Raw genomic sequence first — 72,089 nt, 5'->3', positions numbered from 1 at the left:
TTAGATTTTTATAATAATTACAATTAATTCATTCAAATATGGAGGAGGAAGAAAAAAACTAAATGCGATATGATGAAAATGAATATACTTAAGGTATAAAAGTATAATTGCACATATATTAGTGTAGATGTGTAATTGACTAATAATAATTGCCTAATAATTATTATGGTAATTAAGCTAAACATTGATCATTGATTTTATTTTTATAATAATTATCATTAAATTATTTCTCATTTTTCCATTATTTATTTTAGTAATAATATAATTATATAAGTTATATTACATATCGATCTTTTTAAGATAATTGTAGACAAACAAGTCATATATTATTCAATTAATTGAGTAATACTTTTACATTAATCTTATAATCAAATAAATGTACACGTTCAATATTATAAAATTTTAAATAATTTTATCTTTATTTTTATTATCTAAATATATAATATAAAATTTTTATCCATGCATTGCACGGGTAATTGGACAATTATTTACTCTAATTCAAGCAAGGGAAACATCTAAAAACATAATCGATCCAACCAATTTCATCAATTGTGCTGATGAGAACTATTTTAGTTGCATTAAACAACTCAATCGCAATTGTACATGTTACAAATGTATATATAGAAGGAGAGTTATAGTCAGATTAGAACATAGACTTATAGTGTAACTCAAATATGTAGAGTCCTAATACTCCCCCTCAAGCGGAGGGTATGGTAATAACCTGCAGCTTGTCCCTCAAGAAAGAAAACCTGGGCCTTGCGAGAGGTTTAGTAAAGATGTCTGCAATCTGGTCTTTGGTGGAAATAAAATTCACCTGGATATCTCCTACAGCAACTGTGTCTCTCACAAAGTGATAATTAATATCCACATGCCTTGTACGGGCATGGAAAATTAGATTAACACACATGTATGTTGCACCAAGATTGTGACACCAAAGCTTAGGCACTAGCAAGGGAGAGACTTCTATCTCATGCAGTAGGGAGAGTATCTATAGAACCTCAACACACACATCTGCTAGGGCTTTGTACTCAACCTCAGTAGAGGATTTAGCAACAATCCTTTGTTTCTTGCACACCCAGGACACTAGATTCGTCCCAAGGAAAACAACATACCCATTGGTGGACTTCTTGTCTTTAGGACAACCAGCCCAGTCATAGTTAGAAAACGCATGTAGGTCGCTTGAAATGGACTTCCTCAGAAGCAGGCCCATAGAGAGAGTTCCCTTAACATACCTTAGAACGTGTTTGAGTTGTTCCCAGTGTGTAGTAGTAGGTGTGACACCCCGCACTTTCCTAATATTAAATATTTAGCTATAAATATTTTATAAAGGGGTTATTCTCGTATTAGTAATTATTTTAGAGCCCAAATGATTTACATTTTCTAGAACTACACTAAGCCCATAATTATGTATATGTATAAGACTATGATTAGTCTTGAGTCTAAATTATATGAGCCCAAGCTTTTATTTGACCCACCTACCATTTATAGCCTAGTCCATTACCCATTTTAGTAACCCTACCAAATAGGGATATTGTATATATATGAAGAAATCCTTTTAGGAGCCGATTCATCCCTCTATTTTCTCTCTGCCTCTCTATTCCATTCTTTATCTCTCTCGTCACTCTCAACCAAGCAAACCTGGGAAGGAAAATGGCAAAAGAGCCAATTCTCTGTCTCTATGGAGGCCTGACTGACGAAGGAAAGATGCTCCTTGACTCATCTTCAAGCGGTGCTTTCGTCTCCTTAGCATTACCGGAAGCGGAAGAGTTAATAGAAAAGATATCAAAGAATACTTCATGTTGGTATGACCGAAGAGGAGAACATGGTGACATGTACGAGATCAATAGTCATGTGGCAAGGGAAGCAAAATCGAAGCGATGAATCATGAGATCTAGAAACTACAAGCAATGATAGAAAAGATGGAAGGAAAACCGAAACCTTGCATGGCCTTAGCATTATATTGCAATATCTGCGGAGGACCGCACGACACTAACATATGCACATCACCATCTGCAGCTGAGTATGTTGAGGTGGTTGATTATCAAAGGAATCCCGATTATTATCCTTATGGAGGAAATCAAAGACAAACAACAATTGGAAACAGGGTGAGGGATGGAACAACAACAACAATGAAGGATTTCAAACACGAGCGCAATACAACTATGGAAACAAACCTACCTATTGACAGAATGACAAAGGGAGACTTATGTATGGTCAGAATCAAGGCAATGGAGGCCAAATAACCCAATTTAGGCCTCAGTACAACTCTCAACTAGATTACACCCAACAAAGAAGAGACGATATAAGAGAAGTGGATGAAAGACTCACAAGAACAATTATTGAATTGAAGAATGATCGAGCCAATCTAAAGCAAGAAATTAACAAGAAATCAGACAGGAAATCTCGAGTCTAAGACAAGATTCAAAAGCCACTCTCAAGACAATCGAAAATCAAATATCTCAAATGTTCAAGATGATGCCCGAAAGACATTATGGACAACTTCCCAGTAACACAGAAAATAATCCCAAGGAGAGAGTTAATGCAATTGAAGCAACAGAAGAAAAGCACGAAGGATGCGATCCAATGGATATAATATGTGGAATATGCCAATGCAACAAAGAAGGAAAGACCAAAGAGACTACCTCTTGTAGCCCAAGCCTTTAATCAAACACAGCAAACGCCTCTTGTAGAATCTCAATGAAGAAAAATGAAGGCAAAATCACCTCTTGTGATCAAACTGAAAAGAATGAGTTGCAACAAAGCAAAACTGAAACTTCAAAGGAAAAGGAAACGGCAAGGAAAGGTACATTTAATGCTTTTATTCAAAAATTCTTTAATGATAAGCAATGTCGTGAATTGTTTGAAGATTATGATTGTGATAATTATTCTTGTTTGAGTAAAGAGTCATCGGCTTGCATGACCACGGGTTACCCCGTAAAGAAGGGTGACCCAGGAGCTTTGGTAATTCCTTGTTCTATAAAAGAATTGAATTTTCCAAGCGCTCTAGCCGATCTTAGAGCTTCGATCAAGTCTAAAACCGACAAGGCTGACGCTTCTCCTGGCCGACGGAACCACACGGTATCCGGAAGGCTTAGCGGAGGACGTGTTAGTAAAAATAGGAAAATTTATTGTGCATGTCGATTTTATAGTTTGTAAGATGGGAGAGAATGAGCCCCATGGCTCTTTGATACTTGGTAGACCATTCTTGGCCACTTGCTATGCTCGTATAGATGTAAGCTCAGGAGAAATCACCTTGAGATTTGATGAGCAAGCCAAGAAGGAAGGAAAAAAAAGAGTAGAAGAGAAGGATGAAGAAGTGAATGCAATGATCAAGACTAGGACCAAGACGAAACCAAAATGGAAAAATGAGAAATTAATTTGGAAGAATACTTAGGTACCGAAATGCTTTCAAACAGCTGCAAAGGAATATGGTTGAGTACCAAAGAGGAACACTGCGTCTAGCCAAAGACGTAAATTGTGGCGCTGCTTGGGAGGCAACCCAAGGTTTAATAAATTGTTTTATGATTATTTTTACGTTTTGTTTTAATGTTTTACTAGTATTCTACATGGTACAATGTTTTTGGGAGATTAATTTGTAGGTTTAAAGACCGGAAAATGCAGTGGGAAGGCCAAATTTGGGCAAAAGGCGAAGGGAAAAACCGAAAATTGGAAGAAAGCTCAGATTGGACCATCCATGCGTCCACCACGCGTGTGGAACGCGTGGATGATTTACAGTAGCCATCCACGCACCTCACCACGCGTGTGAGTGGCGTGGACGCTACATATAGGCGTGATATAAACCCTTCGGTCGAACCACGAGATTTGCACCCCCAAACCTCACAAACTTCTTCTTCTCCACGCCAAAACACCATCCCAAGTCAAGGTTTGAGAAAAGTTAATTATTTTTCATCTTCCAAAGGTTGAAATCATCAACCACAAGGTAAAAACATCCTCTTTTATCTATTTTCATGATTATTTATGGAGTTGGAAGAATGTGGTGTTGAAAATCTATCCTACAATACTTTGCAATGTTTTGAATGATTTGAATATTTATATTGGGTTATAAAGCATCATAGAACTATTTCTTAATGTTTTCTTCCATTATTGATGAATGCATTGATGGATTGAAACTGAATTTGGAGCTTAAGTATGAACACCATTGTTATGCAATTGATGATTGAAATTGATGATTAAATTGAGATGTAAGCTTGATATAGAACCGTTATATATCCTCAATTTGATGTTACACATGCTACATTGTTGAAATTGAATTTTCACCTTCTAACCCTAATTCTTGAATTTGGGGAAGAAGATGAACTTGACTTTTTGGAAATTGTTACCTTCTAAATTAACTTCTTTTTTTACTCTCGAATTGAATTATCTTAGATTGAAATTGAGCATGTGTGTGATATTGGAATTTTATTGTTAATATTTTCATGATGGAAATTGACCAAATTATAGGGGAAACTATGGCAAAATTTTCAAAAATCTCTACCCCTTATTTTCAAAATTCTCCTATTTTTGACAAGAAATTTTAGCTACAACCATTGGTGTCTTATTGGTAGATAATTGCAACAAACCAATTATTCTATGCATTATTTTTAAATTCTCTAAATTTTGTAGGATGGGAAGACGAAAGGAATTGGCAAAGAAGGCTAAACATGACCACGCTGAATCTAGTAGACCTAGGACGAGAGTCCAACCTCCACGTTATTAGCCACAAGTAGATGTCCCACCTGTTCCCCAAGAACGAGGAACCAGACCACTAAGGAATTTAACAACAACCGAGCGTGCCTTGGTAGATGTCTACCGAAGGAAATGATTAAGTGAGGGAAGATTTTTTGACCAGAACGTGTTGCCAGAGTTTGGATGCCAGGACGATGTGAATCGACTGTTGAGGCACCCATAGTTGGGCAGACCTTTTGAATGGAGGGGCCCAACTTACTCGCCGATCACTTATGAATTCTTAGCCACGCTCGACATTAGGCGTGAAGTTAATGACGCGAGGAAGTCGATAAAGTTTTCTTTGTTTGGCGACTACTATCACATTTTGACAGGTTGATTGTATGTGGTGAGTGTGAATGTGAAGGAGGTATGAAGGGTGTTAAAACGAAGAGTCATAAACTCCCCGAGTATCGTGTCTCTCGCGGATGACAAATTGGAAAATATACGACTTTGCTACCTTGGTTTGTTTGAATAACGTTAAGTTGGAGCATGTGGATATTGGTAAGAAGGGAATGTTAAAAAGGGCAAGGGTTGATAAAATAAAGAAGTGAACAAAGGGAAATAAAGGCGGATGGGGCTAAGATATCATGGATATTGGTTAAAGGTGCAAGGTAGAATATTGATTTCCATTGAGTTACGGTTGAAGGAGCTTGGAACATTGTCCTGAGTGGCGTCACACTCAAGCTCCCAATCCTCAGTCGGTTGGGGAATTTTATCAAACACTTTGTCTACAAGTTCCCTCCGGATCTCATCTTCTCAGATTGAGAGCGGGAGATGTGGGTAGTGGGCTACATCTCTTTGTGATATCTCGCCAAAGAGATGATCCTATACTCTTGGAGAGATCGGGGCCCTCGATCCAATAAGATCATACAAGAGCATACACACAGATTCAACATTCCCCAAAGAAATCAAGACTCATTAATCAAATTAGATCATGAACACCAATCATCCATTCAATCTAGCCCCTATCCTAGGGATTAGCCTCTCATAGGCTTTAACAACATTAAAGCATCAAAATAGAAAAGCATATCTACAAGATCAATATAAAAAGCAAACAACTTTAAGGAAAAAGGAAAGGCAAGAGAAAGCCAAAGAGAAAACAAGTCTTTAATGAGAGAAGTTACCCAAAAGATCTTCAAGGCTATGGAGATCTAGTTCTCTTCTCCAAGAGCTCCTCCTCCTCTTCTAATCCTATCTAAACCTAACCTAAAATGTAGAATAGAAAATGTGACAAAGACTCCCTAAACCTAGCTGAAATGTCCCTTAAATACTAAAACATCGCGCAGGTTTTCTGGTGCCGCCCCACGTCTGCCACACGCGTGTGGACTGGCGTGGACAGCTACTGGTATATTTCCACGTTAGCTCACACGCGTGTGAGGCTCGTGGGCGTGGTTTCTTCATTTTTGTTCCTTTTGTTGTTTCCGGTTCGGTCTTCGTGTGTTCCCATATGGATTGATTCTTCCTTTTAATGATTTATGCTCTCTTCTGGTTGATTTCAGCCTACATTCCTGTGGGAATTCTTCAAAACACTCCACACAGAACTCATTTGCAATTTGTTAGTAAAATAACATGTAAACACGTAATTGCACTCTCTAAGACTTGTTTTTAGCAAGAAATCAACTTAATAAGTTATAGATAAATAGGAACTTTTGGCGTCTATCAAAGTTTCCACACTTTAGATTGCTCGTCCACGAGCAAATTGTACATTCAAAACCTTCTCATTTAGATGCCAAAAGTATCTAAGCTAGAGATATGCTCAATGATAAGCATTCATTCAAAACACAATCTACCAGGAGATGTGAAATCCTTCACAATATCTTCAAGGAATGATAAAAATGTGCCATACACTGCTATGAATATTCAAACAAAGCGAAACCCCTTTTGGTCACAAGTTGGACAGTTAATTAGTTTTCACAATATCAAGCATGCAGTCCAAAATTTCATTCACCTCTCATTGTGCAAAGGCCTTTCAGCTGATCCCCCTAGTGGGAACGATGTGCAAAACCTAATCAATCGGCCTCCCTTATCGCCAAAGCCCAACGTAAAAGTAAGTGAAAATAGATCCATGGGCCTCTCTCCGCCAGTGGCTTGGGCGGTTACTCATTTTTCTCACTTCCTAGGGTAACATCGTCAAGCAACCCGACTTCACATAGAGCTCCATGCTTTTTCAAAGGCAGTGCAATGGGTGCTTAAATCCTAGCGAAGCGGCTCTCTTCATCTCAATTTTCTCATCTCCTAGCGCCATTTTATTGTGAGCAACCGACTCCAGATATAACATTTTTGTATTTAGGAGACTATGGTTGTTCACCACCTAGCGAGATGGCTTTCCTCGTATCTTATCTCGAGGATTGGCCTTTTTGCCTTTTCTACTCATTTCTCTGAACAACAACCCCTCATGCCTTTTACTTGGGAAGCAGGGATATTTCACTCAATGCTCACAGAAAGCTCTCCTTTTGCCCCATGTTCTATTCTATAATTATTCAATTCCGGGCTTCGCTTAACGTATCTTTCTGAAATTAGGGGTTGCACACTCCCACTTCGAGAGATCCTTAACTAAGGTCTTTTCAAAATATGAGGTGAATACCACACAAGCATACAACTTTTCAAAATTTTTAAAGGTCAAGTAGGGGTACTTCCAAGGTTATTCAAAGAGTAAACTTTTTGACACATATTTAGCATTCTCCAAAGATAGAATGAATAACAACACATGCTTGTGGCTTGATTATTTTTCAAAAAAATGAGATAGAGCTCTTAATTAAGATTTTCATTTCAAGCACAGCTACAGCTCTTTCCACACTTTAGACCAAACATCGTCCTCGATGTTGACTTAGAATGTAATAAAATAAAGAAACAACAAAACATGCATTTTTCCACACTTTAAAATGAAAACATGAGATTCACATAATAGATAGACAAGGGATAAGAGGTAAATGACCTAGTAAGCATCCCATGTCATACTGCTTCAAAATGTTTGGATGGATGATTCTCATGTTCTTGCAACGAGATCTGCATGGAAATATAGAATCTACAAAAATAGGGAATTTCAACTCGGATGTTATTTTGACAAAATAAAGTAAAGATAGTAATAAAGCATGGTAAATAACGGGTTGCCTCCCGATCAGCGCTACGTTTAACGTCTTAGCCCGACGAAAATGTCATGAAGATTGTGCTACTTATCCTCCCAGGGTATTAGCCTGCAACACTGGACTGTCCCCTGTGTATTTTCTGTTCCATAGTATTTCTTGACTTGGTAGCCGTTTTCTTTAAAAGATCCTTTTTCTGGATGCATGATCTCCAAGGTTCCATAAGGAAATACCTTCGTAACAATATAAGGCCCAGTCCATCTTGATTTAAGTTTCCCAGGAAACAATCGCAGTTTGGAATTGAATAACAACAATTTATCTCCCTCAATGAATTCTTTGTTTTTCCTGATATGCATGTCGTGGTAAAACTTGGATCGTTCTTTGTAAGATCTGGATGTCTCATAGGCCAACAAACGCCATTCTTCCAATTCATTCAGTTGAAACATTCGCTCCTGCCCTGCTATGAATAGATCTTCATTTAGTTTTTTAATGGCCCAATACGCCTTATGCTCGATTTCAACTGGAAGGTGACATGCTTTGCCATATACCAATCTGTATGGAGTAGTTCCTATCGGCGTCTTATAAGCAGTCCGGAAGGCCCATAATGCATCGTTAAGCTTGTCAACCCAATCCTTTCTATGCCGGGCTACGGTCTTTTCCAATATGGCTTTAATATCTCTATTTGCATTCTCGACTTGTCCTGTAGTCTGAGGATGATACGGGACTCCTCCCCGGTGTTGTATACCTTGCTTTTGAAGTAATCTTCGCATGGGTATGTTTCGGAAGTGTGTCCCCCTATCGCTAATCAGAATCCGCGGTACTCCAAATCTTGTGAATAATCTTTTTAGAAATCTTGTTACACTTCTTGCGTCATTGTTGTGAAGTGCTTCTGCTTCAACCCATTTGGAGACATAATCCACTGCAATAAGAATATATTTGAAACCTTTGGAGTCCGGAAATGGTCCTGCAAAGTCTAGTCCCCATATATCAAAAATTTCACACGCCAAGATGTAGTTTTGCGGTATTTCGTCTTTTCCAGTGATATTCCCAGTTCGCTGACATCTATCACAGTTTCTGACACAGATTTGAGCGTCCCGAAATATTGAGGGCCAGTAGAATCCTGCTTCAAGTGCTCTCCGAGCAGTTCGGTTAGCTGAGTGATGGCCCATTCGATGGCATTCTCCAAGGATTTCATGTCCTTTAGCCTCTGTTACACAACGTCGAATTATTTGATCCGCGCACACTTTGAAGAGATATGGCTCGTCCCAGAAGTAGTATCGAGATTCTGCTATTAACTTCCTTCGGGCATGTGTATTCAAAAATTTCGGTAACTCTCCCCCTACAAGATAGTTAGCTAGATCCGCATACCAAGGCGTGAGATAGAGACCCATCAATTTTTCCTCTGGAAAATATTCATTCACATCCCCAGTCATATCCTGTTCTTTCTCATACTCTAACCTTGATAAATGATCTGCTGCACTGTTTTCAACTCCTTTACGGTCCACGATAGTCACGTCAAATTCTTGCAATAGTAAAATCCATCTGATCAATCTTGGTTTTGCTTCCGGTTTAGACATAAGGAACCTGATAGCTGCATGATCAGTATGAATGACGACCTTTGACATTAAAAGATATGATCTAAACTTATCTAATGCAAACACTATTGCAAACAGTTCTTTCTCGGTCGTGGTGTAGGCTTGCTGTGGCTTAGTCAACATTCAACTAGCATAGGCGATAGGCTGAAATTTCTTATCATTTTTCTGCCCTAACACAACTCCAACAGCGAAATTGCTCGCGTCACACATCAACTCAAAGGGTTGATCCCATTTTGGTCCTACAAGGATTGGAGTATGTACCATGGCATCCTTTAAATTCCGGAATGCCTTCATAGCATCTTCATTTAATTCAAAGATGGCGTCCTTTTCTAACAGCTTAGTCAATGGCCTTGCGATTTTTGAGAAATCTTTTATGAATCTTCTATAAAATCCTACATGTCCCAAGAAGCTTCTCAAGGATGTCACATTGTGCGGTGGTGGTAGGGTCTTAATAACTGCTGTCTTAGCCCTGTCGACCTCAATTCCCCTTTTTGAAATCTTATGTCCAAGCACAATTCCTTCTGTGACCATGTAGTAGCATTTTTCCCAAGATAATGCTATGTTCATTTCCTGGCATCGTTCCAAAACTTTTTCCAAATTTCCAAGGCACTCTTCAAAAGTTTCCCCAAAAATTGTGAAATCGTCCATGAAAACTTCCATGAAATCGCCAATGAAATCTTCGAAAATAGCCAACATGCAACGCATAAAGGTGGCGGGGGCGTTACAGAGACCAAATGGCATTCTCCTGTAAGCAAATTTACCAAACGGACAAGTGAACGTTGTTTTCTCTTGATCCTCCAAGGCTACTGGAATTTGAAAGTATCCGCTCATTCCGTCCAAGAAACAGTAGTAGCCATACCCGCTTGCTATTTCAATCATCTGATCTATAAAGGGCAATGGAAAGTGATCTTTGCGGGTGGCTTCGTTGAGCTTTCTATAGTCGATACAGACTCTCCATCCAGTTATCTTTCTCGTAGGAATCAGCTCCTTGTTATCATTCTTAGTAACTGTGATTCCTCCCTTCTTTGGTACTACGTGAGTCGGACTGACCCATGTGCTGTCCTAAATAGGGTAGATCATGCCGACATCCATAAGTTTGATCACCTCGTTTTTCACGACTTCAAATGTGTTTGGGTTAAGTCGACGCTGCGGAAGCGCCACAGGTTTAGATCCTTCTTCCAATAGAATTTTATGTGTGCAAATGGTCGGATTAATCACCTTCAAGTCAGTCACTTTCCAACCTATAGCTTCTTTGTTTCTTTTCAGCACTGTTATCAGTTGTTCTTTTTGTCTTTCTGAAAGATCTGTAGCAATAACAACTGGTAATTCTTTCCTTGTTCCTAAATAGGCATACTCAAGATGAGCAGGCAGAGGTTTTAATTCTCCTTCATGCATTATCTCATCGTCTTCTTTCCTGTTCTCATTTTCATCGTCATATTCCTCCTTAAATTCATCAAATTCATCCTCGTCATTTCCAACCATTCCCTCCGAGACTTCACCAACAGAGTTTATATTCTCAATAAATTCAGAAACACGATCATTGTTAAGCAAATCAAAACAATCAACCTCTCGGTGTAAAGCAATATGTAAAGAATTAAGTTCATGCTCAAAAGTACTTTCATTATAACTCTTAGCACCTATGGGACATTCCCAATTAAAATCATGCCTCATAGCTTTAGGTATTTCGCACAGGTAATCAATTTCATCATGCACATAATCAACGAAAAAGCATTCATCACCATCTAAAGGATATTTCATCATTTTAGTCACGTCGAAGCTAGCAGACTCGTCTCCTACACGGATGACGAGTTTGCCTTCTCCCACATCTATTAAAGCTCTAGCAGTCGCCAAGAAAGGTCTGCCCAAGATGAGAGGAATCTCCACATCTGGGTCCATATCTAGGATCACAAAGTCCACGGGAAAAATAAATTTATCAACTCGGACTAAAACTTCTTCCACTATACCCATGGGGTATTCGGTAGATCGGTCAGCTAATTGAATGCTCATGCGCGTGGGCTTAAGGGTTCCTAGATTCAATTGTCGATATAATGCAAAGGGCATTAGATTGATGCTAGCACCTAGGTCTGCCAAGGCTCTATTAAAAGTTGTTCCTCCTATATTACAAGGTATAGTAAAGCTTCCAGGATCTTTTAATTTTCTAGGCACATCCTTATGTAATATAGCAAAACATTCCTCTCCTAGCACAACAGTAGCAGTTTCAGCTAATCTCTTTTTATTGGATAGAAGATCTTTAAGGAATTTGGCATACCTCGGCATTTCTCCTAGTGCGTCGATGAATGGCATATCAACGTGTAATTGGCGTAGCATTTGTAGGAATTTGTCGTATTTGGCTTTGTCGATATCGGTGCGGAATCTCTGAGGGAACGAAAGTTTTGCTTTCGGCACAGGTGGTGGTTCTTGCACGATTTCCTTTCCTTTCCGAGAGGGTTGTGGTTGTATTTTTTCCCTTCTGAGTTCTTCTTCAAGTGCTCGTTTAGCTTGCATTGAATTGGTAGTCTCTTCATTGTCCACTCTTGACTCTTCTGTTAGAATGGATTGCGGAAGAGGTGGAACAATGTCTGGAAGTGCTTCTCAATGTTACGGCATTTACATCTGTTTCTCCCTGGGATTGGATCATTCCATAATTTTTGCGAGGGTGCTTTCAACCGTTTGAAGTGGTGAAAGTGTCTCGTGGCATAGTTCTTGGATTTCTCCAAGCATCTCTTTAGTAATGGTCTCTTTAAGTCTGGCATTCTCCTCCCTCGTTTCTTGGATGAAATCATTTAAACGTTGTTCGAGGGTGGTTTGGTTGTTTTCAGGCGAAAGAGGTTGCTCTGGAGAAGTAGAGGAATAGGCATATATATTGGCTCTGTCCACGTCCTCACCACACGTGTGGCTCGGAGTGGAATTGTTCCAGTGAGCTCCCACGTCGGCGCACACGCGTGTGGATCTCGTGGTAGGATCACAGCTCGCAAAACTTTTAGAATTTTGATGTTTTGGCTCGTCGAAATGCATTTGAGGGTAATGAGAAGGTATCTCGTGAGTAGGATATCTCTGGGGTTGAAAATGTTGTGTTACGTATGCTTGTTCATGATAATAATTTGGTGGAGGAGGTAGTGAGTATGGGAAAGAAGGTGGGTAAGGAAAATGGTAGTTAGGATAGTATTGAGGTGGTGGGTATGAAGGTTGGGGTGGTGAAGGATAGTAGGGATTTCTTCCGTATGGTATATGACTATGGTAAGCTTGATCATTAGGTGGAGGTGGATCCATGATTCTATCAAAGAATTCCTGCAATCAAATTTTCAGGCAAAGAATTGGAACACAAGAGGTAGCTCCTTTTACAGATTAGCTCAAATAGTGTGTGGTTGGGTGCGGAAGTATAATTGGTAATAAAACAAGTGAAAAGAAAAGAAAGTAAACAAGTTATCCAAACGATTCAAGATAGTAAAACTTTAAATTCACAGTTTGCCATCCCTGGCAACGGCGCCATTTTGACAAGTTGATTGTATGTGGTGAGTGTGAATGTGAAGGAGGTATGAAGGGTGTTAAAACGAAGAGTCATAAACTCCCCGAGTATCGTGTCTCTCGCGGATGGCAAATTGGAAAATATACGGCTTTGCTACCTTGGTTTGTTTGAATAACGTTAAGTTGGAGCATGTGGATATTGGTAAGAAGGGAATGTTAAAAAGGGCAAGGGTTGATAAAATAAAGAAGTGAACAAAGGGAAATAAAGGCGGATGGGGCTAAGATATCATGGAGATTGGTTAAAGGTGCAAGGTAGAATATTGATTTCCATTGAGTTACGGTTGAAGGAGCTTGGAACATTGTCCTGAGTGGCGTCACACTCAAGCTTCCAATCCTCAGTCGGTTGGGGAATTTTATCAAACACTTTGTCTACAAGTTCCCTCCGGATCTCATCTTCTCAGATTGAGAGCGGGAAATGTGGGTAGTGGGCTACATCTCTTTGTGATATCTCGCCAAAGAGATGATCCTATACTCTTGGAGAGATCAGGGCCCTCGATCCAACAAGATCATACAAGAGCATACACACAGATTCAACATTCCCCAAAGAAATCAAGACTCATTAATCAAATTAGATCATGAACACTAATCATCCATTCAATCTAGCCCCAATCCTAGAGATTAGCCTCTCATAGGCTTTAACAACATTAAAGCATCAAAATAGAAAAGCATATCTACAAGATCAATATAAAAAGCAAACAACTTTAAGGAAAAGGAAAGGCAAGAGAAAGCCAAAGAGAAAACAAGTCTTTAATGAAAGAAGTTACCCAAAAGATCTTCAAGGCTATGGAGATCTAGTTCTCTTCTCCAAGAGCTCCACCTCCTCTTCTAATCCTATCTAAACCTAACCTAAAATGTAGAATAGAAAATGTGACAAAGACTCCCTAAACCTAGCTGAAATGTCCCTTAAATACTAAAGCATCACGCAGGTTTTCTGGTGCTGCCCCACGTCTGCCACACGCGTGTGGACTGGCGTGGACAGCTACTGGAATATTTCCACACCAGCTCACACGCGTGTGTTCCGGTTGATTTCAGCCTTCATTCCTGTGGTTTATGCTCTCTTCCGGTTGATTTCAGCCTTCATTCCTGTGGGAATTCTTCAAAACACAAACAAGAACTCATTTGCAATTTGTTAGTAAAATAACATGTAAACACGTAATTGCACTCTCTAAGACTTGTTTTTAGCAAAAAATCAACTTAATAAGTTATAGATAAATAGGTACTTTTGGCGTCTATCACATTTCAGTAAATGATCTGGGAGTAGCTCTTGGTTTTCATGACGAGATTCAGGTATCCATGCCTTATTTTGGGAATTTCAAGACTGATTTTGATAGTGACAAGGATGTTGTGAACTACTGGAGGGAAATTACAAACGATCAAGAATACGACTAATCTAACTTGAAGGCAAAGCTTATCTCCACTAACTATCTGAAAGCCATCAGATTGGCTTTAGCTGTGAATCTCTCAGGAAGGAAGACGAACAAGAACAAGACCTATCGACAAGATTTATTCTACATGTGGAGCATGGAGAACGGAATCAATGTCAACATGGGAGTTCAAGTTAAGAGATGGCTGCAAACCCAAACGAAATAAAGGTACAATCTGTGTTTGTTAGTCCTTTGGTGACTAGATTGTGCCAGGGTTTGGGACTAGGAAACCATCTTGCAGGTGAAAAAGATGAGGCTCCCATGGTTGGTGAGAGAGTTTCAAGCTATGTACCTCAAATGAGGAGGAGATAATGCACCAGATGAAGGAATTAATGGTAACTCTGATGAGGATGATGATGAGGGAGATGATGCCACACAAGCGCAGGAGCAAGGCGAGCCCAGTGCACCGCACGAGGGCCCGACCATGATGGATTGGGAGGCTATGCAAGCTTTCCACAAGCAGCTCCACGAGGAACAAATGGCATATACGCGCGCATAGAGCTCGCAATATGAGGCGCGTTACTTGGCACAAAATGAAGAGATTCTCCGCACGAAGAGAGCAGTGGAGGAAAATGCATGCATGATTTAAGAGCTTTAAGCTCAATTTTCCAGACAGTTCAATCCTCCATCTTTCGGAGACCAGTGATGTGGTAGTCATCATCCTGACACTTTGACATTTTAAAATGAAGTCCCCGGATACATTGTTACTATTTGGTTGTCCCATGAAAACATTAGGTTCCCTATGCGTGGGGTTCCACCTTTATTTCTTCATTTATTTCTTATTTCTTTTATGCTTATTGCTTTTACTTTTATTCGCTTTACTTTTATGCAGTTTCATATTCGGTAGTGTAGTTGAATAATTGTTACTATTAAGTAGTTATCTATTAAGTAGTTTATTATATGCATTTTATGCTTTTCTTTATTTTGCTATGAGATATTCTATCAAGTTCTTAATAATTAAATAGTCTCACAATTGCTATTGTATATCTTGCTATCATCTTTTGTAATAGAGCTTTGATAACGGATGCCGACCGACGTTGGAAGCTAAAGTATGAAAAGAGGGATGCATACTTGGTTTAACCTCTTATCCCTTTTCTGTTTTACGCCCCATTTTCAAATGAAAAATGTGGAAAAATTGTTTATATAGTTTTGTATGGTTTTTCTTAAGCATTATCATGTTATTTTATCATTAAGGATCATTAGAATATACCCTATATCCCAGAGCAAATTTTAAAGTGTGGAAATGGATTTTTTCTTGGATTTTTTTTTAAACCCGTTTTTCCTTTACCCCGTGATCTAAGGTAACATCGAGGACGATGTTTATTTTAAAGTGTGGAAAGGACGCACTTTGTGCTTAATATGTTTATTTGCTTAGAGTCAAAAGTTGGTCTCTTGGGCATAATAAACGGGTGTATTTGCAATTTGGAAAGTGAGTTATTGTTTGTGTTATCTAGAAAGAATTTTGACTAGATGCTAACAAATTTTTTTATTTTTGGAATATCTTTGAGGAAGTTACTTTTCGCACCCATGAGAGTGTTTAGAGCCAAATAAGTTTATATTCTTGCCTACTTGCATGGTGTTCGCCTCTTATTTAGGTAGGACCTTAGTCAAGGATCTCTCGAAGTGGGAGTGTGCACTTTTTAATTTGAGAAAGATAATTTTTAGCGAGGCCTGGAATTGAACTAATCTTTGTAGGGCATGGGGCAAAAGGTGAGCCTATTGGTGAGCTTAAGAGTGAAAAATCCCTTATTCCCAAAAGAATAAGGCATGAGGGGTTGCATAGAGAAACAGTTGAAAAGGCAAAAAGGCCAATCATTGAGATAAAAATTGAGGAAAGCCACTTCGTTGGGTTGTGTTCAACCATAGTCTTCGGTAAGCAAAAGTTTTATCTGGAGTCGGTTGTCCACATAAAATGATCCCAGGAATTGAGAAAATAGAGATGAGGTGAGCCGCTTCGCTAGGATTCGAGCACCCATTGCATTGTCTTCGAAAAAACATGGAGCTCCATGTGAAGTCGGGTAGCTCGATGGCGTTATCCTAGGAAGTGAGAAGAAAAGAGGGACCGCACCAAGCCATTAGCGGTGAGTGGTCCATGCCCCTACCCTCACTCATTTTATCGTTGGGCTTTGGCGTTTAGGACGGCAGGGTTGATTAACTAGTGTACATCGTTCCCACTAGTGGGATCGGCTACAGGCCCTAATTAAATGAGAGGTGAATTGGAATTTGGGATTGCATGCTTGCGCTTGGTGTGAAAAGTGTGTTCCCCTTGTTTTAACTGTTTATCTACAAAGGGTTTTTATTTCCCAGAAATATTCCTTGAGTTGTATGGCATCTAACCAACATTCTTTGTAGATAACACAAAAGATTTCTCCATCTTCAATAGTCTTAAGCACTCATCATTTTGAATGACCAAGAGTTCCGTTTTGTATGAGTTGGTATCTTGGAAGCTCATATGCGTAAAGGAAAATTGTCTTGCATGAGGGAAAGCAAGAGGTAAAGTGTGGAAACTTGATAACCTCCCAAGACACCTATTATTTGAGTATAAATAAGGGTGTTTTATAGCATTTTTAGTATCCTTAAGTGATAATCTTATGAGATTTTGTGCTTTAAATTCATTAACCGCACATAAAGCTACCCTTGGTGTAAATTGAGACATTTCAGAGGTCCCGAGAGCTACTAGGAACAAGGAACGAGCTAAACGAACAAACCGAGCAAGTCAGGAGCCCCGGAGGGCCCAGAAAGAGGCCTACACGTGTGTTGGTGGCGTGGCAGCTTTCCAGTAGCTGTCCACGCCAGCAACTACACGTGTAGGTGGCGTGGATTGAACACTCCGCGAAAATACTTTTAGGGTGAAATTTCAGAGACTATTTAAGGCACATTGATAGATTTTCAGGGAGTTCATCTCCTTCTTCAATTTCCAAAAATTCCCTTTTCATTTCTTAGTTTTTAGGATAGTTTAGTCTTGCAATTTTCACCTTGTAAAGAAAGACTTGAAGCTTGGATTGAAGAAACCATTTCTCATTACTAGGTGATCTCTATTACATTTTAATCTATTTTTATTATCTTGTTCTTAGATTGAATTAGCTATTGCTCTTGAATTCTTGACATGTGTGGCTAGTTTAAACTAGGGTTTGGATTGTGTGAAGCTATGCTGCTAGTGTGATGATCTTATGTCTTATTTTGGGTTTGATTTCTTTGTTTGTTGGAATTTCTATTCTTGTCTATTCATTTTTTTTTTGATGAGATCTTGTATGGATTTGGGCAATCTAAATGAGAGATTGAGCTCTTGACTCTTTCATGTCTTTGATTAGAGTTGAGATTGAAGCTTTGTGGCAATCATAGATCCTTTGAAATTCATTAGGAATAGTAGGAAAGTGTGTAGCTAAGGTGTTTGATAAAATGTATCTTAGGACTTTGGTTGCTAAAAGGCATTCCTAAGTCTAAGAAGCCCTAGTACACAGAGGTAGAAGAGGACTAAGAAAACACACTCTTGAATAGCCAACATCATTGCTCCGTTTATCCATTGCTTTAGACACACTAGGATGCAACATAGACGAACACGATCCAATCCCTTGTTTTCTCATATTTGTTTTCTTATATTTGTTTTACCTTCACATTTCTTACCTTATGAACACTTACACCTTCAAATCTCCATTCCTAACATCCACAACCCACACTTAATGCATCACATGACTTAATCAATAGAAAGCGCTAGCACTTGATACACCTCCACGTCCCTCCTTCGAGACCGACACTCGGGGAGTCATAGACTCTTCGTTTTATTATTCTTACACATCACAATATTTGACACCTCAACCACTAACCCGAAACTGCTACAAAAAGAAGGTGAATACACACCTTGTCAGGCTTCAAGAGGTATGACTCCATGTCTCACAAACCTATTTTCACTTTCTTATATATGTGTATTTGGTGTATTTGGAATCCTGAGAATTATTCCTTGAAATAGATTGTGTATTCTTGGTTTTTATTGGTTGTTCTTGATTCTTGGTATGATTGTTGTTATTTTGAGGGATTCCATGTGTTATTTGACCTTTGAGATGTATATTATGATCATATTCTGGGTACTAGAATGAGCTATTGTGTTTATCGTGTATATTGTTCTGAGTCTGTGATTATGTGCATTGGAATTGTTCTTGTTGTGCAGACTAGCAGTATAATGAGTCTCGCGAAGCTAGTCCGCAAGAGCAATGGCGGTAGAGTGTGGCGGTGTGGTGTGGCCCATGTGGTTCCCCCGTCTCTTCTAGCGATTCGGATTGGCGGTGCAAGGCGTTCCGCTAGTGTGTTCCATCTGTGTAGTTCCTTTGCTATTCTAGTATGCATTTTGTTACCCAGTAACTTACTATTCTATCTTTGATTCCTGAGGTGTATTCTGAGAGTTATGTTGAGTTTCTTACCTTGATTATTGAGTATTGATCTATTGTTCTTGATCCTTTATGTTGGAGTATTGTTGAGTATCATTGGTTTGATTCCTTGGTTGATGTCTTAAGAATATTGAATCTGCTATTCATATTCTGAGTCTGAGTATTTCTTCTGGATGAGTATTTCATTGGTATTAAGTATGAGTTTCGGTTTGATACGTTGTGGTCTTGGATTCTTGTGATTGATTCCTTGAATTCTATGTTGTTGTGTATACGCCTTGGATTAGAGAAATTGAGCTTTGGCTCCTATATATATATATATATATATATATATATATATATATATATTTGAAATAACGTAATTATATTAAGAGCTCCAAAATGGAGATAGGGGGAACAACATCCCAAAACATAATGTCATCCTGCAGAGAGGAAAAACAATCATGTGCTAGAGCATGAGCTAAAATATTATCTAATCTAGGCATATAAGAGACTAAACAAGAAACAATAGAACTCATTAGTCTACGACAATCATTTGTGGCAATACCAATATACGACAGCATCTCCAATGGTGATCTCAAGTTACCACACAGAACTGCACAATCCGTAAGCACCACAACGGCCTCTTCATTTCTATTCTTCAACCAAGAGAGGGCCTCCTTGCAAGCTAATGTCTCTGCCATAATAGCGGAATCGCAGAATGGTAGTGGAGTACTCATCGCAGCTACAAACTCACCATTTGGGTTCAACAACACCACTCCAGCTGTAGCTTTCCCTGTATCACTGTCATAGGCCGCATCCACATGGCAACAAAATAAGGTGGGAGAAAGAGGCACCTGGGCGTGCGTAGCTCTAGGTGGACTCAGCGTGGGTTGCGATAGCTACCAACTATGGGGTGATCTCTCCGCCATTGCCACCACGGAAGCTAGGACGGGAACTTTTGCCTCCCACACAGCTGAATTTCGAGCACTCCAAACTGCATATAGGACAACCGCCACTTTGATGATCGCCTCGGCATCCAGTGTGTGAATAATTTGTTGGAACCACAATGAGAATGAAATTCCGGCTCCATCAGGGATGACAATTAGAGAACTGCGCCAGACATTAACTACAAATGCACAACAAACAAGCACATGTGACACATCCTCCATGTGAATAACACATAGGGGACATAGGGGATTAATATCCAATCGTCTCTGAATCAAATTAGCAGTACTCGGTAGGGTATTAGTAATAGCCCTCCATAGAAAGGTCTTCCACCGCGGTGGTATCTTTAAATTCCACATCTTATTCCAAAGATTAAAATCATCGGTCAAAGGGGCAACAACACCTCAGATACGCTTATAACCACTCTTCACTGAATAGATACCACCAAGATCATCCAACTAGTACCAAGAATCAGCATAACCGGGACTAATAGGCATACGTTTGATTAGATTTACATCCCTAGGTTCAAAAATATCCAATAAAATAGACTTGTCCCACTCATTTTTAGTTGGATCAATTAGGCCCGAAACTGTAGCGTTAGTCAAATATGGTGGTTGAGGAGTTTGAATGCATGGGTTTGAATCAGGTAGCCACGCAAAGTTCCAAATCTATGTACCTGTACCATCTCCAATCCGCCTTCGAATGCCCCCACAAATCAAAGTCTTTTGCCGCAAAAATACCCCTCCAGCAAGAACTCGGGTTTGACCCTACCATAACATCAACAAATGAGGAGTTCGGGAAGTACCTTGCTTTATATACTCGAGCCACCAAGGAAGCCAGATTAGTTAAAAAACGCCATCCCTGTTTGCCCAGTATTGCAAAATTAAAAGCTCGTAACTCCTTAAAACCCAGACCACTAAAGCACTTCGGAGTACACATATGTTTCCATGACAACCAATGAATTCCTCTCTCGTTACTACCTTCTGTACCCCACCAAAATCTATTCATCAACCTCTCTAGGGCCACACATAGAGAATCAGGGAGTAAGAAAACACTCATTGAAAAGGTAGGCATCGACTGGGCCACACTCTTCAATAGGATTTCCTTACCAGCACGAGAAAGTAATTTTTTATTCCATGAACCAACCCTCCGCCGAATTTTATCCTCAATATAAGCAAAGACTCTCCTCTTATTGCGGCCTACAAAAGATGGTAGACCCAAATATGTCCCGAAGTCAATCGCCTGAATCACACCCAAGGTATTTGCCACAATAAACTGATCATCGGCGTCAGTATTCCTACTAAAGCAGACACTCGACTTATGATAATTGACCGCTTGTCCCGAAAGTAGTTCATAGCTCTGTAGGCAATTCTTCACAACTGTAGCTTCATGTGAATTAGCCTTAAAGAACAAAAGGCTATCGTCGGCAAAGAATAAATGTGTCACTATAGGTGCTCCTCGAGCAACTCTACAACCATGAATAGAACCTGCAACTTGGGCATAAATTAATTGTGATAAACCCTTTGCAGAAATTATAAACAAATAAGGGGACAAAGGATCTCCCTATCTAAGACCCCGAGTGGGAGTAATAGACCCGCCGCAAGAACCGTTGATTAGAATGTTATACTGGACCGTGGTCACGCAATGCATAACCAACTCAATCCACTTAGCATCAAACCCCAACGCCTCCATCATCTTGCGGAGAAAGACCCATTCCACGCGGTCATAGGCTTTCGCCATATCCAACTTCAAAGCAGCCCAACCAACCTGCCCCAACTGTTTGCGATTCAAGTAGTGTCCAACTTCTGCAGCTAACAAAATGTTATCTGTGATTAGTCTATTAGGTATAAAAGCACTTTGCGATTCTAAGATCACTGTGGACATGAGAGGTTTCATCCAGTTCGCAATCATTTTTTCCATGATTTTGTACACCACACTGCATAAAGCAATAGGCCTGAGGTCTGAAACTGATTCAGGGGGGTTCTTCTTGGGAATTAACACTATGTTTGCGTCATTCAAGGCACTATGGAAAGAACCCGAGTGTAAACAATGTAAAACAAAGTCAGTAACATCCTTACCAACCACATCCCAAAAGTGTTGGTAAAATTCAGGATTCATCCCATCCGGCCCAGGAGCCTTATCTGGAAACATGGAGTAAAGGGCAGCCTTAACTTCTTCAGCGGTAAAAGGAAGTAGAAGAGCAGCATTTTGAGCAGGAGACACTCGAGATGGTAAACTTGGAAAATTAGTCATATCCTGCTGGCCGGAAGATTTGAAAATATTCTCATAATAGGATATAATAAGTGGATGAAAATCCTCACCCTCATACCAAATCCCTGAATCATCCTGTAACTTACTGATCGTGTTCTTTTTCTTATGAGCATAGGCAAACCGGTGATAAAATTTAGTATTCGCATCTACACCCCTTAACCAATGTTGCTCAACCCTACACTATCTACATAGAAAAGACCTTCAAATCCCAATTTCACACGCAAACGCTTCGCATTAGTTTTACCAACCTTTGTCTCCATAAGAAAAATAAAATTTGGCTTCTTATTGGACACCAAGTCCATGATCTCACGAACTGTGCATGGATTGCCTAAGCCACAACAGTTCCAACTGATAGTACTCATTGGGATGGGCGGGCCTGAGCTCCAGAGTTTTTTGGAACCACACTCGTAGAGTCAACAATTACCTCACTCTCCTGCACCTGTTTCCTCTTTAATTCATTAAAAGCCACCACCAGGTTACTCACATAACCCCCCCCCACCTCGATGTTCATCATTGTGTATACCAACATTATTTATATCAACCCCAACACCCGCACCCATAGCATCTCGGTTAACGTTGGAAGGAGTATAGTTACCAGTAGGTTGTTCAGTCGGCTCTGGAACAGGAATATGATCAGCGTTCCCGGTCTCCACACCTGCACTGGTTTCCTTTTTATCATTCCCCGGCGCATTTAAGTCAGGTCCATGCCATGATTTTCGCTTCGCTGTGGTATCTGGGGCAATCCAACGTAGACCAGCAGTGGGAACACCACGTCTACTACCCGCTCGAAGATCAGCATAGTAAGGCTTCGCCACTGGAGTCTGATTCACATTCACATCTTTCAGACAAAACTTCTCATAATGGCCAAGAACACCACACAAGAAAAGAAAATGTCGGGAGGCGTTCGTACTTGAAATCCACTGTAAACCATTCACCCGAGTCCTTTTTCAGTCGCATCCCTTTCTTTAAAGATTTCAAGACATCGATAGCAACTCTTACGCGGAAGAACTGGCGGATAGAACCATCAAAATTTCTGTCATCAGTTTTCACAAGAACACCTACGAATCTGGCAATAGCCTGAACAATAGATTCTGAACGGAAGCCCGCCGACAAGCCATGAATTTGAACCCAAAATTCTGCCATATTTAGGGGGACGGATTCTGGGTCCTCGCTTAACTTAGTGCATTTCAGAATCAGGATACTTTGCTCATAAGACCACGGCCCGTCATCTAAAATTCGCTGAACATCCTTCTCAAGAAAAAATTGGAATAGATAGCGGTGAGGCTGCAATTCACAAACATTCATACCCCGTGTCCGTCTCCATACCGTCGCCATAGTGTCGCGGAAGAACGCAAACCTGGTAGGTTTATCAGTAACCAACTTCCCGACCACATAAAACTCGTCAGCCACCTCCTCCTCGTCGACATGTAGCCGTTCTTGTCGTAGGGTTCCATCCCCGTCTTCAAGATCAGCAAACGTAAGATTCGCAATGGCTTCATTAACAGGAGTCGCCATGCAGAACAACGATAAGACAAAGCAATATTGTAGGAAGATAAAGTAGCAAAAGAGCACGCAATCCTAGTGTGAGGAAGAAAACTCGCCAAACCCTAGCAAGAGGAAAAAAATATTCTTATATATATATTATGGTTGGGAGGAAATTGAGCTTTGGCTCCTTATGTACTATTGTGAATTATATTGTGGTATGGAGGACTTTTGGTCAGGAAGCTGTGACCTTTGACTGTAGATGGTGTGTACGGTTGGACTGGTGTTTCGGATGGACTGGTGAACCCGGATGGATAGGTGTTAATGTGTTATGGATGGATGAGGAGTAAAGGTTGGAACAACCCTAAGCCTATTCTGTGTTCTTGGTTGTGTCACTCTATTTTGAGTAATGTGAGTCTATTGATTGGTTGGTTACCTTAATTTTTGTTCATATGAGGTTGTACCCTGTTTGAGTGTCTGGTTATTGAGTTGTGATCTTGTGGATTCATTCCTTGATATTGAGCTTGTTGAGATGTCTTTGGTTTATGATTCATTCAGCTTATTTGTTGTAGCGTCTCCTGATATTTAAACAATGATGGTTTCGTTGGCATATATTCTATATGCGTGTGTAAAACCTATTTACAACCCTATGATATATTATTGTATTCTTACGAGTGTGAATGGAGTATTACTTAGCATTCCTTTACTAATGTTTTATTAAATGTTTTCAAGGTACGGAGTAGAACCGGTACGTGAGCGCGCTAGTTTATCGTTCTATTCCTCTTTTATGATCTAGCTTGGTAGTTTGATGTTTAGACGTTTGGGCCTGCGTGCCTTAGAACTTGGTTGGTTGTAATAATGGATTTATTATGTTTCAGTTTGAGGATTATTTGACTATGTGGAACTAGCCTTAGCATCTAGGTTGTGGTTGAACTTAGATGTGGCGTAGTACCCCGCCTATGTTATAGATTCGCTTCCGCATTTCTGTTCTTTAAGTGTTGAGGTATCCATAACTTTATCTTAAGATTATTGCTTTATCTCAACCCTTGATTTAGGGGTGTTACAGTAGGAGCATGCATGTGTTGACAAAGGAAATTGACCGCAAAGGATAAGTCAGGCCTCGTGACAGTCAAGTATTGCAATGCACCTGCTAAGCTCCTGTACTGCGTGGGATCATCATACAAATCTGTACTGACAGAGGTAGGCCGTGAAGTAGAAATAGGACATGTAGTACGACAATGAGGCCAATTCTGAGTAGCCATAGTAGGAAGTGAGAGAACTGACAGAAGCAGTGTTTGGGTGGTGGTTGATTCGTCAAAAGATATTTATGTTAAAACGGAAAGTCTGTGACTCCCCAAGTGTCGGTCTCGAAGGAGGGACGTGGAGGTGTGTCAAACATTCGGGAGTTTACTTGATTGAATCATGCATAGGATTCGAGTGAGGTGAAGAATGGATTTGTGAGTGAGAGTAGTTCATTTGGTTGGTTTGAGTGCAAGAGAGTAGTAAAGTAAAGATGACTTTGGAAATATGTAAAAGGGGTAGAGATTGGATAGTGTTCATGAATATTGTATAGTGGAGTGTCTAAGGTCAAGGATTAGGATTGCTAGGATATTGTCTATTCAAGAGTGTGTTGTCTTAGTCCTTTTCCACCTTGTGTACTAAGGCTTCTTTGACTTAGGAGTGCCTTCAAGAGTCCAAAGTTCTAAGAGGAATTTTATCAAACACTTAAGCTACACACAATCCTACTATTCTTAAGAAGTCCATAGGAACTTTGATTATAGAAATGAAATAGAGATATGAAATGAAAGAAAAATCCAAATCCCTAGACTAAATTAGCTACTCATGATATGAAATGAAAGCAAAAGCTAATTTAATCCAAGAATAAGATAGCTAAAATTAATGAAATGAAATAGAGATCACCTAGAGAGAAGAAGGTCTTCAATCCAAGCTAGTTGTCTTCTACAATGGAGATTGATCTAATCTAAAAACTAAGAAAAACTTCTACAATGGAGATTGATCTAATCTAAAAACTAAGAAAAATGGAGAAAGCTCTCCAAAGGAAAAACTAAGAAAGAAGAAAAATGGAGAAAGCTCTCCAAAGGAAAAACTAAGAAAGGGGAAAACTAAAATTCTGGAATCCTCCTCTGGAAATTCATCAAAGGGGTTTAAATAGTCTCCGAAATGACAACCCTAGTTGAAATTCGCGCATCACGTCTCCATGCCTCTCACACGCGTGTGAGCGTGCGTGGGAGGCTTCTGGAAAGTTTCCACGCTTGCTCACACGCGTGTGGTTTCCCAGTTTGGTCCTCCGGTGCTCCGTTCTTGCCTGGTTTGCTCTTTAAGCTCATCTTTTGGTCCTATTTGCTCCCGGGGCTCCTGTTTTACTTCTTTTAGACTAAAAATAGCTTCCGTGCATTAGTTTAGTGATTTTCAAGCATTTACGCTCATAATTTACCAAGTAAGGATGCTATAGACGCGATAAAACACCCTAAAATGTGTCTGAAATAAGGGTATCTCGGAGTCTTATCAAATTTTCCACACTTTGTTTCTTGCTTGTCCTCAAGCAAGACTTTTTACTTTCTAAGCATATAAGTCTCCGAGATACTCTCTCATGCTAAACAAAGCTTTTGGCAAGTCAAAGTGATGGGTGTCTAAGATTGTTGAAATGGGGGAAATCACTTGTGTTATCTATAAAGGATTTTGGTCAGATGCCAGCAACTCAAGAAATATTTTCGGGAAATAAAAACCTTTCGTAGATAAACAAATAAAACAAGGGATCACGCTTCTCGCACCATACGCAAGCATGCATTTCCAAAGTTTTGGTTCACCTTCTATTTAAATGGGGCCTCTAGCCGATCTCACTAGTGGGAACGATGTGCACTAGCTAATCAACTTTCCATCCTTATACGCCAAAGCCCAACGTAAATGTAAATGAGGGTAGGGGCATGGACCACTCACCGCTTTTGGCTTAGCGCGGTCCCTTTTTCTTCTCACTCCCTAGGATAACGTCATCGAGCCACCCGACTTCACATGGAGCTCCATGCTTTTTCGAAGGTCAGTGCAATGGGCTACTCGAATCCTAGCGAAGCGGCTCACCTCAGCTCTATTTTCTCAATTCTTAGGATCTTTTTTTGTGAACAACCGACTCTAGATAAAGCTTTTTGCTTATCGGAGACTATGGTTTGGACACAACCCAACGAATTGGCTTACCTCAATTTTAAACTCTTTGGTGATTGACCTTTTGCCTTTTCGACTTCTCGTGTCAACCCCTCATGCCTTTTTCTATTTAATGTTCAAGGGTTTTGTTTTCTCATTGAGCTCACCATTAGGCTCACCTTTTGCCCCATGCCCTACCAAGGTTAGTTCAATTCCGGGCCTTGCTAGTTTTATCTTTCTAAAATTAAAGAGTGCACACTCCCACTTCGAGAGATCCTTGACTAAGGTCCTACGTAAATAAGAGGTGAACATCATGCAAGCAAACAAGAATATAAACTTATTTGGCTCTAAACACTCTCATGGGTGCGAAAAGTAACTTCCTCAAAGATATTTCGAGAGTAAAAATTTTTGGGCATCCAGTCAAAATTCTATCTAGATAACACAAATAATAACTCTCTTTTCAAGACTGCAAATGCACCCGCTTATTATTCCCAAGATCTTAAACTTCTTATACTAAGCATGTAAGCATGTAAAGAACAAAGTGCGTCCTTTCCACACTTTAAAGTAAACATCGTCCTCGATGTTTCCATACGCACAGGGTAAAGGAACGAAACTGGGATTCTAAGGGTAGACAAATAAAGATCCCTTTCCACACTTTGGAAATTACTCTGGATATAGGGTGTGCATCAAACGATCCTATTAATCATGGAAAACTCTAATATACTCATACACAAAGCTATAAAGAAAATATTTCCACACTTTAAAAATCAAAACGGGGCTTAAAATTAGAAAAGGGATAAGAGGATAAACCAAGTATGCATCCCTCTTTCCACACTTTAGCTTCCAGCATATACATGCTCCCGTTATAGATGCTCTATAAGAAATGGAGACATAACATACAAAAAGGGTTTTCGGAGTGATATTCAATTATTATAAGCTGATAGAAATATAAAAGCAGAACATAGATAATAAAGCATGTAAATAAGAAGAATTATTCAAATAAAAATGCAGAAAAGTAAAGCAGTTGGAAAGTAAATAACATAAAGCGATAAAGATCAGTAAAGGAAAGAAATAAAGAAAATAAAAGTCGGCACCCCGCGCATAGGGCACCTAGTGTTCAAATGGGGCTAGCAACCATAGTAACCAAAGTTAAGGAGTTCAGAATCAAGTGTCAACAGGACCGAGAACAATCAGAGGAAGGCATCAATCATCACCAAAGGGATGGAATTGCCTGTCGAATCTAGCTTCAAGAGCGGCAATTCTCCTATCATTTTCCTCCACCGCCTGTCTCATGCGGTTGAGGTCTTCGGTGTGAACATCCTGACTCGCGGAGATGGATGTGAAGTGGCCTTCTTGCCAAGTATGCTGCTCACGCCAGTAGTTCATTTGTTCCTCATGGAGCTGTCTTTGAAAATTATGCGTCGTCGCCCAATCCATTGGAATAGGGCATTGCTCCTGTGCAGCATCCTCCTCCTCATTCTCTTCCTCGTCCTCATCATCATCATCATCAGAAGCCTCTAAATCAGGTGCATCATCACCGCCCAACCTCATGTGCATGGCGAAGAACTCGGCAATAGAGAAAGGCATTGTGAAACCTTCAATTCTCTGCCCCATCAACCGGTCCATAAGGCCCAACCCGTAACACATTCTCGAAACAAAAGGTCCAATAAACACAGTCTGAACCTTCGGCTTTTGCTAGGTCTGGAGCCATTTCCTAGCCTGAACGCCCATGTTGATGCTGACATCATTCTCCATGCACCACATGTAAAATAAATCCTGCCTGTATACCTTATTGCGATTTGTGGTTCGGCCGGAGAGATTTACGGCAAAGGCTAATCTGATAGCCTTTAAAGCATTGCGGTTGATGAGGTTTGCCTTTAAGTTTGATGAGTTGTATGGGGCATTGTTGGTGATGCTCGTCCAATACTGCCTAGCTACTGCTTCTGAATCAAAATCCTCTTTGAAATCTCTAAAATATGGCATGGACACGCTTGTTGCATCATGAAAACCGAGTGTAACACCTAAAGTGTTGACAGACATACTGTACTAGTTGCCGAAAAGAGTGAATGAAATAGACTCCCTTGCATGTTGACTTCCTTTCGAATATGTAAGGTCGCCAAAAATTCATAAGTGATGGGCGCGTGGGTAGGTCCTCTCCACTCAAACAAATGGCGGAGCTGCGCGTGCCTTAGAAGTCTGTTTACTTCATCCAAACATCCGAACTCTCTCAAAACATTGTCGTCGAAATGACGGCCAAGTGACAACTACTTTGCTTTGTAGTTATCCACTGTTGTAAGTTGTAGGGGCGTCAAGTGTCGTAGTGACCTTGAGCTGTAGCTTGTTGCCGTGTCCTTGATCGACTCGATTCTCCTACATCATGCTTTGATTTCTTCGCAATTTCTTTTGAGCGTCCCATCCTACAAATTATAGAAATTATCATTCATGGTAATTGGCTTTGAATAAGTCACCATTATATTTGTGTAAAATTCCTTGTCAAGATAATGGATTTCAAACATATAGGGCTAAGAATTTTCAAAAATTTCGCCATAGTTTCCCCTATATTTTGGACAATTCTAGCAAAAAGTCAACTTCATCTTTTTCCCCAAATTTAAAATTAGGGTTTTGAAATTGAAAATTCAATTTGGGCAATGTAGCATGTGAAAAGTCAAATTGATGACATATAATAGTTCTATAACAAGTTTATTCATCAATTCAAGCATCAATTTCATAATTTCAACAAGAAATCTAACAAACCCATTTGTTCATCAATGGTGTTCACACTTGAAGTTCAAAAATATATAACAATCCATCAATGTAACCATCAATAATGAGAGAAAACATCAAAGGATAGTTCTATGAAACATTATAACCAATTTAAACTTTCAAAATCATTCAAAATCATGCAAGGCATTGTAGAATAAATTTCACACTCAAGCTCTTCCAAACTCATGAATATTCAAGGATAAAGAGTTAAAAAGATGAAAGATTACCTTGATGTTGATGTTTTGATCTTCTTTGAATGGTAAAAAGTAAGGGGTATGTTCAAACCTTGAGTTTGGTTCTTCCTTGCGTGGAGAAGAGAAGAGAAAAATAGGTTTTGGGAGCAAAATGGTGTGGAATGGCCGAACAAGGGTTTTAAACCCGTAGGGGGCTTCCACGCCGGTCACACTCGTGTGACCGTGCGTGGGAGCTCTCTGTCTCGCTCCCACGCATGGCAACACGCGTGTGAGCGTGCGTGGGAGGCTACTGCCTCGTTCTCACGCACGGCTACACACGTGTGAGACTCGTGTAGGTCCACTGCATCGTTTTCTTCCGATTTTTGGCCTTGCCTTCCATACCTATGTCCAATTTAAGCCTTTCCAAAGCAATTTCTAGTCTCGAATCCTACAAGTTAGTCCTCAAAACATGGTTCTTAATGATTGTAGCAATTTATTAAAACAAAAACATTAAAAACGAAAGTATAGAAATAATGCAAAGCATTTTATTAAAACCTTGGGTTGCCTCCCAAGTAGCGCCACGGTTTACGTCATTGGCTAGACGTATCATTCCTTGGTTAAAATTCAACCATATTCTTTGGTAGTGGGTAGAAAGCATTTTTGTACCCACGTGTTCTTCCAGGTAAGCTTATCGTTCCTCCGCTTCGGTTTTGGTTTCACCTTTGATTTGACCTTTGCCCTTTCATCGTCATTAGCTCCTTCTTTTGCCTTTTCCTTGTCATCATTTGTGGCTTGTCCTTCGAATCTCAAGGTAATTTCACCTGAGCTAACATCTATTCGTGCACGACAAGTAGCCAGAAATGGTCTTCCAAGAATTAAGGATTCATGGAGATCATCATCTCCCATCTTACAAACAATAAAATCGACAGGCACAAGAAATTTCCCTATTCTTACTAAAACATCTTCCGCTAAGCCTTCAGGATACCGTGTGGTTCCGTCAGCCAAACGTAGAGTCAACCTCGTCGGTTTCAAACGTGGTAAGTTCAATTTTTCAAAAAGATTTGAAGACATGACATTAATAGAAGCGCCAAGATCAGCAAGAGCATTTCTAGGTTCCATGTTCTGTATAGAACAAGGGATCAACAAAGCTCCAGGGTCACCCTTCTTTCTGGGGTTTCCCTCAGTCAAACAAGTCGAAGACTCTTGGCTTAAACATGTAAAATTATAACAAATGTCATTCTCAAACAACTCACGGCATTCTTTGCTATTCAAAAATTTTCGAATAAAAGCTTTAATTGTACCTTCTCGAGCCGTTTCTTTCTCTTTTGAGCTTTTGATGTTGTCTCGTGGTAGCTCATTTTCTTTCGGGCATTCTTCCGAAGTGGTTTCCTCCTTGCGTTCCTTCATTGATATGGTGCATGAACTGTTCGCATTCTTTAATTCAAGATTCGGACTACAAGAGGTAGTCTTGTTTCTTTGGTCGTCTACCTTTCATTGACAAGTTCCACAGAGAGCATCCATTGGATCACATTTCACATGTGTTTCTTCTTTGGCATCAATGGCGTTGACTCTCTCTTTCAGGTTGTTTTCAGTGTTGCTCGGGAGTTGTCCGTAGTGTCGATCTGACATCATCTTAAACATTTGAGAGATTTGATTCTCAATTGTCTTAAGTGTAGCCTTAGACTCTTGGCGAAGACTAGAAATTTCTTGTCTAATCTCTTGAGTAATTTCTTGTTTCAGATTTGCCCGATCATTTTTGAGTTCCATGATCGTCCTTGTAACTCTTTCATCTACCTCACGGATGTCATCCCTTCTCTGTGGAGTAAAATCAAGTTGAGAGTCGTATTGTGGCCTGAACTAGGTCATTTGATTTCCATTTCCTTGGTTTTGATTGTACATCAATCTGTTCTTGTCATTTTGTCCATATGCAGGCTTGTGTCCATAGTTATATTGTGTTTGCGCTTGATATCCGTCATTGTGACTATTGTTCCAACCCTCTCCGTGTTTCCAATTGTTGTTTGATCTTTGGTTTTGTCCATAAACATTGAAGTTGGAGTTCCTTTGATAATCTACAGCCTCAACTTGTTCAGATGCAGACGTAGAAGTGCAAATATTGGTGTCATGAGGTCCTCCACAGATCGTAGAAGTGCAAATATTGGTGTCATGAGGTCCTCCACAGATATTACAATTGCAAATATTGGTGTCATGAGGTCCTCCACAGATATTACAATAAAGTGTATTGGTGTCATGAGGTCCTCCACAGATATTACAATAAAGTGACAATGCCATACAAGGCTTGGGCTTTCCTTCCATTTTTTCTACCATAGCCTGTAGCTTTTTGATTTCGTGATTCATTGCTTCGATTTTGGCCTCACTCGCCACTCCATTATCAACTTCATAAATTCCTCCATGATCTCCTCGTCGTTCATACCAACAAGATGTGTTTTTAGATATTCTCTCGATTAGTTCTTCAGCCTCTTGCAAAGCTAGGGAAACAAAGGCACCGCTGGAAGATGAGTCAAACGACATTTTTCCTTCATCCGTTAACCCTCCATAGAACGAGCTAATCATGTCCCATGGGTGCATCAGATCTTGTGGACATTCCCTTTTAAGAACTTTGAATCTTCGCCAAGCCTCTCCCAAACTTTCAAGTCTTCCTTGTTTGAATTCTTGTATCAGCCTTCTAATCCTCATAGTTTTTGTAATGGGAAAGAACTCGTTCATGAACTCACGATGCAACTGTTGCCACGTTCTGAAATGATTGTCGTCTTGGCTTTCGAACCACCGTGTTGCCTCTCTTATAACTGAAAATGGGAATAATTTGAGTCGAACTATTTCCTCGCTAACGCCTTCTTGTCTGTACATCCCACATGCTCGTATAAACCTTGTGATGTGTGCGTTGGGATCTTCAGATGGTAATCCCGAATATTAACTGTTCTGAACCAGTGTGAGAATAGTTGGATACACGTGAAAGTTGACATTCTCCATTGGAGGTACATAGATTGAGTTGTGCATGTTAAAATCTGGAGTCATGTAATCTGCAATTGATCGTTGTGGTTCTTGAGGATTTCCATAATATTCCTCTTCACGAATGTTCTCTTGATTGTTTGCTCTGTTAGCTTGTGGTTCTTCAATGATTGGTTCTTCATGGTTAATCGGTACTTGTGGATTAATTGGAACTGGGGGTGGATTTGGTACTGTTGTGCCTCTTCCTTGTGGGTTTCTTGTTGCGCTTGATGAAGCCATTAGTGATCCTTGGGTATTTTTCCTTCTAGTTGCTCTATTAATTTCTGGAATGTAGGGTAGTAAACCTTGATTTCCTTTTGCTCTCGTGTGCATTCACCTAGTAAAATTATCAATGAAACGAAAATTTCCACAATTGACTAGAAGTAGTCAATTGGGTTAGTAGCAAAAACAAGTAAAAACAAAACAAAATTAAGTGGAATGGATTAACATTTCTCAAATCTAGCATTCATGCAATCAAACTAAACAAAAACATATGAAAACCTATTGCCCTCCCCAGCAACGGCGCCATTTTGACAGAAGCAGTGTTTGGGTGGTGGTTGATTCGTCAAAAGATATTTATGTTAAAACGGAAAGTCTGTGACTCCGCAAGTGTCGGTCTCGAAGGAGGGACGTGGAGGTGTGTCAAACATTCGGGAGTTTACTTGATTGGATCATGCATAGGATTCGAGTGAGGTGAAGAATGGATTTGTGAGTGAGAGTANTTCATTTGGTTGGTTTGAGTGCAAGAGAGTAGTAAAGTAAAGATGATTTTGGAAATATGTAAAAGGGATAGGGATTGGATAGCGTTCATGAATATTGTATAGTGGAGTGTCTAAGGTCAAGGATTAGGATTGCTAGGATATTGTCTATTCAAGAGTGTGTTGTCTTAGTCCTTTTCCACCTTGTGTACTAAGGCTTCTTTGACTTAGGAGTGCCTTCAAGCATCCAAAGTTCTAAGAGGAATTTTATCAAACACTTAAGCTACACACTATCCTACTATTCTTAAGAAGTCCATAGGAACTTTTATTGTGTAAAGCTTCAAATCCTAACTCTAATCAAAGACATGAAAGAGTCAAGAGCTCAATTTCTCATCTAGATTGGCCAAATCCAAACAAGATCTCATCAAAACAACAATCAAAAGACAAGAATAGATAATCCATCAACACAAACTCATAGATCCAAGATATACAGATAAGATCATCACACAAACAATATTCAATCACACAATCCAAATCCCTAGACTAAATTAGCTACTCATGATATGAAATGAAAGCAAAAGCTAATTTAATCCAAGAATAAGATAGCTAAAATTATAGAAATGAAATAGAGATCACCTAGAGAGAAGAAGGTCTTCAATCCAAGCTAGTTGTCTTCTACAATGGAGATTGATCTAATCTAAAAACTAAGAAAAACTTCTACAATGGAGATTGATCTAATCTAAAAACTAAGAAAAATGGAGAAAGCTCTCCAAAGGAAAAACTAAGAAAGAAGAAAAATGGAGAAAGCTCTCCAAAGGAAAAACTAAGAAAGTGGAAAACTAAAATTCTGGAATCCTCCTCTGGAAATTCATCAAAGGGGTTTAAATAGTCTCCGAAATGACAACCCTAGCTGAAATTCGCGCATCACGTCTCCACGCCTCTCACACGCGTGTGAGCGTGCGTGGGAGGCTTCTGGAAAGTTTCCACGCTTGCTCACACGCGTGTGGCTTCCCAGTTTGGTCCTCTGGTGCTCTGTTCTTGCTTGGTTTGCTCTTTAAGCTCATCTTTTGGTCCTATTTGCTCCCGGGGCTCCTGTTTTACTTCTTTTAGACTAAAAATAGCTTCCGTGCGTTAGTTTAGTGATTTTCAAGCATTTACGCACATAATTTACCAAGTAAAGATACTATAGACGCGATAAAACACCCTAAAATGTGCCTGAAATAAGGGTATCTCGGAGTCTTATCAAGAGCCACCAGAGGAAGATCATCAGTGGGATGCAAAACTATCACGGCCCAAGGGGTGATACACTATCTGAAGGAGCCTGCAAAACACTCCTAACAGCAAAGGGAAAAACCCCCTCATCAAACCGAATATGACGACATACAAATATCTTATTAGTCTACAAGTCCATGCATCTATAGCCTCTAAAGGACTCAGGATACCCTAGAAAAACACAAGGAGAAGACCTATAAGACAATTTATGATAATTGTAGGGCCATAAATGCGGATAACATAGCCAGCTAAACACACGAAGAATAGAATAAGAAGGAGGGGATTTGTGCAACAAGGCATGAGGACTAGAATTCTAAAGAGTGTAAGAGGGCATTTAGTTAATAAGAAAAACAATAGACTCTAAAGAAAAATGCCAGAAATGAGAAGGCACATAGGCACGTGACATGAGAGCAAGACCAGTTTCAACCAATGCCTGTGCTTTCTTTCCACACGACGGACCATTCTGTTTGTGTGTGTAAGCACAAGATTGCTTGTGATTAACACCGAGTTGAATAAAAACAGAGTGCAATTTCTTATACTCGGCATCAAAATTAGATTGAATGGCCTTAATCTTACGATTGAAAGAACATTCAACCAAGCAACGAAAACGATCAAAGACAGAGTATATATCAGATTTCAATTTCATGGGATAACACCAAGTAAAACGAGAATAGTCACCCACAAACAAAACAAAATAACGATAATCATCAGAGGAAAACACAATAGCAGGCCCCCAAATGTCAGTGTAGACTAAATCGAGCACATTCGAACTAACAGACTCAACATGTGGCAATGGGAAACACACAGATTTACCTAGTTGACACGCAGAACATAAACTAGAAACAATTTTTATTTGACTCACTAACCGAACAGGACTGTAAGACACGACTAAGGATACGCTGGTGTAGATGACCTAAACGATCGTGCCACGTAGAGACCGAAGCACGCGTAGAGAGAAAAGCTGAAGGAGAAACAACATGAACCGGCAAGGTATAGAGCCCACCGGAACTATTGCCACGCAAAAGAATTTCCTTGGTTTGAATATCTTTCCTAACAAAAAACGAGTGGTAAAACTCAAAATAGACCTTATTATCTGATGCAAAACGTTGAACAGATAACAATGAAGCAGAGAGATGAGGAACATGCAAAATATTATACAAACTAAGAGTCCTAGAGGGTGTAGATAGAGAGGCATGAATAACATTACTAATAGATAGCTGCGTACCGTCACTGACACGGAGAGTGTCACTACCATTATATTCCTCGAAACTGGAGAGAGCTGCTATATCAGGAGTGGCATGATGGGTAGCACCCGTGTCGGGAAACCAAGTATGAGAATTGAGAAACCAGATTGGTTGATGAAGTATCACCTTGGTACACAAAATTAGCTTGAGGAGAGGTAACTTGTGAAAGCTTAAAACAGGCCAAAGCAGAATGACCAAACGCCACACAAATCTGACATTTAACATGGGAGTTTCTTCCACGCCCCCTGCCTCCCCCTCGTTGCTGCCGTCCGGAGCCACCACGCCAAGGAGCACCGCCACGACCTCGCTGCTGAGCAGAACTAGTGTGACCAGCAGCACTGCCACCAGCCATGCAACCACCCCTGGACCACGCTGCCAATTGCCCCGAGCAGCGAACACCGCCAGCGCCTGGCCAACTCCGGCAAGCTCGTCGCCGGCTATGAACTCCTGCGCACCCAACACATCAGCGAGTTCCTGGAAAGAGACCAGACGCTTGCGAACAACCAACAAAGACATCACAACCCGGAATTCTAGCCAAGTCCACGAAACACGTACTGATTCTGCTCCGCAAGAGTCACCAGTCGGCCGGCAATCCTTGACAACCAGACGCGCCCGACTGAGATAGTTCGCCGTGGAAGACTCCCCCTACTGGAGACCTTGAAGCTGTCTGAGGAGATGAAGCTGACGTGAGTGGGAAGCCGATGCCAACGACTACTCAATCGCCTCCCAAACCTCCCTTGATGTTCGGCGGCCAACAACAATAGACATAACTTCTTTAGATAGGGAGGAGACTAGCATGGAGAGAAGAGACTGATCACGACGCACCCATGGGGCATAATCCGGGTTCGGTTAGGGTGCAGCGCCTTCAGCTGCAGCGCCCGAAGCCGTCGCAGGAAGAAAAGCAACCCAACACGGGTAGGTTCCGTCGACGAAACAAATGAGATCGTGACCGCGAAGAAGAGGGATCAGCTGCGTACGCAAAAACAAATAAATGCGATGGGTAAGCTTGATGCTTACGAAGTGGTGAGCGGTAGAAAGAGAGGACACAGTAGAAGAAACTGTATACCCTGTAGCTACATCTGATTTAAACGAATCAATTCCGTGCAATGCACGGACAAAAATACTAGTTATAATTTAAACGAATACTAGTAGGCAGTAGCATTAATATTATAATTATAATTAATTAGTATTGATGAATTGTTTGTATTGACATCTTAATTCTGTTACTAGCATAATCTTAAAATTATAATTATAATATTTGTAAATGTTTTATGTTCTTTTTTGTATTTGTTTCTCATATATAAATAATAATTTGTTAGGAAAGAAAGATAAATAAAATATTTATTTTTAAAAATATAAAAATGTCAATTTAACATAAAATGGGAAGAGAAAATCGCTCCTTTTAAAAATTAAAATAACTGAAAGACTAATACAAATACATGAATACTTTTAAGAAAAAAAAAATTTATAAGTCCATAATTCAAAGGAAAAAACATCACAACGGTGCAGAATCGCCTGCCAAATTGACCCTGTCATTGCGACATAGTCGAGAATCGCCGTGCCGCCAAATTTTCGCATATAACTATTTATTGACATACACACAGAAGGCACTTCGATTCTATCTCGTTTCTGGAAATTATTACGTATCAAACTATTTGTGGTTGAATATTTGTTTTCATGGACTTCTTCAAAGCAGTATTCTCCGAGGAACCGGAAAACTCCGATTCCGATTCAGAAAATCCCCCTTCTCCTTCAAATTCACAATCTTCCCCTGGAGCTCCGGATACTAATCCGAATATCCCTGCCATCGCTAACGCCTGGACGTTCGGGTCGGGTTTATTGAAAACCCTAGCTTCAAAGTCGGAATCCGTGATTCAGAACTACCGTCGTGATCTGGAGGAGTTCAGCTCTGGTCTCAAGACGGAGACTGCTACGATTCGAGAAGCTGCCAGCCGTGTCGTCAAGGACTTGCCGGCTCGGCTCGAGACAGGTGCCGCCGTGGCTCAGGAGTCGCTCGAAACTGTCGGCCAAGCTATCGGCAACATCGGCTCCACCGTGACGGATATTATTGTTCACGGTAAGGAGTCTATCCTTGCTGATGATGATTCTGGCAGTGAAGTGTCTGATTTTAACAGTAGGTATTATCAGGGTGGTGATATTAACCTACAAAATTTGAAACCCTATAGTAGAATTGATGCTGCAATTCGAGCAATACAATGTGATGCTAAAACATATTGTGAGGAGCCCGAGGAATCAGAGGATTATAGAGAATGGAAATTGGGATTTGTTTTTGAGGAAAAACTTGAAGAGATTGGAGACTTGGTTGAGGGAAATATAGTGATTGCTGAAATTTATAGTGAGATTGTGCCTAGAAGGGTTGACAGAGAGACATTTTGGAGTCGTTATTTCTACAAGGTTTATTGTGTTAAGAGGGCAGAGGAGGCCAGAGCTAGACTCGTAGAAAGGGCAATTTCAGGGGAGGAAGAATTGAGTTGGGATGTGGATGATGGGGAGGAGGAGAACAATAAAAATGGAGCTAATTCTGACATTAAAAAAGAGATAGAAGAGAGTGAAAGTAAAGTAAGGAAGTTACAGGTTGAAGTTGAACAACACACTTTGGAAAGAAGAAAGGATGACAAAATAGATACTGGCGAAGATGAGAAAGGGGTTTCAGAAGGACGATTTGATGATGGTGAGTCAAGTGGACAAAAGTTTGAGGCAAAATCTGAAGATAAAGGGTGCTCAGAAGGAAAGAATGGTAATAGTGATTTTTCTGTTCCTTCTTCTCATGGGGAAGAGGACCTTGGGTGGGATGAAATTGAAGATATCAGCAGTGGAGATGAGACCAAGGTTGCTGCACGAGTGAGCCCAAACAAAGCAGATCTGCTGAAACGCCTAAGTATGCCTGATGAAGAGGAAGATCTTACCTGGGATATTGAGGATGATGATGAGCCTATAAAATCTTGATTTTTGGCTCTATGGTACTTGGTTTCAACTGCTTCTTTATATTTACATATTCAACCTGCAGAATATTTTATAATGTGTGATGGTGATGCTGTCTTTCCAGTTTGTTTTGCAATAAAGCTGTGTATATATGTATATATAAATTTTCTTTTATAATTCAAAACAAAATCATATAGTTTACTGGAAGTCAGTGGTGTCTACTCTGTTATTGGCATTATACTCGAAACTATAGTTGCCGAACTGTCATTCCCAGTATGATATACCATGAACTTTTTAACTTAGAACTGTAGCTGGCTCAGGCTCATTTCCATTTTATTTACTTAAGGTTGTGTTTGGTTGATAGGTTTAGCTATCAGGAATAAGTATCAAAGTTATTGTTATTATTTATTGTTTGGTTGACAGGTTTTTAGAATATTACTATTTTTTTTTTTTTTTTACTATGGGTTTTGATTACCTCTTAATTGCAAAACTCCTCCCGTAATAAAATAAGGGTTTCATCCTTTCTTCCTCAGCTGATTTCCCAACTATTAATAATCATTCTTATTTTACTCTACTACCAAACATGTAAAATACTTTTATCAAAATTTATTACCATTACCCAATATTTGATACCCATTCCGATTCCAATTCTCATGTGCGAATCAAACACACCCTTAGTATTATTCTCATCTTTGTTTCAATCCTAATAATATATCTCATGTAGTCTTGTTTAATTATTAGAAAGTTTTCTTCTTTAATTCCTCGTGCTGATAGATTGTTTGGCCAACTGAAACTTGTTTGAAGGGATAAGGGTCAAATGATCCCTTTTACTGAAGAAAGTTCAATTAGTATCCCGAGCTAAAAAAAACCTTCAATTAACTATTACAACTCTTTAAAAAAATTTAAGTTTCATTTTTTTTTATGTTTATATGGATAATAAAATAAAATTTTGTATTTTCAATTCTAATGTTCGGCGTCTTTTTTTTTTATTTTAAAAAAACAAAATACTCCATATCTAAATGCCTAACATTTATTATTATTATTATTATTATTATTATTATTATTATTTTGCATGTATTAGCTTATGTTGAAGTTGTGTATGTGTATATGATTAAGCTTTGCTTTAGTAATTTTCTACAATATATTAGTTTGAAATATGCATCATACTAAAATTTATACACACTTAATCAAAATGGGGTATAGTATATGGAGTATATTGCATGTACACTTAGCAAAAATATGAAATATATATCAAGAAACTTCTAAAATTCTGCACTTACACTTAATCAAAATTTGCCATAATAGTATTCCATCCTGCACTCTTAACTAAAAATTAAGAAAGTTAGAAAAGTGCAGTGCAATCCAGATCTAAAATCATGACATTACAAACTTAAATTCTAAAATAAATTACTTTCAAAAGTTTTAACACAACTGTACACCATAATTATTAGATTAACAAATACATAACTTGTGCCACAAAAACCACTATCCAGTAGAGCCACCCCTATTAGTAGATTCACCCCTGCATTTAGATCCACCATTTCCAGTAGCCACCCCTTCTAACTGAGTTTGGTTGTTGGGTAGAAAAAGTTGGGCAATACATTCTGTTATGTCCCTTTTGGTTACAAAGTTTGAATGTCATCACTCTTCCTTTCCTAGACAGGTGAGTTCTAGTTGGTTTTGCTACCTTACTGGGCTCTCGATTTCTTTTTGTTCTTTGGCCTCCCACTCATTCTCTTAAGAATAGGTGCATTAATCTCCTCTAATTGGGTTTTTTGTCGAAAAGGTTCTCCATTCATTGGTTGAAGTACATGCATATATGTTCTCTTGTAAACCTCCTTTGTGTAGCAATCATCACTATATTCCTCAGGATATCTTCCTTTATCAAGTATAGCACATATAACATGTGAACATGGGATACATGTGAGATCCCAAGACCTACATGAGCATGTTCTTCTCTCCAAGCTAACCTTGACCTAATGCCTTCTTTTATTTTATTTTTTATTTTTTTTAATTTTTAATTTTATAATTTATAAATCTCATATCCACCATCCCCATTGAAATCCACTTCCCAACCAACACTTTCTAGAATGTTATTGTTCAACTTTTTCATAACAAATGAACCATAATTACCACTCCATTTTTCTATAGACAACCGCTTTGTTGCAATCTTTTTCATAACTGCAACTCTTATATCTTCAAGCATAGGAATATTATTGGCTTTGATATGGCTTTAATTAGAGTACTATTGAATGCCTCGCATAGGCTGTTGTCAACTATATCAAACTTTATGATTGTTCTAAAGTAAACCTTGCACCACAATCTTAAAGGATATTTCACTAATTCTTTTTTGGCATTGTTATCTCTCTTCTCCAATGTTTGCAATTTCTCTTGAAGTTGTGATTCTGATGTTGACTTAGCACATTGCCAAAAGAGTTTCTTCATTAGTTTCCTCTATGATTTTTGCTCCAATTTGCATGTATATGCCTTGCACAATTTCTACTCTCAACTCTATATAGGAAACAACTCAACAATCACATTAGCAGTAGCAGTTATCCATATAGTATAATTATAGATGATAATAAATAAGGTATAAGGTTAAATTAAATTCTTATATCGGTTTGAATATAATTACCTTTTGTTGGTCACTCATTATTGCTCATTCACTTGTATTTATGATGTTCAAATCAAACTTTAGTAATTCAAGAAACCATCCCTAGGATGAAGTATTCTCAGTTTCCACAACTGCCCAAGCAATTGGATACATTTGATTATTTGCATCCCTTCCCACTGTAGTTAAAATATCTCCTTTCAACAATCCTTTTAAGAAACACCCATAAAGTCCAATTATCTTCCTACACCTTTCTAAGAATCCTCTCTTGAGTGCTCCAAAACAAACATATATTCTTTGAAAAACACATGGAGCATCAGACATAACTCTATTTTACTAACCACCCTTAACTTGAACTTGCAATTGCATCTATGTACCTAGTACTGTCAAAGCGGGCCGACCCGATAGGCTCGCGGGCGAGGGTTCAAGCAACCCTAACCCGCCCCACGTGGGTCGGCCCGCAAGATTTTTTTTTTAATAATTCAAAGTTTATAGAATAAGTAAAAAATTATATTTCAAAGTTTAACATACTCCCTCCGTCCCATTTTATGTGTCTGGTTTGGTTCGGTTAACGAGGCTTGATGAAGTTATTTTTAATTCAATTTTTCAAAATATTAAGTTTAGTATTAATATACAAAATTTATATATTTAGAAACTACACAAAAGTACTATTAAACACAAAAAATCAAATTTAAAAATAAGTAAAAAATACTTAAGAAAATAAACAAAGAAGAACAAGTTGGTTTGACCAATGAATAGTAAGTAGGACGAATAAAATGGGATAGAGGGAGTATTATATATATATATATATATATGTTACACATATGCATATATATTTAATTTTTTTTTAAAATATGGCTTGACCCATGGGTTGGCCTGCAACCCGTGCGGGTTAGACCGCGGGGGCTACAAGTCTTCGTGGGCCAAGCCCGTTAGCCCGCTACTTCACGTGCCATATTTGAGCGGGTGTCCCCCTAGTAGAAAGAGGAAGGGGGACAAAAATGGTGGCTCTAGGTCGGCAAGAGGTTGGATACGTTTGGGGATCTCTTGTTATCTGATGAATGGTTGTACTTTATGTTTCACTGCTCCTCGTTCATGAAATAAAAAAGTCTTTCATGTTATTATTGTCTATACATTATTTGATGACTTGAAGACATAACTCAGATCATCAAAACTGACAACGTCAAATAAGACTAAATCCTTATAATGAGAAATCTATATGGTGGGTATATGAAGATGAAGCATTAGTAACAAAAGTCATTAGCTACGAGCCCTAAATCCACGAAGCATAAGTAGTTTCATTGATCGAGTTCTTAAGTCCATGATATATTTGCTATATAACACGAGGACTTATGGAATTGTTATCTAAGTAAAAGGACGAGGACAAAACGAACTGATGGATACTGATTGAAGTATAAAGACGATAAGTGATGCGGAGATGAGGCCGAACTCTTCTTATGGCTGAACTCTTGGTGACAACGAGAAGAGGTGTACACGAGGAATAATCTATCAGCTCAAATGAACTGAAGAAAGAGGACTGGGAGGTCGAGTTCTTAAGATCAAATGACCCGAGTTGATGAAAGAAGGTCGATGATAATATTCAACCGTTGATCACAAGTTGGATCGTGTGTAACCACGTGTCATTCTATGATTCGATCAAATCCGAAGCATGCGCTCCACTATATCCTTGAACTGACGAACCGTCAGAAGTGAAAGGACGTGCATTTATGGTAAACGTGGAGTAATGAGTGCTTTATCTCTCCGCATTTAATGCCACTTTCACTATGAGGGATGTTGCCAGATATGATCTTGCCGGTCAAGGGTAGTATTTACCTTTTATACCCTCTTGATCAGGGGCATTAACGGTGTTTGTCTCTTATACATAAATTCCTACCCGTATCCGTTTACATAACCCGACCCATATCTACTCATATAAAAGCTAATCCTCACTCCAACCTTTTCACTTTTACCCTCACAACCCTTCTACTCTAAAGCTTTCTTCCTCTAAATGTTTCCTTCCTCGCCCCAAAAACCTTTCAGTGAACATCAATGGTGACCATTAAGGAAAACTCAAATACTTCACCAAATGAGAATCCGACAGTTTAGGACATAGATAAGCCTATAGATCAACCGAAGAAAAAGGAGTTCAAGCCCCCACCTATCATTACTCGCCCGTGCAGTGATGAGAAGATCATCAACTGGTTTCTACGAAGGTTGAAAGGGCAGGATCCTAAAGAATGTTTGGTGAAAGCTGGGTCTATACTAGATGTTGATGGATTTCTGGAATGAGTTATTGATAGGAAGTTTAGAGAGCAAGTAATACAATGTCTCAAGGATGGAGAATTGTATGACTTTGTGACATTCTCTCACAAAGCCTTCTATGCTGTTGATGTTGCTCAGTTCTATATCAATTCCAGTCTACATGAAGCAAATGGTATTGATGAGATCAGATCTATTGTCAATGGGTTAAATTTACCAGAACTCATTGTAACCCCTCGGCATTTTCGTAAGACTAAGGTTCGAAAAATATTTCCTTAAGCTATGACATTCATGAAATAATCCCTAGAGGCTTCAAGAGAATTTTTTTTTAGGAAGAATAGTTGTTATTAAGTTGCGATCGTTCGTGCCGGTCACGAACCGTAAAATTTTGGGAACTAGTATTCGGACCCGATTATCCTAGGAAATGGATTATTAGACACCATATTATTATTCTTGAACTTCCTATTCAATTAAATCAGCCCATAGCAGCGAAAATTTATTTTGATCGTACATCGCTAAAATTTCGCGGTGTACCGAACCTAGCCCAATTTTGAGGGTTAGTCTGGAACAAATTTTTGGTTTCGAGAATTATTCTATCCAGATTATTTTCTACCGAAACTTTATCTGTTTGGACCCCAACTGATAAGTTTGAAAATACTTCATTATTTTATTCTATTTTTTTTCCCCATAAAAACATCTTACCTCAAAAGGAAGAATACCCAAAGCCAATTTATTCCATTTGTTGTTCTTCTTCTTCTTCCTTGGCTGAATTTCAAAAGAGAGAAAGAGAGGTGACTTCCACCATTTTCCTCCATTAAAACCATAGCCAAGCTTGTACACAACTCTCCAATTTGTTCGGTAAGATTTCAATATTATTCGGTAGAAAGCTTTGTATTCCTTCCTAGATCATGAATCTAAGTATAGTTTCTTTATATTTGTTGTTATGGTGTTGATTTTGACCCTAGGATTTTTCGGTGAAACTTGGGGATAAAGGTTCAAGACTACTTTTACGGTGATATTACACACTTGTGAGGTAAGGAATTCCCTTAAGTTGGAATTAGTCACTTGAATTTGGATAATTGATTTTATGTAACCCCTCGTATTTTCCGATAAGTTTGAGGTTCGGAAAATAGGTCTTTAAGTTATGACATTTAAGAGAAGACGGTTTGATGCTCGAAATAATTTTTTTTTTAAGGATTAGTTATCGATAGGCTGCGAACTACGCACCGGTCACGAACCGAGAAAATTTTAAGGATATAGATTCAGTTCGAATTTTCTAGAATTGGGATTATTAAATATCATGCGATTAAGCCTGAATTTCTAGTTAGTTCAAGAAAAATTTGAAATGGACTGTAAGGGATAAATTGTTACGGACTCTGTACCTAAATTTAGCGGGACACCGAAAATTCCCAAAATTGGTGATTTGTGACGGGAATATTTTTACGATAATTTTGGTATTAGAATTTTCCCGAATTAAGTTATAATCCTCCGAACATTCATCTGATTTAAGCATAAACTGGCCAATTAAGTTGTGATCTTCCTAGAGACTCCATAGGGTGATGACAAGTGGCAACCAAATCTTAGCCTAAGATTGGATCATTAAATGCTATGTCATAAGAGGTATGGTGCAATTGCACTTGTTGCTTGTAGATCAAGAACAAAATCACACCAAGATCATCTCTCTCCCTCTCTCATTTCGGCTACACCCTTAGGAAGAAGAAAAAAAAAATAGATTTAGTCCTCCTTTGTGATCTAAGAGCTCCCAAGCTTTTCCAACCCAAGTGTACAAGTGTAGGTAAGATCTTGAACCTTGTTGGATTAAATCATCTCTAGAATTCATGTGTTGATGTTTAGTGCATGAAAATATTGTTATTGTGATAATATTCTTAAGGTCTTTGAATTCAAGAAAGGAGCTAGCAACTACTTTGGTTTAAAAGTTTCTATTGAGGTAAGGAATTCCCTTAAGTTGGAATTAGTCACTTGAATTTGGATAATTGATTTTGGTTGAAATATGGTGTTTTTGGAGCTTTGGGGATATTTTTGTATACATGTTCATAGCTTGGATATGCTTGTATATGTTGTATTTATGTCCATATAGGCTTATACTTGTGAAAATAGTGAAAGGAAATCAGGGTAGATTCTGGCAGCAACTTCCATGATTTACTGGGAAAAATTGGTAAGGTATTTTGACTCCATTTTTTGTAGATATGTAGTTCAACAAGTGTAGAACCTACATATAAAATTTCATAATGATCGGAGTAGTATAAGTATAGTTTTCGGAATTTTTCCCAAAACTGGACGGAGAGAAAAATATTTCGGACCAAGGGCAAAAAGGGAATTTTCTGTGTTTATTCGTGGATCAAAGTGACCAAAACTTTTGACGGACATCAAGTACTATAAGTTGGGGTTCTACCATAAAAATTTCAAGTGAAAAAGAGTTCGGGAACTATTTTTACCGGCTCAATCTTTCGGACTGCGCCAAGCTGAAATTTTCTGAATTATGCTTAGTATGATTATGGATGTGTTAGTGATAATTGTGAGGTAGTTAGTGAGTTAATGGTGATCAGGTGATGCTAAGGACATGGATTAATGATAGAGATTAAATGATAATCTCATGATTTTTGGGTTATGGTTAGGCAATGACCTTACCTATTAGAATTTATATATATTTGGATGTACGATATCCTCAAGTTATGATCTAATGGTGTTGATCATAGTGGAAGTTGTTGAGGACGATAGTTAAGGATGTTGGTTGATTTTAAGTGTGAGATGGACATATGAAGTGTATCCAAAAATGTTTATGAAAACTTACGTTGAAAAACGTATGCTATTTTGATATAAAGGTTGTCAAAACCTTATTGTTTGAGAAAATGATGTTTGAAAATCCTTCAAGGGCTAAAGAGGTAGTCGATATCAAATATTGGACTCATTTGTGAAATATGTCCAAAAGAAATGATTTAAGAAAGAAAAACTGAAGGAAGGAAAATGTTTTCAAACCCTTAGTTTCTGGAATAAGGTGGGGACCTACAGGAAGGCTTAAATGCCACGGCCCGGGGTTGGAATAAGGGTGGACCTACGGGAGGGCTGGAGTGCCATGGCCGTAGGTTGGGATAAGGAGACCTACGGGAAGGCTGGAAATGCCATGGCCCGAGGTTTGTATGATCAATTCATACTACAGAGCGAAGTCTATTCGCTGAGAAGAGATGGAGTTATGAAAAAAAAAAAAGAAAGTCTCGTGCTTACTCAGGGGAAACTAAGTGAATTTTTGACTATGAAAATTATTGTTACTCTGGGCTGCGGTTCAGATTATTATGAGCATTAGAGCTGCGGTTCTATTTGCAAATGATGAAATTCTTGGAAATGAAAGTTTTGCAAACTTGTCTGAAAGGACATGAAAATGATTTTTTTTAAACTTCTAAACTAAAAATGTTTTCAAACCTTTGTCTACTTTTAAGTGACAAATGGATTTTCTTACTTAGCCGTCGCGCTAACTACACTGCATTGTGTCCTTTATTAGATGCAGATTAGTGTGGACTCTAGTAGCCCGATGAGCTCTAAACAAGATGGGAGTGGATGTCGATGTTGTAAGTTTAGCCTTAACGTTTGGGTATAGGAGAGATACCTGAGCGTGGCGGTAACACCGAGTTTTCTACTGGTTAGACGCTTCCGCAATGTATTGTAATATTAGGATTTTGTAATAAATCCCAGATGTGAAAATTGGGGTGTTACATTTTAGTTGAAATATGGTGTTTTTGGAGCTTTGGGAATATTTTTGTATACAAGTTCATAGCTTGGATATGCTTGTATATGTTGTATTTATGTCTATATAAGCTTATACTTGTGGAACTAGAGAAAGGAAATCAGGACAGATTTCTGTCAGTAACTTCCGTGAATTTCTGGGAAAAATAGGTAAATTATTTTGGTCCAATTTATTTTATACATGTAGTTCTATAAGTGTAGAAGCTGTATATAAACGTTCATAATTTTTGGAGTAGTATAAGTATGGTTTTCGGAATTTTTCCCAAAACTGGTCCAGAGAAGGAAAAATGCTGGACAGCACACTGCCAAGGGCAAAAATGGAATTTTCTGTGTAAATTCGTGAACCTAGGTGACCAAAACTTTTTATGAACATCAAGTACTATGAGTTAGGGTTCTACCATAAAAATTTCAAGTGAAAAAGAGTTCGGGAACTATTTTTACCGGCTCAATCTTTCGGACTGCGCAAAACTGTAATTTCTGGACAGAAACTGTCAAAATCAATTTTGACAAAAATATTTTTTTTGTAACAAAACTAGTGACGAAATTTTGGGATGTCACAACCATATTTGGATGAAATAAATTATTTTGAAAATACTATTTGATTCCAGGAAAGAAAAAGAAAAATGTTTTCAAACCCTTAGTTTCTGGAATAAGGTGGGGACCTTCGGGAAGGCTTAAACGCCACGGCCCGGGGTTGGAATAAGGTTGGACCTATGGGAGGGCTGGAGTGCCATGGCCCTAGGTTGGGATAAGGAGACCGACGGGAAGGCAGGGAAATGCCACTGCCCAAGGTTTGAGAAGGAGAATTGAGAAATGTTCAAAGTGCTTACTCAGGGGAAACTAAGTGGAAAATTTTTGAGTATGAAAATTATTGTTATTCTGGGCTGCGGTTCAGATTATTATAGAGCTGCGGTTCTATATGCAGTATGAAAATTGTTGTTACTCTGAGCTGCGGTTCAGATTATTATAAATATTAGAGCTGCGGTTCTATTTGCAAATGATGAAATTCCTGGAAATGTGAAATTTTGCAAACTTGTCTGAAAAGGGCATGAAAATTATTTTGAGTGGCAAGTTATGACTTCATTCTTATTTGAGAAAAGCTTTATATGATTTAACGTTTATACGCTATTATACTATCTATAAATCGTTTCGTTACAGGCAGATTTTCAAATCATGGTAAAACTTTATAAAGCTTTTAGATTATCTATGTTTTCAAACCTTTGTCTACTTTTAAGTGACAAATGGATTTCCTTACTTAGCCGTCGTGCTAACTACACTTCGTTGTGTTCTTAACAGATGTCTAGGGTAGACTCGTGTAGCCCACCTGACTCGGATCCTTCCGAGTTGGAGTTCCCTATCTACGATCATGATGATTATGTACAGTATTTAGTTAATGTCGACCCGTATGCTCCTGGATTCGCTCCTGACTCTCCAGCTCCGGCTTATGTTCCTGCTATTCCTTCCCCACCGTACAGTCCTCCTCCGACTTACCCAACTACACCCTCTCGTATCCCGGTTCGCAGTAGCCAGCCAAATTTTCTGGATGGGGCCAGGACTAGGTTTGGGTCTTTTCCGGTAGAGGTGTTGGAAGGGAGTGATCCCTTAGAATTTGTTGTCTTTTATCCCTGTCCGTGGAATCTCGCTCCTTCGGAACATTGGGATGAGTGGTCCATGATGTACACTCCTAGTTACTTCCTGGATCATCTCACCTGGGTTGCGGGCAACTGGCATCTTGTATGGGGGACGTACTCCGAACCGGAGTACCGCCCCTTAGAAGAGGATGACTGATTAGAAAGGTTATGGGAGGAACCCTTTTTTTTGTGTACATGTATCTTTTGTAGCCATGATGAACTTAGCTGGCTAGTAAGTTGTAATTAAACTCTTGTATATATTCTGGTAGTTAGTGTAGCTACCCCTTTTGCTCACCTATATATATATGTATGAAGATATGTTGGGTAATGATGATGATGATGTGAAATAGTTTTCTTGTTAGCCTGTGCACCTAGAGTGAACTCTGTCTGGTCTTGGCTGGGTTTAGTCTAGGTGTGGCGGTAACTACTCCGGATGTACGGTATAGCCGAGCCGGGGTGTTACACTCATAGTGACCTTCAAACAGCCTTGAAGTTCCCTATTCGAGACGAAGGATATCACAAGGACTATTCTGATAAGGAGTATGACAAGGTCAAACTCTAGAAAGATATCAAGGGATACAACCAACCTTCAAAAGTTCCTTTCCCGATAAAAAAGAAGATGCTCAAGATGGATTTTGAGTTCACTATTGATACTTTGAACAAAATCACTGAGAGCAAGCAATCTGGAACTGATGATATATCCGAACAAAAGTTGAAAATGCTATGTGCTTTACTTGAGAAATATCCTGTGGATTGGTCCAGGATTGTTTTTGAATTTATTAAGAAAAATGTGGATTCTGGTGTGGATGAGAAGACCGAATGGATCACCAAAGTCTTAGGCTTCGACTTTGTGATCGGTCAAATATTGAGGACCAAAGGTATAAGTATTCGCCCCGGAATATCAACTCATAGAACGCATTATCACATGTGATCCAAGTCGCCGAGGTATGATCAGCGACGAGCTGCTGAGATTGAGGCTATGAAAAAGGCGAAGGGAATAAATAAAATCCTAAATCCTCAAAGGTTGCCTCTGAACAGAAGACTCTAGATGAATCAGAATCTAAAGAGTCAGATTCATCAAAAAGTCCTCTCAAGAAGAAGAGGAAAACCAAGTCCTCGAAGGTCGAGGAAACCAAAGGTGCTTCGTCCTCTAAAGAACCCGAACCTTCTAAAGAGAAGGCACAACCAAAGAAGAAGAGAAAGGAACCCACAAAGAGGAAGGCCGAGCCATCAAAACTACCCACGAAGAGATCTAAGAAGGCTCCAACTGAGAGAAGCCTACCTGATGAGCCATATGTTATTCTACCAATAGACGAGGAGCAGAGGCGTTCGCTAAACGATAATGTTTCAAGTGTTCTGCCTCCTCCTCTTGCAAATATTGATGAAGAGAGCAGTGATGAAGATGATGCACTGCCACTCACTCGATCCTTAAGGAAGTAGAAACAGACTATACCAGAGGTGTCAGTGCCCGAGCTATCTATGCCCGAGCACGTAGCACACGAGCCATTAGCACTTAAGCCCTCGACTTCAAGTGTTAGAGGTCCTCTACCTCTTGTGATCCAGCCTCAAGCTTCGCAAACCCAAGATCAATCAGACTCTAGCTCAACCATGGTAGAAGATTCATCTGAGGGGGAATGTGATATTGTGGCCGAATCCCTCAAGCAAAGGATTCGTGCAATAGCTCCACCTATAGTGGCCGAAGTGTTGATCTCATCAATCAGAAGGTTTGATTGTCAACCACTACAGATGATAAAACCACCTCATACACTTCGTATCCAATGATGCCGAGTTGGCCCAGCAATTGGCCCATGAAGAACTCTTTGGCGATATACCCACCCATGAGCACATCCTTCGCCGAGAACTAAAGAGAATGTATGCATGGCAAGAATGGCGCATGTCCAGCCTACGAGTGATTGGTGAAACTTACAGCATGATAAGCGAAGAGGAAGAATGGGCTCTGGATTGGATGGGGACAAGATCTATCTTTGATGCAATGCGGACTGAAGAAATAGACCGAGTCTATGCTGAGACACTAGAAGGATGATTTGTCAAAAATGGCAAAAGTCGAGATCTGAATGTTGGTCGTTTGAATCCGATAGAACAAAGAATTGTCGAAGACATCATGGTGGCAAAGGTTCGCAACATTTCCAGAGTTCAATGCTCATTCAGGGATGAACGTCCTGGAGTTGGGAAAAGCCGAGGACAAGCAGGTCCTGTTGATGAAGCTAACGAGGACAAAGAACCCACGAATGATGATTCTAAGTGTGATGCTGACAAAAGTCCTCGTGGCAAAAATGATGATGACGATGACAAATCTTCAAGTAATCCTACTCATCCACCTGTTGATGCCTCGAAGAAAGATATCTCTGATGACTCAACTGATTCATCTAGCTCAAGTGACTCCGATGGTAACAATGATGCTGATCAAGGTGTCACCCCGAGTCATCCTCAAGCTGAGGACGAGGAAAGATAAATTGATGATGAGCAAATGAACAACTCTGACCATGATGATGTTGCTGATCATGGTACATCGAATCCTACTCAAAATGAGGATCAGACAAGAAGATTTGAAGGGTAAAGAGACGGTGATGTTATGCTTACCATGACCTTAGAAGAGATTGCACCACAGATGGATGATGCACGAAATGATCTTATCATTTTTGAACCAGAAGAGCTCGTACATCAATATGAGCCTATTAAAACTATTGTTACTAGGGAAAGTCAGAGTTCAGCCCGAGACAAAGACTTAGAAGCGTCTCATGGTGCGAATCACGACGACTTAGCCCCGAGGATTGATGAAAGTATGATAAATTCTTCAGAAAACCTTGTTGATGTTGATTTCAGGATGAGTTCGGGCTCAACTCGAGATGAAAACTTGGAAGCATCTCGCAGTGTAAGCCATGAGGATTCGTACCCGAGGAAAGAACTGAGCGAAACTAACTTGGTTAACGTTGATGTTCAAGATGATCAAAACTTAGCCCGAGGTGAAAACATGGAAGCGCCTCGTGGTGATAGCAATAATGATCATGTTTCTGATTCTCAATCAACCGAGGTATTAAGAGGCTCTATCCCTACTTTCTCATCCCTTATGTCTGCTATACAGGAATTGGCGAAAACTCAATCCACTCAATTCCAATCTCTCAATGAGTGTATTGCCAAAATTAAGAAAGATCTAAGGAAGCAGAAGAAGTGTAGCTCAAAATCCCTTGTGGTAGCTCAAACCACTGGACTTGAAGAAAATGTTGATAAGGCTCAAGCTGAGAGCTCGACATCTTTTGCATTGCTGCGAGATACCTTATCCGAAGTCAAGCGAGTCCAACAAGACTTGGTACTCAAGCACGCCTTTATAAAAGAGCAACTTGTTATGCCATGTGTCAAGTTGGACACGGTCACTGAAAATACCAACCGAACAAGCACTTATGTTCTTGAAAATCAGTGATCCATAAAAGAGCTTCAAGTGGTTATTAACCGTCTGAGTTCCAAGATCGACGAGTTGGCGAACTCTGATGATGCCAACAAGGGAGAAAAGAGAGTTTGCAAAGAACAAGGTCAAGGCCGAGGAGACCGAGACAAAAGAGATCGAGATGATCATGAAGGCCGAGGAAGTGATGGTAGACACAGATCTAATAGAAACATTCAGAGAGAATAGTTTTTAGCTTTACCAACTCCACCATCATCCTCGACACCAAGACATGGACACTCTACAGACCGAGGACACAAAAGATCAAGATGAGAAACGACAACAATAGCTGAAAGAGAGATAGTTCATTACATTCCCTACGAAGAGGGGAGTTGTAAAAGGTTTGAAGGCTACAACATTCCTCCATTCTGGAAGAAGAAATTTGTCAGAGGTAGGACTCAATATCAAAGATCTCAAAATGAACGCATCTTTGAAAAAAGGAAAGAAGAAGAATGAATTCTCAAAATTCAACAAGATGTCCAATGGCATTTTGAAGAAATGAAGAAAAGGATTGATGATGCAAAAAGTGTAGGCATAAATGAAAGTGATTGCCTGAAAATGCAAGCAATAGGTCAAATCATGGGAGCTACTGGGCAAAGGTTCTACAATGGAATGACTACACCCAAATTGATTTGTTGGTGGAAACGAAGAATCATTGAAGGCAGAAACCTTGGCGAAGCTACTCGAAACTACCTCATTCTTCGTATGAGAAACAAGTATGCTTACATGATCGAAGACGTGGACGTGGTCGAAGCCAGAAGAACCATAAACGACATGCTTGACCAAAAGGATGCTGATGAGAGTAAAAGACTTAAACGAAGAAGGAAATGATGCACGAAGACTAAGGAGACCGAAGAGAAGATATGATCTTCAAGGTTTTTATCCTGCTTTATATCTTATGTAATGGTGTTACTTTTGATGAATGAAAGACAAATTTTTGGGGTCTATGTGTGTGTTAGTTATTGTTTAGTAATCTTACTCCTCGAAATGCTTATTGTTAAACTCTACTATTCGGCTATGATAATAAAAATCCATTTTGGATATAAGTAGCCTGATGGTCTGAGTATAGGTGTTGGCATCATCAAAAAGGGGGAAATTGTTAGGAACCCCGAGCTCTTGATTTTGATGATACCAAAGACCAGAGGAGACCCCCCAAACTTTTTCATTGTCTTTATTATCTTTTACTTAATAGACCGAATACTTGTTAGGACTCGTCACAACGAGTTCATGACAGAACAAGAAGTAACCTTCAGCCGAAGACTTAGAAGAGCTCAAGGACGAAGACTTGAAGGCCAAAGACTTACCAAACTAAAAGAAATCAAGTAGACTAAGGCCGAATACTGGAAGGGTCGGTCTCTTGAGGCTTAAAGAAAACCCAATAATCAAGTTGATTTATTCGAGGAGATGATGGGAGAATGATAAGGTCAATCATTCTCATGAGCACCCAAGGCATAAGGACTCTAAGGACATTCTCTGGAACATTGTCTTGTCCATAGCCTTGATGTTGTGAATGATTAGTATCAAACGGATTCTAGGAAGCAATCCCAATGAGCATTAAATGACATGTCCTTTTGTGTATGACAAAAGACAAATTTTCTTTACAGTAAAGTAGACAAACGGGTAGAAAGTATTGAAATTCACATGAGTCAACTATTACCCAGCGGATATAACACATTGGACATAGGTTTTGAATTTTGATTTCCCTCCAACGGAATTAAATTCATGCCTATAAATACTCATGCTCCATTCCATTTAGAGCTGCTGGTTCATATATGCAATAGGCTATCATAAGCTTTAAAAAGTGTGCAAATATTCAAAAAAGCTCAAACTCTCAATCTAGATTTTTAAGAGAATCTTGTGCTACTTAAGTGTTGGTTCAAGAAGCTCAAGCCAAGATTTCCAAGTTAGAGAAAAGTTCAACCTTTCAACCAACCTCTACTTAGGAGAAGTAGAAAGAGATGGAGTAAACTTGGAGAAGTTGAAAAACCTACAAAAGCATGGCTGCCTAGCTTTGTGATCAAAGAAGCACATTTTGGGAAGACATTGTACTATCAAAGGAGATAATAGTGCAATCCTTCACAAGTTGTGAAGAAGAGTGGAGTAGGTTTCATTAACAGTCGAACCACTATAAAAACCCCTCTCTCTCTCTCCTTTACTTACTATTTTATCTATTGCATTGCATACTCACGAACCAAGCCTAACATTTTCTTAACAGACAAAATAGTGCAAAGTGATACTAAAAACTGTTAACATCTTTATTTCCGCTGCGTTTATCTTTGGTCAAGTTCTAACTCTTCTAAAGGGTTTCTACTTGTAAAAAATTTCAAAACCTAGTGAGTCTATTCAACCCTGCCCCTCCCCCCCTTCTAGACTCACTCCTCTACCCATTGGGACCAACAAGACACGTTAGAGTTGATTTGCATACACCTTACAACAAGCATTCCTATGGTTAGATAGTTACCCACATATTTAACTGCCAACATTATTTAAACAAATAGAGCATAACAACTATGCAAAAATTCTCAAAAAAAAACAACTACGCAAACACTTATTTTAAACTACTAATATCATTCTAAAACAAACAGTCCATAATGACTAAATACACACCTAGCTTAATATGGAACAAATCACAACAAGTTACACCAACAATTGAATGCAAACACTACCGACCACCTTGTCACCCTAATGTAAAAAATGACCACCCTTGTGCGCACACACGTAATAGATGAAGTGCAAACACTATACAATATACTTCCGAATGCACACACGTTAGAATTGATTTGCATACACCTAACAACAAGCATTCTTATGCAAACACCTTATCACCCTAAAGTTAAAAATGACCACCCGTAGAACAACCCACGACAAAAGTTAATACAACACATATTAAATGTACTCATCCACATAATAGCTGAATTGCAACACTAAACAACATGCATCAAAATATACCCACCGTAAACACAAATTGAATCAAATAGTGCATACAAGGTAAAAAAGAAAAAAAAAACCACAAACAACACCAGGAAAATAAACTAATAATAGGACCAGAACACCCACTGCAACACCCATTGCCAACACCTCCACCCCACGATACCAAATAAATATTGCAATTATATGCAACAATACACTTACATTGATACCTGTACGCACACACATATAAGAAGTGCACAGACTATTTCGAGATATTCTATATGCACAAACGTCAAAGTTTATTTGCATAAACCTTATAGCAAATCATTTAAAGAGTTAAGATAGTTACAACATATTCATATGTTAACAGACTTTCAACACACAAATCTCATAGCTAATTTGCATACATTGAAAAACCAGGCAAAACCCACAAAATTCAAAAACTCTAACCACCTATCTGAACCCACACACATCATATATGCACACACACACATCATAAATGAACACTTAGTTTGCATAACGACCACCCGTGGAACAACCCACGACAAAAATTAATTGAACACAAAATAAATACACGCACACACATAATAACTGAATTGCAAACCCTAAACTACATGCAACAGAATGCACTAATTGTTAGCATTATATTATCTAACATAAACTAAAGAAATATAAATACGAGGAACCTGACCTCGTAACAGCGAAAGCTTTAGGAACATATGAATATCCCTAGCCATAGTTGTTGGAATTGCCGATAGTTAAAACCTGCATATAATGTTAGTATACGTTTTGACTACCACTTTCTCCTAAATACTAGATGGTGTGTATTCTGAATACGGGAGCAGTGGGAGGACTATATTGCTTAAAAGCCTACATGCCATCAATATAGGTAGATATTCAGTTAACTAAACTGAATTGTAAGATAAAACTTAAGCATACAAGGTCTTTCAAACATATGGTTTTCATACACAGTGCTTTAATTAATGTTTAATGAACATACCTGGCTCCATGATTTCACTGTAGATGTTTCAAATGGAGACTTGGTTTCTCCCTCTAGACCCTTAGCATTACCTTAGTCTAAGAACTCTGATGGAGAGAGAACTTTTGTTTTGTAGAAGGTTGGAGAGAGGACCAGAGTCACTGAGTGGTTGATAAACCATCTCACAATTCCATCAACGTGAGATGGTTATCTGAGCAGTTGAAACTGCTACTTATTTTATCTGACCAATAATAGAATTATTATGATTATTAAAATTAAATAAATATTTATGAGCCATAAAAAATAATAATGAACCGTATAATAATAATGATATTCTAACATTCTCCCACTTGGCTCATAAATCATAAATTTAATAATGAACGGGAAACATAATATGCATAGTATAAGCTAATTTCTTTGTTACATTGGCCATAACATAAGTCATCATCTAGTTAGAAACTAATAACAATCATGTCGGTAATACGTCACTAATTTAACACAGTCCCTTCCATGTATCACAATATTAATTTCAAACTTAATAAGATTCAGAATGATATTTTTCATGATGGTCCACGATAATGTTTTTGTCAAAGACAAATCCTATTCATATTGACATAAAACATTCATGTATATATACTTAAAAACTAAACAAGATACTTAATACAGAAACGAAATTATATTGTGCTCCAAGTATCAAATATATCAAAACACAAACCTTAACATAATGTTAATAGTTTTCAATAACGCATATCCTCTCAACATGCTCATTAAATGACTTTGGTGGCAAGGCTTTAGTTAATGGGTTTGCAACCATTAATCTAGTGCTAATATGTTCAATTGATACCCTTTGTTCCCGAACATCTTCTTTAACATCAAGATACTTCAAATCCATATGTTTAGCACCACTTGTATACTTGTCGTTTTTAGAAAAGAAGACTGTTGCGGTATTATCACTATAAATTTTCAGCAGCTTGGCAATACTATTGACAATTCCAAGTCTTGAAATAAAATTCCGCAGCCACAACCCATGATTTGTGGCCATAAAACATGCCACAAACTCACCTTCCATAGTGGACGCAACAATGACAGTCTGCTTCACGCTTTTCCAAGAGATAGCCCCCTCGGCTAAAAGGAATATATATCCAAATGTGGACTTCCTTGTGTCCAAACACCCAGCAAAATTTGAATCTGTGTATCCTATCACCTGAAGGCAATCAGACCGCTTATAAGTAAGCATGTACTCCTTTGTGCCTTGTAAGTATCTTAATACCTTCTTTGCAACCTTCCAGTGATCTATACCAGGATTGCTTTGATATCTACCAAGCATCCCGACAGCAAAGCTAATCTCTGGTCGAGTACATGTTTGAGCATACATCAAACTCCCAACGACATATGCATAAGGAATATTTTCCATTTCCTTTCGCTCCAATTCATTCTTAGGGCATTGCATAAGACTGAACTTATCTCCCTTCTAAATTAGAGCAACAGATGCAGAGCACTTTTCCATTCTAAATCTTTCTAAGAATTTGTTAATATATGCTTTATGAGACAATCCTAACACTCCTTATGATCTGTTACGGAATATTTCAATTCCAATCACAAAGGATGCCTCACCCATATCTTTCATTTCAAAGTTCTTAGAAAGAAACACCTTGGTCTAAGTTTAATGATACTGTATCTTAAGTTTAATGATACTGTAATGTCCTTTGGATCAACAGTGCAAGGCCAGACTTGTTGTCTAAGATTCATTTACATGAGCTACTAGTATCATAATTATTCTAAATGAATCTTTCTTTGAAACAGGTGAAAATGTTTCATTGAAATCAATACCATTTTTCTAAGTAAAACCTTTGGCAACAAGTCTGGCCTTGCACCGTTCGATATTACCATTTGAGTCGTGTTTGGTCTTAAAAACCCATTTATAGCAAACTGGCTTACAACCTTCAGGCAATTCAACAAGATCCCACACTTCATTATGTTCCATTGATTTTAACTCATCTTTCATAGCTTCGACCCATTTAGAAGAATTAGGACTATTTATAGCCCGTGAAAATGAAATTGTATCTTTATCGATTACAATATCAAAATCTGATTCTTGAAGATAAACCATATAATCATCAGATATTGCAGATCTCCTTTGTCTTTGAGATCTTCTTAATGCTACTTCTGTAGGAATATCATTCGTGGGTTCATTGTTAACTTCATCATAAAGTGGTTGATCATTAATTTATTGTTCAGGTAAGTCATTAAATTGTTCAGTCGTTGCAAGATGAACAATCTGAGTAACTCCAGGTAAAGTAATTTGACGCACAGGAATAACAAATTGAGAAGAAGTTATCGGAGAATCTTGCACCGTAACTTCTTTAAGTTCCACTTTTTGTGGTACAACACTCCTACTTATATTATCATTCTCAATGAACTTGGCATTTCCAGTTTCAACAATTCTTGTAGTATGGCTAGGACAATAAAATCTATACGCTTTAGATTTATCCGGATAACCAATGAAAAATCCACAAGTTGTTCTTGAGTCCAGTTTCTTTTCATGTGGATTATAAATGTGTATCTCCGCTAGGCAACCCCAAAGCCTTAAATTAGGTTTCCTTCCAGTCCACAGTTCAAAAGGTGTTTTCGAAACTGCCTTGCTAGGAACCCTGTTTAATAAATAAGCGACTGTTTTTAAAGCATATGTCCACAATGATAAGGGTAAAGAAGAATAACTCCCCATACTCCTAACCATTTCCATTAAGGTTCGATTACGCCTTTCTACAACACCATTTTGTTGCGGTGTTCCATGCATTGTGTATTGAGCACAAATACCACGTTTTTCAAGGAATTTAGCAAATGGACCAAGACATCGTCCACTTTCATTATACTTTCCATAATATTCACCACCCCTATCAGACCTTATAATTTTCACCTTTTGTCTAATTGTCTTTCAACCTCTTCCACAAATACCTCTAAGGTATTTATTGATTGAAATTTTTCATGCAACAAATAGACATAACCATAACGTGAAAAATCATCAATAAATGTGATGAAATATTTTTCTTTTCCGAAGGTTGGAACATCAAAAGGTCCACATATATAAGTGTGTATAATTTAAAGGAGCTGTGTACTTCTTGTGGCTGCATTCTTATTTGTGTGATTTGAATGTTTTCCTTTAATACAATCCACACAAATACCGAGATCAGTAAAATCCAATTCAGGAAGAATTTCATTCTTTACAAGTCTTTGAATCCTTTCCTAGGATATGTGACCTAAACATTTATGCCACAAGAAAGCTGATCTTTCATCAACTAAACTTCGTTTAGTTTCAATATTATGATGCAGGGTTAAAAGCGTTTCAGCAAAAAGATTGTCAAGATTTAGTTTGTACAAACCATCAGAAAGAATACCAGAACCAATAAAGTGATTTTGTTTGAACAAACTGAAACAACCATTTCCAAACTTTAAAGAAAAACCATAAATGTCCAGTTTTGACAACGAAATTAAATTCCTATAGACTGAAGGAACATAAAGAGTCTCAAACAAATCTAAATGATGTCCAGTATCTAAAATTAAACGATAAGTTTCAATGGCTTCTATTGGAGCTTTAACTTTGTTCCCCATGAACACAAATCTTTCATTTGGCTTTATGGTTTGGGTCATAAGGAATCCCTGCATAGTATTCAAAACATGAGTAGTGAAACCAGAATCAATCCATCAAGTATTATAAGGAATCAATCCCCATGAACACAAAGCTACATTACAACCAAGTGTTACGCACAAAGCTACACTTAGTTCACCCGAGTGTTACGCACCCAGCTACACTCCTTTCTACCCTCAGTAGAGATACAACTTTTGTTTAAAAGAAATAAAGATTTCTTTTTCTAAGACTTGAATTCCTCTTGTGTATAGCTCAAAATCTCAGCACTTAGTATTTTGATTGCATTCACCGCTCAATACCACTTTCTTCTCTACCGTGTATCTCGTGCTGTTCTTCAAGTCTTCTTGGGCTTTTTATAATTCAAAGAATTTTTTGCCCGTTATGAACATTCAAATTTTGAACGTTCACTTGATCTGATTGGTTATCCCAATTTGATCTTGATGGCCATACCTTCTCATTTAATGACCATACCGTTGATCTGATAACTTGCCAATTTGATCTGATAAAATCTCCATTTTGATCTGCACATTTAATGTCGCTGGTAACTTTTGACAAATTACCTCTGTAAATTGCTCACAAAGTCTTCTTTTACGGCTTGATTGATCCTTGAAACTTGTAGCCTCCAATTTTAGACTTTGTTGCCTTCTCAGCTTGATATTGCAGACTTTGTATCCTTCAGAGCTTGATATTTTTGACTTTGTTGCATTCTTGATTTGATCTTGGGCAAGTTGATCTTTCAAAATATTTTCCGGGTGGTTCTTGCTTGAGTATGAACAATGATCTTCAGAAAATCACCACCTTCAAATTTCTTCTGGTTCAGGTTATTGCGTACTGAACCAAATATTTGAGTCATGCAAAAATGACTAAGTGTAAGTCACACTCTTAGTTGCTCCATAGTACTTTAAAATAGCCTCCACGCGTGTAGAAATAATGTAGTGTTCACGCGTATGTAATCCATGCAAAGTTACTCTACTTTGACTTTGACTTGCTCCATTTGACTCAACTAGCTCCATTGACCAAAAACTAGCTCCAAAGATTTGGCCGTGTGACTTGCTCCCAAGCTTCATCCTTGTAAGTTAAAATATAGTAAGTAGGATTCGAACGCTGGACCATTAGGTATATGCTCAAGTCTTTAACCATTTCTCTGTTTTAGCTCATTCAGTCATGATTATCAAATAAATATATTTGATTCTTCTTAGCATTGTATAGCGTATGGTGTAGAGATAGTGGATCTTGAAGTTCTTCTCGGTTTTGACTTAACTTCCTCCATTGACCTTTGACTAGCTCCATGAGTTACTCCATTGACCCAAAAATTGACTTTGAGCCGTGATACTACTAGCTCCCTTCTTTGCTCTCAAAATTCAAAATGTTCTCAATAGGATTCAAACTCAAGTCTTCTAGCAAAGATAATTTGGCCTTGTCCATTGGATCATATACACTCATGTGTATAGTGGAAGCCTTGTCCATTGGATCATATACACTCATGTGTATAGTGGAAGCAAATGACTTACAAGAGTCATTGCAAACTGATATAGTGGAAGCAAATGACTTACAAGAGTCATTGCAAACTGAACTCTATAAGACAATAATTCGAAAAGAGTCATTGCAAACTGAACTCTATAAGACAATAATTCGAAACAAACTATTGTCATGACTTGCCTTTCGGGTCCAAACTCTACACTCTAAAAATAAAATAGGGAATTTCTAAAATTACAATTTGGCTCATCAAAACTATTACAATTTTATTCCTAACAATTTCCCCCTTTTTGATGATGCCAAAACCTATACTCAATCATATTTGGCTCAGTCTAGAAATCAACTGATTTTATTTTTTGAATTTTATTGCGACTAGTCATTACGATGAGTTTTCATGAATTTTTGACCTACGGCTTTATTAATTTTGACTTGTACGAAAGATTATGCATTGTTGGGTTAAATCATCTTTGGGAATTTTAATTTTGTACCAACATGCATGCAACATAATATTAAGTCAAATTAAAGCCATAACACACAAAACTAATAAAGTTAGATATATTAGCATAAGACCCATTAATTCGAACTATTACATAACAATTCGAATTATCACCATCATACCAAAATATCATCATGAACTTGCGATTTTAAAGTAAGCTAGGAATGAAATTAAATACCCAACATGTTATTTATTCTTTTCCTAAGCTTACCAAAGTCATCATTGTCCTCCAAATGGTAGAATTGTTGGAATACTCTACCAATCTTGTAACACTCCGCGGCTTCGCGTAGATCATTTGCGGGAAAGACTTTTCGCAAATACCACCTTGCACACTCTCTTGGATTTCTCCCTTCTTGATCTAAGATGGCATCGTGTGTGACTCCAAAATGATCGGAAAATAAATCCACCATTCGGTCTTCGCGCTCCTGATTGGTCATCGCGGGTGCATTCGGTTGACTTGCCTGCCTTGGGGCTGTAAATGTATAAAATACATTTCCTGCGGGGTTAGCAAAAATTTTAAAAGTTGATTTTACTCCTTCCCCCTGTGTTCGTTCCCCCTTAGTAGGTGCGGTGGAACTCGAACCAACTTGGCCAAATTGATTGACCTTTCTTCCCCCTGTTTTGGCAGCATCTAATATTCTTGGGAAAAGGTGTGCATCACCTTTCTGTTGTACCCGAATCTCACGATTTAGGGATAGACTTTTCTTTTTGTTTTCTCTTGAGATCTTTTGGCCATCTTATGTATTTTAACTTTTGCCAAGCTACATAAATGAATTTTTCGAATATTTCTTTTCTTTTCTCGTAGCTTTTTGATTTTTGCATGGCCAAATAAAATATTTTTCAGAGAAATGTAACCATCCGAATATTTGTTCCATTTATAAATAATATAGGCATATGGTTACGGAAAATCTGGAACTTAGATCATAGGCCTTATTCAGATTAGTACATAAAAGGATTTTTACTAATCCTTTCTACTTCTTCTTCTTCACGGTGGCCGGGCTAGCTGCGGTCTTGGTACGAGAGGCAGAAACACGACTAGCAATGGAGGTTTCTTCGGAATCCGAGCTTGTGTAGTGAGTAGCTCCGGATGTTTGAGGTGGGGATTCCGAAGGTCCACTGCCTTTCATGAGAAACAAAACGTAGTCTCTATCTGGATCACCAGGTTTCTGCACTCCTTCGCCTGGCTCGACTGCATGCACGGGCTGCTCTTCTTCTAAGACGATCGGGTCGGTGGAGGTGTCACCGATCTCGTGTCCGCCATTTGCAATCCTTCTTGCTCTCAACATTTCCATCCGTGCTTGTTCAGAAATTCTCCTAGACGTGCGCCTTTCCATCCGTGCTTGTTCAGAAATTCTCCTAGACGTGCGCCTCACCATCCGTGCTTGTTCAGAAATTCTCCTAGACGTGCGCCTCACGGTTTTCTCGGCCTGTCTCTTGGGCTTCATGGCTTCCTGCAAAAATAAATCGGCCTGTCTCTTGGGCTTCATGGCTTCCTGCAAAAATAAACAAGACAAAGAACAAAATACTCTTTGGACGGGTAGAGTATGTGTGAGGAGGTTCCAACTTATAGATGGGTTGAGAAGCCTTGGAACTTGTAACTGTTGAAAAGTAGACATTGAATGTCTCTTCAAGTCCCTTTTACGTTTTCCCAAGCTCTAAAATTCATTGCTTTTGCTCCTCAAAAGCCGTTTCCCTTTTGCATGGTCAAAAGTGGAAGATGTTGGTCCCAAGGGGATGGGGTACAAGTCTAGAGGGGGGGGGGTGAATAGACTTGTATAAGATTTTGCAAATCTTTTCAACCTCTCGTGTGTATTGAACTTAGGATGTTTAGGTTCGATACCTCACGAGGTGAAGACAAAGTTTTATGCGCAGCGGAAATGTTATCCCCTTTTAGTTAGCACGAGTTTGAGTTAGTTCGAGAAGTGAGTTTATATGCAGTGCAATCGAGAGGTTAGCGAGAGATAAAAACAGTAAGTAAATGCAAGAGAGATTTTTAAGTGGTTCGGCCAACCCGCCTACGTCCACTCTTCTTCCAGAAACTCCCTGGAAGGATTGCACTAAAAACTTCCCTTTTTAGTACAATATCGAGCGCTTGAGCTTTGATCACGAAGCCCGCCTCAAGCCTCAGGTTTTTCTCCCCGCTTCTTGCTACTCCACCTCTCGAGCACTTGACCTTTGATCACCAAGCCCGCGTCAAGCCTCAGGTTTCTTTCACTCGGACAGCTGCCAGGTTACTCCACCTCTCTTGCTTAATCCAAAGCAAGGTGTTTTTGGTTGTCACAGTTGAATGTAACAGACTCCAATCTGACCACAAGCTATCGTTGAATCAACTTCGATGTAGAGCAGCTTCGGTCACCTTCTGGATGTATAACAGTTTAAGCTTTGTAACTCTTCTGAAACACTAAGATGTGTTTTCTCGCTGTTTTGAATATCAGGATGATATTCCAAGTTAAGCACTTGCACTTGAACGTTTTAGTCAGACACCTCTTAAGAATTTCGAACTGGTTAACCCCGAACTTTTTAACTCCTTAACCCCTATCGCTTTGTGTCTTCACGTCCTTTTTATATGAGAGTAGAGGAATAATTCCGTTGGAGGGAAAATTATTCCGTTTGAAATTTGTCTCCCATGCTGATCATGGGTCTTGCATATTTTCAGCATATTTCATGGAGTGGTGATCTTGTAACTTGAACCTCTTTGTCTTGTAGTGAATATTCCATAGTTCCCTTTCTTGAGTCCATGCTCCACTTTCGTCTTTTGGTAAAAGTTACTCTTTTTATATTCCCATTATTCCTTGTTTGTAGGGAATCAGACCACTTCAGCATTGGTGCACCTTTTGACCGTTTGTGGTGGAAATCTGACGTGTCATCCATTTCCGCCCATTTTGAAATCTTCACGTTCGGCACCTCTTCATTATTCTATCTCCATGATATTCTTCTTTTCCAAACTTTAAGTATGCTTCCTGACCGTCATTCAGCTTTGTTGGAGAATTGTTAGTGTATCGAGACCAAGGTTGATATCTTGATCGCTTGATGTCTCGAACTCAAATATCGAGAGGTCTATCTCTCGAACTCTGTTTATGTCTCGAACTGGATAACTGTATCGAGAGGTCCTACCTCTCGAACTCTGCTTATGTCTCGAGACTTAGTTGATGTCTCGCAGACCCTTATTCCTCCAGTGTTGTCCCATGCTTTCTTCTGATCTGTCTATATGATTACAACACACGAGACTTCTAAGATGTTCAAACAAATTTACCTCAAGCTTAAATATTTTCCGAGTTGAGCTCAAAGTTACCCGGTTGTATTTTCGCTCTTGGTTTACTTGTCGAACTTACAGCGTTTTGCCTATGTATCGAGACTTGGGGATTTCTACTTAACAGTTGGTATCATCAAAACCTATTACATGATGTTCCTAACAATTTCCCCCTTTTTGATGATGCCAACACTTATACTTACTCTATATGGCTGATTTGATAGAAAGAATTAACAAGGATTTTATTTTTCAGCACATATGGTAAGTTTGACAAATACTCTACTAAAACATGAATAATAGAGCTCATGCAACACCCCCAGCAAAAGATATATACGATTATAAAAGGGAATGTTTACAAAGTAGAGTTTAGTAGACAAGATTGAAGGAAATAAGACCAAGAACAACATAGATATCAATACATTGAAATGAGATGGAGTTTGGACCACGAGAGCTTACTTCTTGTTGGCTTTCCTTTTCTTGTTAATGGCTTCTCGTGTCTTGATGGGGTCTTTCGGATTTACCAGGCTTAAGTATTCTTCTGTGACGTCTAGATGCCTGTAGTTCCTGTAGGCTTCCCCCACGAACTCACCATCAATTACTCCATCTTTCCACCAGGCAATGCATTCTTCTGGAGACATATTGCTGTGTGTAGATATCCCAGTGATTTTCAGAAGCTTGAATATCTCCAGAGTCAGAATTTGTTCAGTGTCTTCTCTGTTCCCAAACTTAAAGTTTGTCATGAGAAGATCTATCTTCCTTTCTTCTTCTGACTGTCGTTCTTGTCTTTTTCTTCTTCTTTCTCTGTCCTCTTCTCTCCTTTTCTCCATTTCCAGTGTACGCTGGACCCTTAGGTTTTCTGCCTGTTTAGCATCCTCCACTGCTTTGCTCATGATTCTTGGTATTTTTGGAGGTGGTCCAGCTGGTTCACTTGCTGCCCTTTTCTTGCCCGTTGTATCCCCCTTCTTTTTCTCTTTATTTTCCCCCTTGTTGGCATCATCAGCACGGGAGAGGAGGGTGGACATACCTTCGAAGATTGCTTGAAGTTGGGCAGGGACTTGGTTCGACAGGTCATCGAGTATGGCCTTCATCACATCCTGTCGAAGTTCACTGGAATATTGGAAGGCTCGAAGCTCTGCTCGCATCTCGGCTAATTCAGCCCTCGCACTTGCAGCCTCTGCTCGAGCTACAGCGGCTTCATCAGTGGCTTTCCGTGCTGCATCCTCAGCCCATATCGCCTGTTCGAGAAGTTCGGCATGACGGCCTTGGGATTCACTTGTGCCATCAGCAGGCATTGCAGCATTGCGGACCACAGCGAGTATTCTTTCGAGCTGAGCCATCTTCTGAGATTGATCAGCCATGAATTGACGCACTTCGCCAATGAAGACTTCTTCGGCCTGTTGATCATAGTCAGAAGTAGGAGATGAGGATCGAGATGTACCTTTCGTTGGAGGGGACTTGGGTGCTTCCAGATTTCCACCCATGACTTGCAATTGCGAGTCCACCTCTCGATTTAACGTCTGAGGATCCACAGGGACACAAGGTTCAGAGCTCGAAGGTAGCTCCATGTCAGGTGCTTCCCGATTTCCACCTGAGGGATGGATCACTTCTTGCTCCTCACCTCTCGAACCTGGAGCCTCAGCTTCAGCAACTGTGGAGATAGGATCAGCCAGAGAGGGTTCTTCGGTATTGGACGCTTCCCTGTTTCCATCCAATAGAGGTTCCCCCTCAGCATCACTTCTCGAACCAGTGCTGGGAACTTTGTCATCTGCTGGTGAGGTTGGAGACGTAGTGTCGACAGGTGCTTCCGGGTTTCCACCTTCGATGGTATCATCAGTACTCCTCGAACCAGCAGGACTTGGGGCATTCTGCTCATGTTGCTCATTTGACTGCATTTCAGTCTGCTCCGATGAGTCTGGAATGATAATTATTTCAGGAGCAGTAGGAAAACCCGGCAGTGTGAGCAACGGAACTTCACCCTCTCGAATTGTCTGTGCTTCATCAGTAGTGGTCGAGGGTGTGGACTCAGGTGGTGGCAAAAGTAGAACGGTGTTAGGTGCCACTTGAAGTGCTTCAGAGGTCTCGGATTCACCTCTCGAAGCTTCTACCTGTTCGTCCAGAGCAGAGTTACTGACTTGGGACAGTGGGATTGCGGCTGTTGCAATATCATCGTGAGCAACCCCAGAGGTCTCTCCTGGACCTCTCGTGAACTCAACGTTCTGTCCCAAGGAGATGGCAGTGGCGAGCCTGATATCTTCTCGAAATCGTGCTTCTGTTTCAGGATCTTCTTCAGGCTCAGCTTCAACTTCTGGTGCTTCAACTGCTATGCTCTTCCCTTTATCAGTTCTTTCACTGTTCAGCTTCATTACTCGTGTTTCGTGGGCAAGATCCATCAGTTGTTGAGCTGGGATCTCGGAGATGCCCAACCACTGGAGTGCAAACTGCTCTTCTGCCTCCATTTCAGCTGCTTGACTCATCAATTGAGTGAAAGAACTGGTTCTCCAGTTGATCCACCTGATCACCCTGGAGAAGTCATCAAGAGTGGGTGCTTCCACTGCCAACTGAGTGGAAACTTCTTCATATAAGTCATCCCGCCCATCAGAGATGATTTCAGTGGCAGAGATTGCTTCGTCTATCTGAGCTGTGATCTCTCGACTATGCTCCAAGAGATCATCTCCCACCCTGACTGTGTAGTCTGTCTCTCGAACCATCTCACATGGTTCTTCTGCATCTCCTTGTACTGGATCACTGATCCCAGTACCTTCAACCTCTCGAGCCATCTCTCGAGATAAACCAACAGAGTCACCAGTACCCTCAGCAGTAATATCATCATTAACACACAAATCTCTTGACAGGGACCTGGTAGGGGGCACTCTCTCAACCTCAGTGGCCAGTGTAGCCTGAGGTTCCCCCTGGGCTTGTGCCCTGTCCTCGAAGGGTACTTGTATAACTGACGGTTCCACCTCTTGAACCCGGGTGACAGCAACAGTTTTGGCTTTCCTAGCCCTCTTTGGCAGATGAACCCTTTGTATCAGTACATCGAGAGGTTCATCATCAGAATTCTTTTCCTCGGTTTGGGCTTTCCTTTTGCCCCTTCCTTTTGGCTGTGAGGGAGAAGGTGCAGCCTTAACACCTTTAGTTTTGGGGACTAGAGATTTCGTCCTACCCATATAGGTATTTCGATGAATCTCTTTTCCCTCCCTCAGTTCGAAGCCCTTCAGGCTTAGGAGAAATTGCACAACAAAGCCGAAACCAACCTTTTTACTGATCGACAGGTTGGCGTTGGAGACTGAGCGCATCACTTGCTGTTGGAGGAAGTTGAAGATAATATGTGCCCAGTCCAGCTTGTTGTTGTTCCAAATGGCATGGAGGATTTTGAGGAGGTCTAGACTAACCTCGTCAGTTCCGGACACCTTGCCGAGCACAAACTTCATGATTAGGTCGGCAGCGAGAGCAAACCTCTCCTTTAGGTGGTACTTGCGGAGGGCAGAGGATGCTCTGGGTGGTGCAGTCGCTAGTCGGATTTTCTCCCAGAAGGCTTGCTTGTCCAAGTCGTAATCCGATAGATGCTTGACTGCTTCCTCCGATGACGCGAAATCAAATGCCGCTCTGAGGTCACCTACAGATGTTGTGATGGGAAAATCATTAAAGCGGCTTTCGATTTTACCCTTCGTGACCTTGGCATTTGCGAACCATTCTGTGAAGTCGAGGGGGTGAATGGTCCGGTAGTCGTGCGTCATGTATTTCATCAGTCCTGCTTTCTCAAACTTCTTCAGGACTTTTTCCGCCATTTTTGGATTAGGGGAGTTGGTGATGAAGCCATTTCTGTCAAGGATACTCCCCGCCTTGACTTGTTTGATCTGAGAGCGAATGTGTAGCAACTCCCTCTGATATGCGTCGGAAGATGAGGTTGATGTAGAGGATTCGGACGCCATTGATGAAGGTTAGATGTTTTGGAGGGAATGTGTACTGCGTTTAGGATTTGGGGATTTTGGGTAAACGGTTTTAGCTTGAATCCGGGTAAAGAAGAAGGATTTGGCTTTTATATCGTGTGGATTCGGGTTGGATATATGGGTAGGGTTGAGAGCTTGACCCAAGGAAGGATACCGGTTTTCTTTAAAGAAGTAAAAGGTCAGAAATACCCCTAGTAACGGTCAGCGTATATGAAAAATAAGGGTATTTTTGGTAAATTAACAGAGCGGTTTTAGATTTAGGATAGTGGGGTAATAAAGAAAAGTAACTATATGATCATGCTCCCACTAATCAAGATAACTCCCTTAAGTGCGGAAAACCGCCAGTAACCGATGACCACGTGGCTAGCATTAATATCCAAGGTTAGCCGTTTCCTTCATGTATTCGTTGAACTTATCGGATTCACCTCTCGAAGGTGAAATGTCTTCCACATGAGTTTAAGGATCTTCCCCCTGAGTGATTGATCCCTAAACCTCCTTATTCCTCCGTCTTGATCTGGTTAAGGATCTTCCCCCTGAGTGATTGATCCCTAACCCTCCTTATTCCTCCGTTCAGAGATATCAGTTTGTTATCTTTCGAAGTGACCTCTCGAACTACCCTTCTTCGAGACATAACGTATATAGACAAACTGATCGGGTGACCTCTCGAACTACCTTTCGAACACAGATTGCGAGAGAAACAAGTTTGATTCATCTAAAAGATATCACTTGGAACATATCCTTAAGTTCATTTAGTGATTTCCAGATACATTACATATGAATCAATATCCTATTAGATTCCTTAGAAACTTTTGTTTGGCCTTCGTCAGCCTAATAGGAATCTATCGTTAAAGCAGAAACTAGCCATCTAAAGTCCTATTTGTCTAATAACAGAACTAGGGGTGGCTATTCCCTTTTCTTGTTCTCCTCTCCGGAGCTGCTTACTGTAGTTGAGAGTGACCATCTTCATCGCTAATCCTCTTAATGTCTTTGGATTAGGTATGATCACCCCTTTGGCTGCTGCAGACCTCAGAAAGTCCCATCTGGTCTTCCTCTCCATTTCCCTTGGTTCTCCATTTGGTTGAGGAAGGCCCTTTTCCAGAATGTGCAGCAGTAGGAGTCCCTCTTGTGCAGGACTCTCCTCCCGATTCCAGTATCCCATCGTTGTGGATCTCCTCGTATTTGGGGATCCATTCACCTTGGATGGGAATAGGATTCTTGCTTGGATTATCAGGAAGTTCCGTAATCTGTTCACCCTTCGTTGATTCTGGATAGTTTTCTCCTTGAAAATCTTTGGACTTGACTGCCGGTTTCTTTCCTCTATAAAAGAATGGAACATCATCTTTTCCTTTCTTTTTCTCCATGGGAAGTTGATGGTATGAACTTCTGAAAGAAACCCTCTTATTTATAGCCCAATAGGGTTACCACTGTTGAGTCACGGGATGCAATATGAATGACCATTCAATGCTTGTGTAACTCCAAAGCTGCCATAAAGTTGATGAAACCGCCCCTCACATGCGAAACAGTTCATGGCACTAAATACAAGAAGATAAGATTTGACCATTCATCCCAATTCTATCATTCCCAATTCTAACCTTAGTTGAGAGAATCTATTTTCACATAACGCTTTTGTGAAAATATCTGCTAGTTGCTCCTCCGTTGCAACATATTCCAAAGTTATGTCCTTCCTCTCAACATGGTCTCGGATGAAGTGATACTTAATATCAATATGCTTTGTTCTAGAATGTAACACTGGATTGTGGGTGATGGCAATAGCACTTGTATTGTCACACATGATCTTAACCTCCTTACACTCAACCCCATAATCCAGTAATTGTTGCTTCATCCATAAAACCTGAGCACAGCAACTTCCAGCTGCTACATACTCTGCCTCAGCGGTGCTTGTAGCTATTGAATGCTGTTTCTTGCTAAACCATGAGACAAGTCTTCCACCTAGAAACTGACATGTCCCTGATGTGCTTTTTCGATCTATCTTACAGCCGGCAAAGTCCGCATCTGAGTAACCCATAAGTTCGAAAGATCCACCTCTCGAATACCAAAGTCCAACACTTTGCGTACCTTTGAGATATCTAAGAATCTTTTTAGATGCATTTAAGTGGCTTTCCTTAGGACTTGCCTGAAACCTAGCACATACACCTACTGCAAAGGATATATCTGGTCTACTAGCAGTTAAATAGAGAAGAGATCCGATGATACCTCGATAAGTTGTCTGATCGACCTCTCGACCTTCACTGTCGACATCGATACGTAGAGAGATTCCCATGGGTACTTTGACTGAGGATTTCCCTTCTATATTGTATTTTCTGAGCAGATCCTTGGTGTATTTCTCCTGATTGATGAAGATACCTTCCTTAAGCTGTCTCACTTGTAATCCAAGGAAGTAGTTTAGTTCTCCCATCATGCTCATCTCGAACTTCCCTTTCATCAATCTGGAGAACTTCTCGCACAAGTCTGGATTGGTGCTTCCAAAAATGATATCGTCCACATAGATTTGCACCAATAAGATGTGATCCCCATCCTTAATTCTAAACAATGTTTTGTCCACTAGGCCTTTGGTGAACCCACACTGAAGTAGAAAAGAGGATAAGGTATCATACCAAGCTCTCGGAGCTTGTTTTAAGCCGTAAAGTGCCTTCTTTAATTTGTATACTTTGTCAGCTCCCACGTCCTTCAAGAAACCCGGAGGTTGTTCAACGTACACCTCTTCTTCGAGAAGTCCGTTCAGAAAAGCGCTCTTGACATCCATTTGATATACCTTAAAATCTTTGAAGGCGGCATATGCGAGAAAGATGCGTATGGCTTCGAGACGTGCCACTGGAGCGAAGGTTTCATCAAAATCTATTCCTTCCTCCTGACAGTAGCCTTTGGCAACAAGTCTGGCCTTGTTCCTAACAATAACTCCATCCTCATTCATCTTGTTTCTGAAAACCCACTTTGTACCAATGACATTCTGATGATGAGGTCTCGGAACTAGTTCC

General features: G+C 39.5%; 1 protein-coding gene across 1 annotated transcript; it reads left to right on the top strand.

The window, feature by feature from the left end:
• Positions 1-37,209: 37,209 nt before the first annotated feature.
• On the top strand, positions 37,210-38,968 carry LOC116014841 (BSD domain-containing protein 1-like). The gene has a single exon (XM_031254797.1). It carries the CDS (start codon positions 37,401-37,403, stop codon positions 38,688-38,690), a length of 1,290 nt encoding a protein of 429 aa, XP_031110657.1. The 5' UTR covers positions 37,210-37,400; the 3' UTR covers positions 38,691-38,968.
• The last annotated feature ends 33,121 nt before the right edge of the window (positions 38,969-72,089 follow it).

Source organism: Ipomoea triloba, chromosome 4, assembly GCF_003576645.1.
Source record: "Ipomoea triloba cultivar NCNSP0323 chromosome 4, ASM357664v1".
NCBI lineage: Eukaryota > Viridiplantae > Streptophyta > Magnoliopsida > Solanales > Convolvulaceae > Ipomoea > Ipomoea triloba.
The sequence above is the reverse complement of the archived record's forward strand: the minus strand, read 5'-3'. Positions and strand labels throughout refer to the sequence as shown.

Coding starts and splice junctions, on each gene's coding strand:
- LOC116014841 (XM_031254797.1), top strand. CDS start 37,401: ATGGACTTCTTCAAAGCAGTATTCTCCGAGGAACCGGAAAACTCCGAT.